The following is a 72089-nucleotide window of genomic DNA, read 5'->3' on the forward strand; positions in this document are numbered from 1 at the left end:
ATCATTAAATTTTGAAATTGTTCATGGACTTGATGACACTTCTTTTCTATCCCAATTCTCAACCATTTCCTCTGAAATGTACACTTTGAAATAGCCCAGATTCAATAGAGCGCTATTGTGAAATTGTCATAGAGGGGATTGGACAAAGCTGCACCGCACAAGGTCCTCTGTTGTGTGCTGCCACTGCCATCTCATCAGGGCACCTGGTGCCCCATCCAAAAAAAAATTTTGGGAAGCATTGGTGTATGTGTGTTTCATCAGGCTAAGGAATGTGTCAGGCCAATGCGGTAAGATTATACCATATGTCTGTCATCGTATATCAACCAGAGTATATAATATAGAATATATATTTTAAAATACAATGATGTTGGTTTTTGATGAGACATATAGCAATAACCATAATCCACAAGAGAGAAGCATTTTTTTCCTCAATTTCAAATTGTTTTCCTTCCCCTCCGGGGAGTTGCAGTTGCAGATAAAGTGATATTTATGACCACAAAATTACATTATTCATGGTAATGTAATTTAAAATGTATGAAATGGTATACATTTCAGTCAGTCTATACAAAGACGCTTAACAAAATTTGTTTATGGGTAATACACAGAAATTCTTTTTGTACTTATTCAAACAGATGAGTGCATAGGTGGGAACTCAAGTGAATGTAAAAATAAGTTTTAGTTGCATTAAGTGCATTTTCTCCATTTGTTATATGCTTGCCTTGGAAACCCTTATCTTGTTGACCTATATCCTGCTTGGTTTAAATGTGTCCAGAATTATGAAAATAAAAGGAGAGTGTTTATATCCTATTGACATGCCTCATTCTGTGAACCTCTTCGTTCAATTTAGAATCTCATCAGCTCAAATAAATACAGTGATTACATCTGCTAAAAAAAATCAGTGAGTTGTAGAATAAAAAACATGAATGAACGACAGGCCACAGATTCAGATAACACAGATTAAGATGAAATGACAAGAATAAGAGAAAATAACAATTTCATTGCGTAATTAACATATTTATAATGGTAGATGCATTGCCATATCATATACAATGGAAATTATATGACTTGCCTCATTAAAAACCCCAAATTACATTTAGAACAGTGGTTCCCAAGCCTGGGGCCTCATTTATAGAATGGACTTATGATCAATTTTGATCTTAAGTATGACTTAAGCAGAAAACCACGCATAAGTAGTTATTTATAAAACCTTACTTTGACATGGAAATGATCTTATCTGTACGCAAAGTCTAGACTTGACGTAAGTGATTTTCCTGCTGGTTATGTAGGAGTATTGCAGTTTGGGACGCATATGCGTCCAAGCCTGTGGTGAACTTTACATTAGCTTTATGAACAATTTTATAGGAATTATCAATTAAAGGCGTGAGGAATTAATTGCCAGACGCAAGGTGTTTTGAATTAAAAATAGGATGCTATGTTCTATAAATAGTGTGTCAAATTATAAAAAAGTAACCATGGCTGTTCTTGCGTTATTGGAAGACATTGAAAACCGTGCTTTTAGAAGGGAGAGAGTTTTCAGAAACCGGAATGACTTTTTTTGGGCATGATGATCTTCCAGAAAGTTTGCTTTTCTCTTTTGGTCCGTGGTTATTCCTGACAAAACCCTCATTTGTGCTAGCAATATATAAGGGGAAATCACTGATTGTAAGGCACGTTCAGGTGCCGTCAATTTTAAGTTAATTTGAGATTTATAGATCACAGGTGCGTCAGTTACAAATGGGCTTCTTAGAACCTGCGTAAGCACAGTTTTTTATGCTCAGTATCTTTCATGAATCGAACGTAAGCACACCGTCAGAAATTATCTTAAGACTAAGTTCAAGTATAAATCTAACAACATTTTTATAAATGAGGCCCCTGGTCTGGGAGATCTACCATCCTGCAGGTTTTTCACTCCACCACAGCACACATAATTCAACAGCTATACAGATCTTATTGAGCTGCAAAGTAGTAGAATCAGTTGTTCCAGTAAAGTAGAGTAAATCTCCAGGAACAGGGTTGGGAACCCCTGAATCAGAGGTTTGTAGAGTGGATTGATATGATTTTTCAAGTGTTTAGGAAGAAACTGAGAAATTGCAGAGGTCATATGGTTCATGAGCTGTAATGGAGGGCGGGGTGGGGTTTGGTTGAGTGTGTTTACCAGTTGGCCTACTACATTGACCCAGTGTCCTGCGAACCAAACCTTTTGGGACTGTGAGGTGTTAGATGCTAATTATTGTGACCCTCAGCTCAAATCAATACAGTTCATCACCGTTCAACTGAAGCGGTTGCCACGGCAAAGAAGGCAGTGGCGAGAGGCGCTTCAAAAAGCCTACTTCTGTTTAAACGTCGTTAATGATTGCCCACTCTTCCGAGAATAACTAATATCGAGAGAGATAATCCACACTGCACTCCTGTATTGTCCTGTACACGTCAGTATCACTGCTACAGAATTTATCAAAATCGTTTCGGAGAACATATATGATTCACTCGTCGTAATTAGCTATTCTGGCGTATGTGAACAAGTTAAAATGTGTTGTAAATGGTTGCTGTAGGGTAAACCTTTACAAAGACATTCAATCGCTATTTTCTTTCACCAGGATCTATAGACAGTCGGCCCTATTCTTTCACTGGGTACAGTGCCTATGCGAATTATTCAGGGTACAAAACAGACCACAGTCACACAATCTGTTCCTCCTACTTTCTTTTAGCGACCGTTTTGTGAGTGCTCAAATAAAAATAAAAAGTATGGGCAATTGAAATTGAATAATAATATCCAGTTTAGTTAAATGAAAATAGCCTACATGGGGTCCTGCGTTCATACATCCATCCCCAAGCGCTGGAAGGGTTTTTCAATGGGCTCCGCACCCCTCCCTGCCTCTGAACGCGTGGATGTGATGCTATTACATCAATGGACAGCAGCGCTCCTCGCTTCCATAGCTCGGAGGAAGAGGTTCTATGCAGCAGCTATACCGTTAGCCACATATCTACCGTGCAAATCAGCTGCGTCATACCTGCACACGGTGGCACAGAATTAAGCCATTAAAGCTGTTATTTTAACTGTGCCTCTTCTTTAAGCGGGTGCCGGGATTTTCACTGTGTCCCCCTTCGGTTCGCCTAGATCACAAAGGTAAGTGTTTTAGAAGATGCACGTATTGTACTCCACAGTACTGATAATGGGCTGAAGGCTATATGTGCGCATTTACGAATCTCTGCAGTAAGGTAGATACCTCAATGAAAATAATGAATGAATGAATCGCTCGACCATATGAATTGGAGGAACAGTTATCATTGTTAAGAAATGCGTTATATTGGACATAGCCAATTCAATAATTGGCATGGTGATAGATTTAAAACAGACATTTTACATTAATGTGACATAGCTGGAAATTAGGCTGCTTGTGAATTCATCCCAGGCCATAAGATAAAATAGCTACTGTTAGTTAGGCTATATGTATTCTTATCAAAGTGCAATATGCAGGTGCTCGTCACAAGATTTTCTTTGATGAAACTGTAAAATGTGTTATTCACGACTGAAAAACGCAATCCGACTCAGGACATCGAACAAGCCATGTTTGTGTTTTCTTTTTCTTTTTTCTTCTTATGTCAATACCAGCTTTCAGATCGCAAAGGTTCCGCTAACCTGTGAAAATGGTGAAATTGGGGAACAATTTTTGTGAAAAGAATAACGCAAAGCCCGTCTCCGAAGATGGATTTGACACAATTCCCCTTATAACACCTCTAGATGTCAATCAACTGCAGTTTCCTCCTCCCGACAAGGTGAGATTTTGCTATTTAATTTTAATATTAAGATAATCAGCATTTCTAGTTAGACAATGATACAAAGATAATACGAAGAAGTATATAATCTTATCAAAGATAATACATAGAAAAGTTGTTGCTAGATTCACGTGAAAAATATGGGTCTGCTGAGCCTACCAGATTATCTTCTTCCCCAATAAACGATGTCCGTCGGATTATTTGAAAACGTGCTTCTTCTGTATTCTGTGTGCTTAGTGTTTAAATTAGATATTTGTGTTAGATATTGTTTGTATGATAACTTCAGGGGTTTGTCTTCCGAGCAGCTGGTAAAGATACAGTAGGCTATGTTGCTTAATTAGGCTAATTAATTGGATCATATTCAAATCAATTAAATATGGCCTATTCTCCTCAGCCAATCTTAAAAAGAATTGAATATCATTTAAACTGGATAGATAGTATCTTAATCTAGAATGCAGTTTTAGTTGTGTTTATAATTGTTTGCACTCCACTTACAATGCACAATTGAACAGATTGACTCTCCTTATACATACAGGGGGGAAACCTGTAGTGAACGGACACAGCAGAAGTAATCATCGGTTTTGTACTGCAGTGATCTGTCCATCTCTGGGTGTTTGTAAGGAACACACGAAGTCAAGCAGATTGAAATAAATCAGTTAGCTATTCGTCACGATTTAGGCCTTCACAAAGATGACCCTCTATTCTGAAGGGATTTGCAGGCGACAATGCTGATGATAATTAGCTCAAGCTCAAATAATTATACCAGTGTGTGCTTTTTGTCCGTTCTAGGTGGTGGTGAAGACCAAAACCGACTACAACGGTGATCATAAGAAGGGAGCCTTCCGTTCCCCTAAAATAGCCGAATTTACAATAAGCGTCATCGAAGGCGTTTCTGAACGACTCAAAGTAAGATATCGTTTCAATATTTTAATGTTAATTGGCCATTTTCATTTATGCATCCACATTTCTGCCTTTAAAGGAGCAGAAATTTGAAGAGCATACGTTTACCTCATAAGCATTCGACATTCACCTTTCGAGAAATAACATTACATTTTCTATAGCCTACTCACTGAATAAGCACTGGTGCCCTTGTTTACGCGGTAGTATCCAATGATTCCACTATGTTGCGCTGAACATTTGAACCCATGCTGTTAGGTTGCTAAGTTACGTTGCCAGGTAACGAGATGAGTGGAAGCTTGTGGGGGAGAGTGGTCCCGGGGGATGGAGATGCTGGGAGGGGAACAGGAGTACGGGGCTCATGCGCAGTGCTGGTGTATATCCGTCTCAAGGTCTCTGCCCACACCATGCAGTTGAGCTTATAGTGTGGCCTCCATGCTTTCAGGTGCCCAAAACTAGAGGGAAAGTGTGTTCGTGTGTGTGAGCATGCATATGTGTGTGTACGCGTGTGTGTGTGTGTGTGTGTGTGCAATGTACACACTCTGCTGGCAGCTGCCTCATTCAAAAGAACTCTTTTTTATTGTTTCATGCTGGACACTGATGTATGGTAATTGAAAGTACCCCTCAAGCAATTCACATATAAAGCTTATAGCATATTGGAAACTTGGTGGAACATTTAATCAGTTCCCCTTGAAACATAGAGGGAGTCAGATTGCCAGCTAAGGTTAGTATGTCTTTGTTAGTATTCTTGTTTTTCTCATAAAATTATATGGTGAATAGTACATTGCATTGTTTTATGGTGTGACACTGTTTTATGTTTAAAATAACCTATTTTTTCAGTTACATGAAAATAAATTTGTTTTTACTTTAAGAATATGAGCGTAAAATGTGTCATTACTAATTTAACTGATCTTGATTTGAGGATTACCAGTCTAGAATGTTTATTTGATATTTAGACTCCACGTTTTTATAGATATACACAAAACAGATGAAATTACTTGTGTGCAAACTGTAATTTAATCATTTCTTGCAAATATTGGTGAATACTTATTTAAATTCTAGTTTGTATTGCCATGGTAAGAGGGGGATTTTTATTGGTAACTCAACATTTGGAAGACAAGAAAATGTTTTCAGAGATTATTGCATTACTATTAGCTAAAACTGAGTTACCCACAAAGCAGTGGGATTTTGGGCTTTAGCCCAATCGCAGCCACTGTGAGCATTCCACTGCATGTTTTACTCCCTCGTGTCGAGATCATTAATTATTCAGTGACTCGACCGCGGTTGAAATGGTTTTCTTGTATTTTGTAATGCCGCGGCTCCCATGTGTGAAAGGGGTCCCAGTGGCTGCGCGAGTTAACATCACTCTGCCATTTCATGGCTGCCAGCGCACACTCGCGCAGGAAGTGCTGCATATTTCATTGTCGCGGGGCTCGATTCCAAACGCCGTTCCACTCTGCCGCTGCTCTTGGCAGCACTGGACTCCGATGTGGGGCAAACAGAGTGTCCTGGAACAGCCACTGGTCTACTGAGCACTGATCAGAGATCGGTATTGGATTGGGTAGAGAGAGAGCAGTGAAGGGGGGGGGGGTTTGAATACCTTCCAGATCCAGTCCTCCCTGTCAGAGCTGTCCCGCTGATATTTTTCCCCCCACCGTGCCCTGGCCCGAGGTGTAGACCACTCAGAAGGTAAATGCCAACGTTTAGCACTTCAGACTCGTTTGTCCTTTTAACTTCTGATGTCAGCCATCGTGTACCGCCAGGGGCCAAATGATCTCAGACCATATGGCGCTGTTTATTCCAAACAGATGCTGCAATCAGCTCTGAAGGAAGAAGTGATTCTGTGTAAATGCTGTTGGATGGTGTTCAGTTGCTCTCATTGTCTTCAGCATCTTGTTGCAAACTGAAGGAAGTATCAGGCCCCACTCACAAAACTCGGATTTTCCCACTCTGCAAGATGTGAGGGAACATGGTGATAATTACCAAAAGGATTATGCCTTAAAACACCTGAAACCCCTTAGTAAACCCCTATCTTCAGACATCACTACATTTCTTTGGTGCTAAATTTACATTTGGGCTGTGATGTTTCAGCGTGCACATTTGACACTAACTCATGAGATTCCTTGAAGTACTGACAAAAACAATATTAACATCAGTTAGAAGGTAAACAAAGAAATAATTTACTTCAACAGAAAGACTCACACCCACCTGCTGTGTGACAGAATAACTTTTCACTATGCCTCAGTTTTCATGAAAGCAAAGATTCTAAAGGAAAAGATCTGTGCTTGTCAAGTCATATGGAGACCTTTTTCTCAATTTCGTTCTGTTAATATCAACAATGAAATGAAAATAAAAGCACAATTTTGTGCTGTTTATTCAAGTAACACCCATACAATGGCCTTGAGAAAATGAAATTGCGGGGGGGGGGGGGGGAGTAGGTGCTTTGGCCACAGAGCTACAGCTGAACACTGCATTACTGGCTTGAAATTGTTCTGATTAATGCTTATGTATGGAGCTTTACAGTATGCTGAGGACAAATGCAGTCTTCTCAATCCACTGTTAATGAACTGGCTCTGTGGCCTTGTGGGTGACATGTCCACACTTAACAGGAACATTGCAAGCTCCTGTTCACGGGTGTGTTGGGCTTACTGTTTTATCCTCACCTTCTGAGGTTGACAGACAAGTTGACTGGGTCTTCACCTAATGGTATGTTAATAGTATATAACTTGTCTTTTCAGTAAAGGGTGAAGATACAATTGGAGCTTGAGTTATCATATCAAATATTCAACGTTCTTAAACTGTTGAGTTCCCACATGTATACATTAGCCTATATGTTTGCTGTTGGATTGCAATGCTGGCAAAATGTATAGAAAACAACTTGGGTTGGGTGAGATTTACAAGTAGCATTATTACATATTGATGTAATACCTGGATACCCATCTGGCTAAGAATAATAAAAAACTGAAAAGTGCCTTTTAAGCAGAAGAAATACGGTCTCTCCTTGCTGTCTTTAATTTCTATTCTTTAAGCTGTCACCATGTAACAAACGCAGTTCCCATATTATTGCGCTTTTGCTTATCCAGAAACATTCACTACTCAATAACTGTCAGGTTTTCTTTTCTTTAGGGCTGACATTCACCTGCCTACCCATGTTTAGCTATTTGAAGGGCGCAGACATTCGGAGGGGAGGGAAGATTGTCGGATTCGATGTCTGATGAGATCCCTGTATGCTGGACCAGACAGCATATTTACAGCCAGATTTCATATTTTTTGAAGCCCAGTGTTGATGTCTGAAGTTACACACGCTCACTTTATCTAAGAAAATGCAGGAAATGTCACTGCTCACAGCTTTCAGTAAATAATAGCATCTGTACTGAATTGCCTCCCTGATAAGCGCATGAATGCATGGCGTTCTCATATTTCTCATATAATTCAAAATATCAGAGCGTCGCTAGTTTGCCTGTTACACCACTTGGTGTTGAGCTGGAGAGCAAAGCCTGTATATATTGTTATGGAATAAATTATCTGGTTTAACCTTTTGCAAAAAATAAGTTATTCATTGGGTTTTGTAAAAAAAAGAAAGAAAAACTTTATGTCAGTAGGTGACTGATAGGAGACTACTTGAAGATAAGAACAGGTTGTGTGGGATTTGGTTTAGTTTGATTTGTTGAAAGTCGTGTGTCATTTTGAATATTTCATAAATGTTACAAAACCTCAGAGCACACAGAGCAACCTTTCTTTCCATAATGTATTTTCATTCATTACCATTCCAACCGAACCGAAGGTCTTGAGTTATATAACACACTTTTCATCAGCATTATCCCATTTCCTCCCTGCCTGCATTCAGTCACCTTGGATTCAGTATTTTCAGAAGAAATTACCAGGCCTAGTGAATGTACATATTTTTCTCTTGTGCTACGAGAATGTTACTTCTTGCTCTTCTCGAGCTTCAGAAAAATGTCTGAGACTGCTAGAGAGTTGCTTGGGGTGTTATAGAGCATGTTATTCAGTTATGAATGCATTTTTGGGGGATTATGATTAGGTATACGGTAAAGTAGCCAAACATGTTTTCATGAAGGAGAAATATGTTTATTTTACTGACTGATTTACAGGAGAACATTTCTGTTATGGAAAGCAGCATAACCATTAGCCAGCTCTCCTTTATAATATTCTTTATAGTGTTCTTAGCAGCCTTGTATTTTTGAAAATACATAGTAAATAATTTATATATTTTATATATCATTCTGATGGAAAAAAAAATCAATTTGCAGTGATGCCTGATAATTTCCATCCTACCTTGCATACATTAAACATTTTTTAAATGTAACATCTGGCTCATTCAGGAAAACTGAAACTCCCCATCATTTGTGTTTGAATTATTAAAAATGATATTCTTTCTGAGTCAAATGAATATTTGTGGTTATCTTTCTCCCCAGGTGACCCTTCTGGTGATTTGTGCGCTGGCGTTTCTGGTGTGTGTGGTGTTCCTGGTCGTCTACAAAGTGTACCAGTATGAGCAGCCCTGCCCAGAGGGATTCGTGTACACGGTATTTCTCAGAAACCTGATTATCATTTATTTTAACTAATATAATTTGATGCTGTCTGGTCAGAAGTACGGAGAAATACACTGTAAATGAACAGAATAGAAACTGAAATCCGACATTCAGAATAATCTAGTTTATTTACACAATTTAAAGAGGTTCGGGTTAGTTGATAGAGTACAAGTAAATATAGACTCTTTGAATTTAGAGGGAGATGGGTGCTGTATTCTGACACTTTAATTTCAGTCGGCTCTGAAAGACAAAATGGCATTTCACTTTTTACAATTGAATTTGTATGGGAGCAGCTGTTCTTGTTCCTGTAAATATGTCAATAATATCTATATATCATATCAATAGTAATATCCATAATGCCATGCAGAGCAGCTGTGCGGCATTGTGCTTAGGGAACAGGGCTGGGAACCAGAGGCTGCGCGAGTATTGTAGCCTGGAGTAAAGTGCTCTTGCAGAATTACTGTAGTGAATATCCCACTGCATAGGTGAATATAATGTGCAAAAATTGAGAATTTGCAAGACACCCAAGATAAGAACATCTGCCAAGGAAATGAATAAGTGATAATGAGGTGTGGACTGAACACGGGTCTGTACTGAGCACCACTGTTGGGTGTGAAGTGGTCTGGGTTCTTCTGCTACACGGGTACCTAAAGGAGCAGCACGGTGGGTAATGTTGGTGGTCACACTGATCGCACCATGATCCCCTGATGCCTAGCAACGGGGTGGGGGGGTTTGACAGTGGGAAGAGAGAAGGAGGAGGGAGGGCAGTGAAACAGGGAAGGAAGGAGGCAGGGACAGTCCATTAGAGAGATGGAAAGGGCCAGAGGAAAAGAGAGAGTATGCAAGCTGACGTTGTTGATAGCTGATCTGGACTGAAGCTCCACTGCAGCTCTGTGCTTCAGTGCAGCAGATGGAGCCTCACAGAGAGAGATACTGAAGGACAGCTTCAGTAGGAAATACTGCAGCTAAAAGATTTATCACACTTTACACTGCTATCTCTCTATAACCAGAGTGTGACATCATAAACATTGATCTTTCCATGCCCAGGGTATGTGACGTCATAACCTGCAGTCTCTCATCAACCAGAAGATTGTGACCAACTAAACCAGTCATTTCCATCAGAGCAGTGCTCAAGTGTCCTGTATTCCAACAGTGTATAGTTTGAATCTGATGTATGATCAGTCTAAGTGTAATGAAAATTAATTTCAGAAATTTCTTGTACACTGCACTGCCAAAAAAAATATATTTCTGTAAACCCCCCAACATTTTTAGTTAGGAACACTGTGGCCTGAATGTGAGCGAGATTTTGACATGAGGGAAGGCAAAATCCTTGCACTCCAAATGTCCTCTTCTACATTGTTATATAACAGACAGTTCAACAGGAGGAAGAGGAATAATTGCTCTACTTGTACCCAGAGGCGAGGTGAATAGAGTCAGTAGAGGCAATCTTTTCATCACTCGTGAAAAGAATATTTCCAATGAAATTAGTGTTAAAAAACAGCATTTTATATTTTCACTTCTCAAACTTATCCATGTTTTGTGTACTTGGTGTCTTGTAGAGCTTACAGTATTAAATCCTATAAATGTACTCTATACTACTTAACCTTTCTACAGGATGTTATAAAGTACTGTCCCAGGGTGTAATGATTTTGCACTTCCTAAGGCTCAGTCCTCTAATATTCTGGTTACAACCTGATTTCCCGAACCTCTGAAGAACTGGGGTCAATATTCACTTAGAACTGCCTGTTCTAAGAAGGATTTTTCTTCAGATTGAGGTGCTTCTACAGAAGCACTCTACGATCTGATAGACATCAAGTAATAAAATCAGCGAGGCTCAATCTGCTGGCAAATGCAGGTATGGGAGTTTTTACTGTTTCCCCCCCACTGCCCTTTCATTTTTGGCAAGCTCTCGGCACACCCGTTTAAACCTGGATCCCACCGAGGCCTTCTCGCTCAAAATGGGAGGGGAGGGAGATGCAGTTTGAAGAGTGGCTGTCGGGGTAATTCTGCATCAGAGACCAGAGGGGCCTTCACAGCACTGGGTCCTCACAGCTCATTACTCTTAACCGTTATGGAGCTGAGGCTCTGGTCTGAGGTCTGTCAGAGCTGATGAATTACCTGCAGTGGAGGCACATCACACAGCATCACACTGGCTTCCCCAGTCAACAAAACCACAAGATGGTTCCAGGATTTGTTCACTCGTAGTCTTCACTTGGGACTGTGGTGCCGACACCTCTGCCAGCTTCTCCTCTATCAGTTTTGGTGCACTGTAAGGATAGTCAATCACTGCTTTCCTGCCTTAAAAGTAATATTTGACATTTTGACCCAAGTAAGAAATTTTGTAAAGTGTTGCTGTATTCATTGAGAAAAAATACAGTAATCATTATGTTTATAACTGTCTCCTGTTTTTGGGGTGTTGGGGGATTATGATCATTTTTCTTGAGAGAATATGACCCCCATGGCAGAGAGCAACTAAATATGTAATATTAAAGGTATGCAATTTAGATTTAGTTTACTAGCAGGCACTTGTACATATGCTTACATTTCATGCTATTAGCAGTGTAGTCTTTATCTTTGCCAAGGAGGTCATGTAATGATGTCCATCCACCCGTTTTTCTGTTCTCCTGCTTGTCCATCTGACTGTGACAGACATATCTGGGAAAGCAATGACCAGATTGCAATTTGCTGTTCACATTCATTTTCTCAAGAGGAAGAAATCTATTGATTTTGGTGACCCCTTGACCTTTCCTTTAGCACCACCATCAGGCAAATTTTTTAATTTGTGATTGACACATCTCAAAAAGTAATGGCCGGATTGCCATGAAATGTGCTGTGCACATTCATATTCCCAAGAGGAAGAAACTTATCGATTTTGGTGATCCCATGACCTTTCCTCTAGCATCACCATCAGGCCATATTGGTACATTTACAGTGCAAAAAAATAAAATAAATGCAAGGTAGAGGAAATGGTTGCGGCCAATTGCTAAGATGTGCCTCCATTTCAGATGTGATGTTGGGTGTGTGAAGACCTGTCATGCATAAAAGGAGTGTAAATAATTTATCAGTCACAATGGGTGGCAGTGCAGATTTGGGTCAAGTCTAAAAGATACCACTTGTGCATTGTCTCCCTTCAGAAACCATGTGAGCAGTTTTATAAACAGTTGTACAAAGAGCCTCCCTGCTCTGTGGGACTATTGAGTAGCTCATGTCCCACCCCATTCAGGAACACTTCTCATGGTTTCCTGCTTGTGAGGTTTCATTTTTCTCCTTGTGACTCAGCTGAACCTCTGACACTCCCTCTGCCTCTCCCTCCGCAGCAGAACCGCTGCATGCCAGCTGGAGTGTACAACTACTACCCCCCTCAGGGCCCTGGGGGGCGCGGCAGACTCTTCACCATCATCAACCACTACAACCTGGCCAAGCAGACCATCACCCGGTCTGTGTCCCCCTGGATGACCATCATGGCCGAAGAGAAGGTCTCGCAGCAAGAGACTGAGACCTCACAGAAGCTGGCCTAGAGGGGGAGCCACAAACACACGCACGCGCACACACACACACAGGGATGCAGACCATTTTATATGATCAGACAAATGTATTCACCAACACGCTTGCACTCTTACGCGTGTGCACACAGACACACATATGCAAAAACACACACACGGACAGACAGATATACACACACACACACAAACACTCTTACATAGGAATTTACACCTGCACTATTACACACCCACACATACATCCTCATATCACATACACCAGTATGCACACTACAATGCAGAGATTTATACAGCTTCATGCACACCTACATACGCCAGTACACACACGCGTGTGCTTAGACACACAGGGATGTGGGAATGTGTAGCAACGGCTACACGCACAGTCAAATTTCAACACCATACTGATAAGAGGGTGTGCATTACAGTAGCTCCCAATCTCAAATGTTACCGTGGCTGTCCATGGAGAGATTGAACCATTTCATTACTATATATGTATCATAATTGCAGAAAAAGTTTCTACTGAAGCAGTTCCCTCTTCCTATTTACATGTTACCCATCATTCAATTTGAAATTAAACCCAGTAGGAGAGTTCACTGCACACTGCTGCCTGCTTGATATGTCAAGGAAGAACAGCTCTGGGGCCCTCAGACTCAAAAAACCTGTTGGTCCAGTCAGGAGGAAGGGGAGGGTGAGCACTGCAACTGCAGCCACAACTGGATGCACAGAGCATATCAACCCCCTGAGCTGTATTAGTAGTGCAGCCTGGGCTAAAGTGTGGCAGTGTTAATCTGATCTCTCTTGTATTTATTACTCCGTTTAGGGCCGCCTGCATCTTTTATTTTCCCCTCATCTCCACCTGCTGCTTTACACTGCACTGCTGAGCCATGCAGGTGGGCCCATTAGCTGTGATGTTTACTGCTGCCATGGCTCCATGTCAGTCTCAGTCATATCATGGACTTCATTGGCTATATGAACAGGAGGCCCACCAACTTCATCAATACGTGTTGTTTTGTTCAAAAGGACGCAAGGAACTGTCGTCTCCGCTTGAATAAAAAATAGCTTAATATGCTCACATTACCATGAGACTAAATGTATTTGGGGGAATGAGAAAATAATTTCTTTTGAAATCAAATTTGAACTTGAGACTAATAAAAGCCTAGTAAAATTAATACTAGAAAACAATATTTAGTGGTACTTTTGTTGCTGAAGAATGTGAGCATTATGTTTGTCATGTTATATACTCAAACCATACAAGTATGTTTAAAGATATATAAACTGAGTTTTATGCTGAGAAAAGCTATTTATTACACAGTCAATGTGTAAAGTGAAGTACAATTAAACCCAATGGAACCTTAGTTTGATTAGTGTTTGGAGGACAACACATTTCTTTGCTGTTAATCCTCGGTCCGATGTCAAATGGGTTAATTTAAATGAAGAGTTCTGTTGGCCTAACGTTGAAGCCTTGGATCCTAATGGGCAATGAAGACTGCTGTCTGTGCATTAACATCCTGCTGTAATTTGGTTATTCAATAATAAAAGTCTGCAGTCTGCTAGGAACAATATACTTTATGGCATTTAATGCACTGGCTGGAAATGAACACACTTGGGGCCTGGTTCATCTTCTTCCTGTCTTCTGATGAGGACTATATCTGTCACTGTACAGCTGTACATAGTCAAGCAACATTACTCTTCTAGAAAGGTTTTTCAACACAAGCTGAAGAACAAAATGTGCTCATTTTCTTATTTTATTAGGTTCCCATTCTTTGTATTATTGAAAGTGCAAGTGTTGAAAGTGAAACATTGGCTTCATATGCAGATTATGTAAGCACCCATCATAAAATGTAGAACCAGGGCAATGAGTACCAGGTTTTTAATCAGTGATGAGTTTGGCTGTTCCTTGGGGAATGTTCTTTTTGTCCTGGTAGCCTCATGAGTGCATGTTTCTCTGCCCTACCAGGAGATCAGGCCAGAGGTCAAACTCATTTTTAGAATCATTTCTCAACCTTTATTTGTCAGAAGTGTTAGATCTGACAGTGAGTGAGGAGTTATAATTGGGGGCATAGTTCTTGTACATACAGTAGATGAGGGACTACCATTGGAGAGCTGACGAATGGAATCTGTACAGATTCTGCTCCGATTCAAAAGGAATCGGGGGGGTGGTCCTCACATCTACTAAAAAGGAAATTATTCCTTCTTAGTAGATGTGAGGACCACCCCCCCAATTCCTTTTGTCTTTCAGTTAGCATGGTGACGTGAGTACCTGAGGACCACTGTGCCAAGCCCCTGTGAAGCAGAACCACTTGTAAAGGAACAAATCAATGTCCAATATATCAAATAAACAAGGAAATGATGTTCATGAAAATAAAAATGAATCCACTGTCATTTTAGCAGAGGAGATTAAAGTTTTAATGCTATGTCTGTTGCTGCATGTAGTCAGTTTTAATTTTTGCTGTGTTAATAATTATTAAACTGTGCTGTTCTCATACAAATGTCTTCGGGATACATAGACATTGCAAATGAAAACCGTTTGGGCAATCTGCATGCAATTCATTCAACCTGGAATTGATACTGTAGTTTTTCAGGACTCTGTAAGCAAATAAATTGTCTTTGATTGATAAGGTCTAACTAGCCATGATGGATGGTCACAAGCTCAACTTCTTCAGGCACATTTTCTATTCAGAACTTTTAATATAGACATCCCAAACGGAAAAGGATGCATTCATCTGATAGTACCATGGCATTTTCACTTTTGGAACACATACAAATATTAATGTTTTATTCCGTGCTAAATTAAATATAGCCGTCTGCAAACTAGGAAGAATTACAGGGAATTGCAATACACCAAAGCAATTCTAGCTAGCAAACACAATCTGTCCGGATTTTATTCGCTGGGCCTCAAAGGCAATGTACATTAGGGAAATGTACGGGGGAAGACTTAAGTGTGAAGACCGAAAAGCCTGGAAACAATGCTGTGCTCTTTTCAATGGGGCAGACTGTCTCTCCCTGGTGCAGTAAGTAATGGCAGAACTTCAGCAGGCAATCAGTGTTTCGGGAGTTCCCCCCCCCACGGGCTGGGCCCAGTCTGTGATGTCACTTCCTGTGATGAAACCCTCCCCCTTTGCGGGTTAGCTGTCATACCAGTCCAGGAAGAGTAGGGAAAAGGAACACATGACGAGGAAGAAGAGGATCCAAACCCGGAACCCTGCGTTGTTTTTGATAGCCTGAGGAAAAGCCAGAAACACAAGCTCTTATCTCCTGAATGCCTGTACGTCTCCTCACCAAGCAAAACCTGCATCACTGCAGGTCCACTGACAACTTTAACAGAAACATTTACTTGTTTGTAGCCTGCCATGCGTATCCCCTTGTTTACCATCATAGGAATTCACACAGCTAACGCTCTGAAATATCTATCATTTGCTACTGAATACAATTCCGTATTTACTACAACAGAACACTGCGCACCACGCAAAAAATTGAAAATGAGAGCGACAGCTAAAAGATGAATGAACACTGAAGAAACTAAATAAATTACAAATGCGATAGTGTGGCTTTATGAACTCCACAAAACACTGAGTCACGATTTGTTGTCAATCAGTGTCTTCTAAGAGCCAATCATCAAGACTGACTCTCCTTTGCAAACCACTATGAGAGGATCAGATCACAGTTTTACCAATGACTGGGGGAATATATCCGCTGAACATTATCTAGAAGTGTGGTCTGAATATACGTTTTCTGTGCATACACACACAAATTATTTCACCTAAAATAACACTGCAATAGTTATAACAATAAAATAAGTAAATATAATATAAAAATGAATCGCACAGTGCCAGTTCGTTCATATATAGCATATTTATATCTTTATATTAATGTTTCACCCAGCCACTGAATTACACTTTTCGATAGTTTTGTGTATTTAAGTTGACATATTTTAAGTCTCGTATTTTGGGCTAAGTGTCCTGCGGCTAATGGCCGACCCTGGAAATCCATTACCTCTCTGATATCTTCGTTGCCTTCTTTGACGTTTTCAGTGGCCCCCACCACAAGCTGATGAATACTGTCTATCTCAGTCTCCTGCAGGGTGAGAGTATTACGGCAGTGAGTTAATGAGACGTTGAAGCTTTGCAGCCTGTACCCGCATCAACCAGCAGAACGATCTGCGTCTGCGTTCGGAGCGGATGAGGGTGTGGAATTTGCCAACGAATCGTTAAGGATATCTGGTGGACGATATCCCTTCATCTTGCGCTGTTATTTCTTAAAGGTGCCTGCCAATCTGTCGAGAAGCGCCTCGAAACATTGGGTTCATCGCGCACGACCTTCGTTTCATTTTCCATTTCGTACTCGCCTTTTCTCATAGCATCTTCCGAATACCAATGTCCAAACTCGGGAAGGGTAAAAAATTTGTATATGACGCAGCGTGCATTTCCGAATGTGGCATTGGGGTTTGGACGCTAAATGTGGCCTCAGACAGCATCCTTGGACAGAACTGCGTCAGTATCTAGCCTTTCAATGAAACCCTGAATCACCCCTGTGCTGCAGTCTAACCTTAGAAAGGGGGACGTGCATGCAGAGAATATCTTATACTCCAAAAATAAATAGTGAACAGCACAATTCTGTCATTTTTCTCGAACACAAGGCAGACAGGCCCATCGGCAAAGGTACACAAGTGCACCACTTGGCATTCCGCTCTCTTTTTTAGTTCATTTCTGTTCATTTCTTTATTCTCTATTTTTTTAAATGCTGAAAATAAAGGAAGAAAATTTCAATAAGGTGTTGAATGCTGTAACTGACAAGAGGACGGTACCTGCTGTAAAACTTTCTCTGCAAAAATCTCCTGCAGCCGTGAAATCTCCACCACCTTTCCTTCTATCTGCCTGTAGAGAGGTAAGAGAGGGAAGGGGGGGTGCACCACGGCAGGACATTGCATTATAAAACAGGCCGTATAACCAAAGGATGTTATGACCATCTTCCTTATATGCATCACATGTTGAACGTAACCAAGGTCACACAGACTATATCAACTACATTTCCACTCTTATTCCATTAAAGTGTACGAGAGAGAGAGAAAGAGAGAGACAGTGCAATTAAATAAATGCTTATGAGACAATGGGAGAAAACCCAACCCTTCCCATTAAGCACCGCACTCTAAATGAAAAGTTAAGAGTTACGGCCAAAGAGTCTTTATTAATAAAGCCATAAACATGCATCCTAGCAACAGCGTGCTATAAATAATCCAGCATACGAGGGCATGTCTGTTCACGCTGAAGGATAACCTGTATGGGTGACGGGCCAGAGGAGTTCAGGACTGGGCTTGAACTGGAAGCATTAACTAACTACAGCACACAGATCTGGTCTTTACCATTGCTACTCTGCAGAAAAACACCCCTGTATATGCTAAGTCCCTCTGTTATTAACAAGCTTAATTAAATATTGTAATCATCGCAGCCAGTCATATCTCCTAGGGCAACCTGTCATGGGTGTCAGCTAGTGTACAGTATTAGATTAAATCAGTCCTGCTGGTTTTGAAATCCACATTCAAAAGGGAAATGTCTGTGCCATGTACAGAATTAAAAGGGAGATTTTGTTTTATTTTGCGATCTCAGTATTTTAGAACGTGGAAATCATCTTATCAGACTCACCCTTGCAGGCATGGATAGATGCTGATATTTATCTACATTTGAATTAATTTACAAATTGAACTTCTAACAGAACGGCAGCAACAGCAGCATTCATCACCAGTACATGACGCCGTTACTGTTCCTGTCGTCACCCGATAAGACGGAGGAGGAAAAAACTAAATAAATTAAAAAATTAAAAAATCAAAGAGTAACTTGCAAGTGGGTTTAATAACGATAATGGAAAGAAAAGGCATGACATCACCGGAAATGTTTATCCGGTTACTTTGTCATTGATGAAAGCCAATTACAATAAACTAATTTTTTTTTAAATTTAAAAAAACAGCACTCACCTCACTTCATCCACTAGACTGCTCATCTCACTCACCAGCCTCTGGTTTTCCTGTTCAAACTGCATCAGACACATTATCAATGACTTGGGGAGGACCTGTGGACTCTCACCCACTAACCTCCCCCCCAAAACCATCACTCATGTCAAACCTAGTTCTGCAACTAAACAAATACTGTACTTCAGGGTATGCAATCTCAGAGACAGTGTTGAATATATGTCTAGAGAGTATGTGCTGAATACATGATTGTAGGGACTGCAGTGGGTGTGTAGTTGTAGAGAATAGTGTGTCTGTTTAAGACGTGTGTAGGTAATACTTCTGGTACATCGCTGTACAGACTGTTTGATAGGTGGCGGCAGAGTGTGTTTTGGTTGCGTGGCTCTAGATTGTGTGTTTTTGGTGTGTGGCTGTAGTGTGTGACTGTATTAGGAGTGTGGAAGTTGAGAGTTGTTGTATAGCTGTTGTGTGTGTGTGTGTGTGTGTGTTTCGTTGTCTACAGTGTGTAACCAGCGGCAGTGGACCGTACCATCTGGATTTCCTCGGGGGAGAGCTCATCCTCCACTCTGGTGTCCTCCCATAGACTCAGGCTGTTCTTCTGCACGTCTGGCACCACCTTCTCTAGAGGAACAGATTGTGACAAGATGATTACCTGAACAGCCCATTCCCTGTACGTGACCAGGGATAAAATCAGGATGGGACATCGGTGTCGTCACCACAGAAGGCACTACGGCTTTTCAAATAGAAACGAGAGAGGAGATCCACCAATCACAAGGTATGCTGGCAAGAACAAATGAAACACCAACAGTGATTGGTGGATATTTCCAGGGTAAGGCAGAGTAAGGTGAGATCATGACTGTCTTATCCTGTACAGAGGCTGAACTCTGCAAGCGGTATGTTTGTAGGATTTAACCAGATAAAGTCCTACTTCAACCGGTTTTGATCCAGGGAACCCATCCTATGTTAAAAAGGGCTAAATTAAAAATTTAAGTATCGTCATTGCATATCAAGTCAGGCCAGGTACCCCTAAAGTACCTTCAAGGGGCCCCAAGGGTCCAAAGATCCCAGGTTGAAAACCCAGTTATGAAAATCACCTCAAAACATCAACAGCTATAAAGAAGAAAAAAGTGACCAACACGGTGCACTATAATGTTCTACACAAGTGATCGTTTTTTAAATGCAGCATTGTAAAGCAGCCATTTTGTGTGACTTGTGCTATTATCCATGATTTCTTTCCATAAAAGAGTGGTTTTGGTTTTGGGATGTGTCAGGGAATGAGTGAAGTGAACGCAGCTCCCTCTCACCACTGTTCTCCTCCTTCACGACCTTGTCTTCTGCCTGCTCCTTCTGTGGACTCCTCTCCACTGGTCCGTGCTGTTCAGGCTCCAGTCTTGAGCTGCAACAATACCATTCAATCATATCATTTATCTCCATAGTGAGAACGCTTACCCCTTTTTAAATAGCTCACATTTTACAGTCTGATAATGTGGCAGAATTTTCAAATACATACATCCAGGTTAAGAACCTTGTACAAGGGAACATAAGCTTCATGACCACTGAGGTTGGAACCTTTCACATGCTGGTTAGAAACCTGGCATCTTAACTGGGTGTGTACAGAAGAGATTCAGGTTGAGCCACAAGAGGAGTGCCACAAGAGTGTAACACCTGAGTTTGGTACCCATGACCTACTGGGTAGAAGTCTGGCTCCCAAGCTCCTACGCCACACTGCTAAGCCAGCCTCAGTCACTGTTTGATTGCTTCTTTTAGAACAAAAGAACTCATCAGAGAAAATCACCAGAAAGCAATACACCAGCGCTGCCTTCAAAGGTGATCCGTCAGCCTCTGACAATGGGGCTGGGTTGCCAGGAATGTGACAAGCTTTGCGCTTGTCCTCATCAGTGCCTGTAATGCAACTTTCCTAAAAACTTCACAGAGAATTTTTTTTAAAAGCCTTTTTCGTTTGAAAAGGAAAAGATGAACGCGAATCACGGTCAAGAAGTTCTGAGGGAACATTGGTTCCTTTTGTTCTACAGGAGTGTGAGCACACCACAGAAGCTCCGCTATTCTCTGCTGGGTGGAGACAGTTAAATGAGGCAGCCCCGGCTTGAATGGAGAGACAGATTAGCACACGCCTCTGAGGGCGAAGAGATTTCACACTTCACAAAGGAAGAGGCCCCGCTCATTTGCATAATTCTGAATATCAATAATAACCATATTCCCCAGCTGGCGCGGTACTGCTGCGGACCAAACGCATTGTGTCCCGGAGGACAAAGAAATAGGTATTCATTTCGGTGGAATGTCCCAGACACCCTTTCGCCTGTTGCGTGACATGTGTGAGAGAGCGAGCATGTCAATGCAGGGCCTCCGCTCGCATGGCATCTGTCTGGGAACGCTCAATTCATCTCCAGCCCTTCACCTGAACACAGTTCACATCACACTATAGGAAAGGACAGGAGGAGATGCACTACGTGGCCAAAAGTATGCGGACACCAGGCGTCCAACATATCTCATCCAAAAGTATGGGCGTTAATATGGAGTTGGTCCACCCTTTGCTGCTAAAACAACCTCCACTCTTCTGGGAAGGCTTTATACTAGATGTTGGAGCATTGCTACCGGGATTTGCTTCCATTCAGCCATAAGAGCATTAGTGAGGTTGGGTACTGATTGATTATGCCTGGCTTGCAACTGGCTTTCCAATTGATCCCAAAGTTGAGGTCGGGGCTCTGTGCAGGCCAGTCAAGTTCTTACACACCGTTCTCGACAAAACCAATTCTATTTGGACCTCGCTGTGTGCCTGGGGGCATTGTCATGCCAAAACAGGAAAGGGCCTGCCCCAAACTACTGGAGAAGCACAGAATCATCTAAAATGTGATTGTATACTGCAGCATTAAGATTTGCCTTCACTGGAACTAAGGGGCTTAGCCCAAACCATAAGAAACAGCCCCAGACCAAGGGGGTCCAGATAATTTTGATCATATCATGTATGTCTATGTCTTGTTTCTAACCTGAGCAAAAAATATCACAGGAATCAATTCCAGTGTTATTCTTACACGATTTCTTTCCTTTGCAGTTAACGTGAAATTGTCCATATACAGCCAGCTGACACCAGCTTTCCTCCCTGGGCATAAGGACATGGGCTTAAACAGCGAGGACAGGACCCAGTTGTTTGCGTAGAATAGCCAGTCTAATGTAGCGGCTAATGCAGCAGGCTGTTTTGGAGAGGCTGCTACGGAATTTGGCCAGGGCACATGGGACATTCTGTTTTATCAGCATCTCCTCCACAGCAGCGAGAAGACGGATTACGTGCACAGTATCTGGCGGTGCACACAGGACTGGATGACGGCATGTGGTGAATTGCAGAATAATTTACAGTGGATGATGTTATGGTACCGTATGGTATGTGGCAGATGGTGGCGGTACACTTTATGGCCAGTGGTATACGGCAAATTTGAAATGGTACGTTACGCATCTGGTAATCGTCTGTGGTTTGACAAAGAAAGATACTCACAGTCTCTTCTTGTCCACAACCCTCTTCACTCGAATAGCTCTCTGCTCAGAGTACAGCTTGCACACACCTGAAAAATGGCAGCATTTAATTCCGTTTCCTCTGAATTACGGCATTAACACTGTATTAGTGTTACGGTAATATATGAATGCACTCACTTTTCAGGTAGTCGTCTATCAGGTCCAGAACCGCGCCCCTGTGCTCCTTCACCTGAGAGCTGGTCACCTGCTTGCCCGCTAAAGCGCACAAACACAGAACAAGCCTTAATGTGGACCGCATTTATAACAGGCACCCAGCAAATAAGAACTAAGGACACAGGGACTACACTGTGACATAAGCCATTAAGACTAAATGATGTCATTTAGGATTCTGTGCTGTATCCATAGTATGCAGTGCAGATGTAGAAAGAAGATTGTAATACACGATGTCTCACAAAATTTAACAAGGGCACAAGGAGAAAGAGAGGGTCAAGAGCAGGTTAAATGGTCACTGACTGTGAAAGGTGCTGGGTTCACTGTCGTATAGCTGACAAGAACGTGTTGAGTGAGTGTTTATAGTCTGTGTTAAGTGAGCGTTGAGAGTGTGTCAGCAGTTACTGTGTAGCGTGCGCTTGTATTGGTTGCACACAACCTCGGCTTGCAGCTCTTTGATGTGAAGGGTCAGCGAGGGTGGGTTTTAAGTGAGTGGACAGTACATAGGGTGGGTGTTAACTGTGTGTCACTGCAGTATGCTGTCTTTCAGGATGGAGGTACCTGATGCGGATAAGCTGAAAGAATATTAAGTGAGTGTTGAGAGTGACTGAAAGGTTAAGTGAGGGTTGAGTGAGTTTGAAGGCGAGTGTTAATGGCCTGTGCTAAGCATGCATGTGTTGGTGCCGGAAGTTCACCCTCGGCTCGGAGCTGTTTGATGGCGTCGGAGCAGGTTCTCATGAAGATCTGTGCATCCTGATCAATCTGGTCACGCTCGCCATCTGTCATTCGGGTCAGGTCTGACGAGATGAGGCTGCGAACAAACAAAGAGCCTCACAGATCTTACCTGAACCGGTCACTAACATAACTGAACCTAACTAACCAAATCTAACCTAACTGAACCTGTCTCTAACCTAACTGAACCTGTCTCTAACCCAAGTGAACCTGTCTCTAACTATCCCAACTTGACCTGAAAACCAACTCTTACACCTAATCTGGAAATCGCTAACCTATCTGACCTCACTAACCTTACTGAACCTGACTAACCAACTCTAACCTAACTGAACCCATCTCTACAACTGACTTTCACTGCATGTAACTGCTTCCAACTGAACTCGACCTATCTAACCTATCGTCTTTGATATCAGAGCCAATCAACAAAGTCTGCATAACAAGTTTGAGAATAGCCAGGAATATGGTGTTTCTGACTGCAGAGTGAGAGCTCTCTTGTCCCCACAGGCACGACATTTGACTTGTCAGAGACATTCTGAACAGCAGACAAAGAACTGTGAAAGAAAAAGGTTTAAATCCCGTAGAGCTCGATTAGCTTGTAGGCAAGACTGTGGGTGCTATTAGCAGAAAAGTATGAAGAGGTAAGCTTCACCTATGGGAACGTATAGAAATTCTCTTGACCAACCAGTGATCTTCAGTGTTTTCACGTCACCTTTTGGTATCACCTCACCTCGCTTGGAACCTCGACTGAGGTGATACCAAAAAAAGTACCAGGTACTATCCACAACTTTTGCCCGATGAAAAACCAAAAAAGTAGAGTAGAGTCGAGTCGAGCCGGTACCATGCGGTGGAAAAGCGGCATAACCTATCTGTACCAGTCACTAACCTGACTGAACCTGTCTAACTTACTCTAACCTAACTGACCCCATCTCTAACCTAACTGAACCTTTCACTAGCCTAACTGAACCTGTCATTAACCAAACTGAACCTGCCTAACCTACTCTAACCTAATCGAATCCATCTCTAAGAACTCCTAATAGCCAATCCAACAAGATACTGCAAGAACACACCGTCTAAGCAAATAGGCCAGGAATTATGGTAGATTTAACAAGCGGAGAACTGCAGAGTGAAGAAGCTCTCAACATTATCCACACAGCACAATCAGTTTTGACCTCTGTGCTGACATTTCTAACTCCAGTCAGTACAAAGCAACAGTTACAAGCAACTGTTTAAAAGTCTGTATAGCTCTGATTTAGCTCTGTAGGTCAAGGCAATGTGTGGGCTTAATTTAGCAGAAAGTTATGAAGATGGTATGTTTCACCCCCTAGTGGTGAAACAGAAGTATAGCAACACCATTCTCTTGAAGGCAGTATTGATGAGCTCAAGAGACAAGTTATGATCTGTATGCAGTGTTTGCAATTATACTCAGTAAGCTGAACATCCGGCATTATGCCTAATCAAAACACCGACCCAACCACAAATCTCAAACACCAGCCAAAAGGCTGGCTTGTCGGCTCTTCTTTAAACTGATATAAATAAGCCCTTCATCTGAAAAAAAAAAATGAAGTCGCCAAAAGTAATCTCAATTGGGGTGGAACCTCCATGAGCACAAAGAGCTATTACAACACCAGTGAATAAGTACAGGATTTAAGCAAAGCCTTTAATGATATCTAATCCTCTCCTCATTACAAGAGCTTGCCTGGAAGCACATTCTTACCTGACACGATCGGTCTTAACAGGAGCCTAATTAAACTATGTAGAATCATTTTTGATTAATAATACACTCCATTCAGAAGCCAGTTAAGCAGGGAATGGAGGGGTTCCTCCAAGTTCCACTTTTATCGCCAGCTCCACCCTCTCTCAACCCCCAGGTCTTAAGCACAGGAAGTCAGGGATTAGGCCCGGGGCTCGATTCTGTCTTCTTCAATGGTCTCGGGTCAATTATTCCACACAATTAGCCAAAGCCTCAGCAGACCACCCCACTTGAAATTGACCTCATGCCAGCCCGCTTCCCTCGGCCAATCAGAGAGCGAGGCTATGGATTCCAGAAGAGAGAAGGCGGCCCTGCTGTGGCAGACTCAAACAAGTAAGCTACCTGCCGGCGTTTACGTAGTCCCTCCTGTGCTGCAGCAGGAAGTCCTTCAGCTTGGTGATGTTCGTGATCTGAAGAACGAAAAGAAAATCAAAAACGTCAAAAATATCTATCAAATGGGGCTGAAATGAAACACACAGTCACGTCTAGAATAAACACTCTCAACATAAAAATGTTATTAGTGACTCCGCCAAAAGATTCATTCAAAGACAGGCGTGTAACACTTTTAATCACTCATGCATATTCAGATACAGTTTCCTTTATTCGACGCTGAATCATTCACATAGTCATGGCAGTTAGCTGGAAAAATGCCTTTTATAATAAGTGCAATCTGAAATGCGTACAAGTGACAATGTTTCTGTATTTGATAGGAGACAGAAGTGAGCTCAAATATTCTGGATACAAACTCCAGACTTCTTACCAGTCAACTGTAGACTAATGCATTTTACCGGAGGAGAATACAAACAAAGGCAGCGAATGAACACATGTGAGTTAATGGTACTCCAGGGTCCATTATACAAGGCCCTTTAAAGCCATTTTCATGCACTAAATAACCTCTCCTGAACCAAGATGCAGAATGAGATGGGATTTACTTAGCCCAGACTTTAAAGATGCCATTAAAGAATCCTTACATGGTGTCAACGTCTCCTAATAAAGGTCAATAAACATGGGCTAAGCTAACCCACGGTGACACAAACATGTCATAATGACCCACTACTCAAATATAATCACAGCAAGCCTGCCTCTTGTGTTTTCTTTGGTCAATCCATCTCGAGAAAACGCACGAAAAAGACACTCAAGCTCGCGTTCTTTCTCGCTCCCATAATTCCGCCGAACGTCCCAAAAAAGCCGTTAAAAGGGCCGGAGCACCGGTCGGGAGGCACGAGTGCGTCACAGGCAGAGCCGCGGACCTGTGAGCCGCCCCCGAGCGCTGTCACGGTGAGCCGGAGCACAATGAGTTTGACTGTGGCAGAGACCCCGTAACCGCCGCGATTATTTTGGTAAAGGAACTGAACCATCTTTTTTTCCTAATTGCGGCAATTACCAAATTGCTGCAGTTGTAAAGTAACCTCATCCACCCTCCGCGGCCCTCCCCTCCCCCCGCCCGCTCTGCTCTAATAAGCTCTCTAAAAATACATCGCGCGACTGTGGGAATCCTGGAGGTGTCCGTGACAGGTTTCCACCATTCGGGAGCCTAACGTAAATACATTTCTCAAAATTGATCGTAAAAAGAAAATACGCGGAGAAATGAACAGAGCTACTGCATGACTTAAGCAGTTAAGCTAATGAATACGGACTGCGAGGCTGTCCTTGTAATAACACTGTTTCATGGGGTGAAATGTTAATCGCTGTACAGGCTTCAGAATAGTCACAATTCCCGGGGAGACGGACGAAAAAAGAGTTCCCATGTTTCAGGAGGAGGGCAAGTCAGGGAGAGTGAGGTGTAATTGATGCCCTGACAGGGAATCTTTGCATTCAGAGATCTCATGCCATAGGCTAACCAAGGGCCTGTATCACAAAGCAGGGTTACTGAGTTAGCTGGATAAGTGCACTGAGTAAAATATATTATTATTATTTATTTTTTTTACTTCAGTCCATGTTCCAGAATTGGAAGGGTGCTTTTTTTTTTTTTTACTCAGTGCAGTCATCCAGCTAACTCAGTAATCCTCCATTGTGATACAGCCCCCAAAGCATTCTGAAATCACAACACTGAACAGCATCCACAAGACGTACTCATCTCGTCAAACAATATCCACCAAAGGGAGATTTGTGACACGCGTACAATAGTTTCATATTATTGAATAAAAACAACATCTGATGTGATCCCATCCTGTGTACACGCAGCCACCTAGCTCTAGTGCACATTCACCCGCTACCTTTAGCGCATGAAAGCATTCTGCTCATGCACACTATATTATATCGTGTGTGCCCCTGGATTCCCTGGTACAATTACTCCCTTTATTATTGTCTTTCATCCTGGCTCCTGCTGACACTAAAGCTGCCTGGACACGTACGCCAGAGCGAGGCCGCTGTTCCGCTGCCTCGCCCGCGCACACAGACGCGGCTTCGCCCGTAGCCAGGCAGGAAGTTGAGCAATTATTGCCATTATCATATCCACGCTGTCTCGCTTCGATTGAGAAGGTGTGTCGTCCGTGCACTAATCTGGCGGTTAACCGTGGCCGCTGTGACAGGCTGACTCCAGCTGCTGTTGAGTCACTGGCGTGCACTTCCTGGACATCGCCGCGTAATCCAAAACTGAGCTCACAGCCCATTACGTCCTCCATCCACCGCCTTTAGTGTCTGCTCCTCCTGACTAACCCTCATTCATCATTCTCTGGGACGGATGATTTTTTGGCCTGTTTGGGGGCAAAAGCGTGGTAACTACGCAGCTTGATTGGAAACAGGTCCCACCAGTAACCAAAGAAGTGCGGGTGTGGATTTGAGACCTGTTCTGGCAGCAGCAACCTCAGTAAGATGACGGAGAGTGGACATTACAGAAATGACCACACCCAGGTCTGGGTTTTCAGATTCAGAATAACACATCAATCTGTATTTTCATATAACATTTAAATTGGCATGCTGTGTATGTTGTCTACCAAGAAAATAAACATTATTAATAAGGAATACACAGGAACCTGAAGAAAATCTAAGCTTCAACAGCCTAAAATGGGGAAATGATCACAAATAGAAATAATCCACTGCATCCCAGACTACTTGACAGCAAGGAATCTGATCGCATTCAAATGGCCTTTTTAATTCACCTTTCATGCCTGTGTGTACACCCCTCGACCAGCAGATGGCACTGGGTCCACAGTGTTAGCGCCCTGGTCCTCGCTGAGGGGTAACAGAAGAAGTTTCAAAGCTGGTTCTGAGTTGATTTGCCTGCTGTGTGTACATTTCAGCTCATATTCCCACTGAAACCGTGAGGGCTTTACATGAGGTCACCGGGATCAATTGCTCTTGTAATTTAAGACCCTAAAGAGCGAGTAATACCTAAACAATGAGGTAGGGGTGGCCTTGCGCTGCGTGTATGTGTGCACGCTTGTGTGTGTGTGTGTGTGTGTGTGTGTGTGTGTGTGGTGTGTGGTGTGTGTGTGTGTTCAGGGGGGGGTCTGGGGGTTCAAGCCAAAGGAGACAGTCAGCCTGGCTACATCTAATCTTATCATCAACCCCCATCCCTTTAGCTGGGCGCTTTCTGTTTCACATCAGCGTGCAGTATCCACACACAGAGAACAGTGGGGGGGTGGGGGGTGGGGGGATGATTATTATGAAAATTAAAGGAAGGGTTTTGAGGGAGGATTTGAAATTCTATTTGAACTCTGTGAAAAGCAGGTCATGTAAAGACTGTGATAATGAGGGAAAGAGCCAGCCTTTGGTAAATGGGCACGTTCAGAGAGCCTCTCCAGGTGTTACACAGCTCCCTGGCCCAGCTGCACTTAGGTCTTCAACAGCGAAGCATCCCAAACAGCTGAATTTCATTACCGTGTTTTTATGTCACAACACAATTTCACGTCCAGAATCTCGCTCCCATGAAAAACACAACCAAACATAAACTCCTCAACTGTTTAGAAGAAGAGGGAACTTCACCACAATCTGGTCATAGTCAAGTTAAAAAGCATTGTATTTCAGCCAGGAAAGCTGTCATATCCAGTCTGACACTAAACAAACCGAATGTAAAAAGTTTCAAGAAAGAAAGAAAAAGAAACAATAAAATATAAGAGATATCTTAAGGTGAAAACCACAAAGCTAAACAGGTAGAAAAAAACTAAAATACTAAAAAAAAGTGTGATAAATACGAGCCTTGAATTTTAAAGTCCAGTTAATTGAGGTATTTAAGTTAATAAAAAGAAACATGTTCAAAAATAAATGATGTGCAATAAAGTCAATGCTACAATTTACCAAATGTGTACCTTATAATTAAGGTGTTGCTTAAAACTGTCATTTATCACTTTTAATGTTTCTATTGCTGATAAACAAATCTAATCTTAAATACAAATATAAATGCATAAGCACCTGATTTTATTTCAACTAATGTGGTAAGTTTACACATTAGCATTTATCGTACCATCTGTTTACTTTAAATATTTGTTTATGTAATAAAAATCTAATGACGATAAAACAAGCATATCTAGTCGTCTGCTGTATTGATCAATCAATTTTTACTTATATAGCACATTTACAAAGAATCTACCGCAATACACTTTGCTGGCCCGAACCCCCACAAAGTAGCCTGAGTTTTCCCCAGGGAAAAAATCCTTGTGTTTTTAAGTGCTTTTTAAAGACTCATTTTCTCATTTTCCCAGTAGTAGTGATTTTATGTTGAAGTAGGTATTTTGTCAACTAGGATAATATGTTTGTTATATAAAATGATCCATATTAATTAAACAATAACTTTACTTTAGCAATAATGTACAGAAAAATTTTGCACAGCAATATTGCCAAAAACCAAACAAATAGGTCTGACCCTAAAGGGGGACTTTATTTTCACTGCATTCAATCCATAAAAACAACATAAAAAATGAAGGGATGTACAGTGCTGTAGTCTTAAGACTACTTTTTCAAGCTGGCAATGCATAGTACACGCTACAGCACAGGCCTAAATAAAATCAGAAATTGCTATAGTCAAATGAGATGCAAAGTATCAGATAAAGAAGTAGGCTTTTCATATTTATATCTATTAATTCTAGTATATTCATCATATACACGGTACCTAACTTACTTTTATAATGGCAAGCAAGACGAAGAAGGCCTCATCCTGGATGTAGTAAATATTGATTTGCTTTAAGTTTTGTGTGCTGTGTAATGGAAAAGCTTTGTTTTGTGTGATTTCTTTGATAATTGATGAAGATAAGGCAGAGGCTGATTTATCCAGGGGGATGAGTGCATATAGGGTGTGCGCACTGGTGGTACTGTGTAAGAGCGTGGAGCAAAGCCCTGCTTTATGATACACTCATTACTGCAGGGCCCGGAATTCTGTGACCTCTGCATCAACCCCAGCCAAGTCCTGCTGAGTACATGTCCCGTACACACGCACGTCTCCCTCTCTTTCGCACACACACGCAAACACATTCCCAAACGCACGTCCTGTCACTCTCTTTCCCTGTGTCGCACACTCACACACACACACACACACACACACGCACACACACGCACACACACACACACACACACATGCACACACAGGGATCATCCGCACATCAAGTTATAATTTAAGGGGATTTGCCTAGGGTGAATTTTGCTGCTAAATGGTCTCTTCAGCAGCTGGGCTAATCTCTGCTCTGTTTGTGCAGACGATGGCAAATTGGATTCACTGGCACATATTGTACATGAGCTGGATCAATTCACATCTTATTTCCCTCCACAAAAACTTGTTGTTTTCAAAAACATGAAGACAGTTGAAAAGTACAAACAGCGATACAGAGGCCAAGCAGACTTCAGAGCTGAACGGTGAAACACAGATATTCCGCAGACCTAAACACGTTAATTGCAACAAAAATACGGAGCTGTGTCGGAAACTAAAGCGTAACCTGGACAACTAAAAAATGGCAATAATAAAACAAAAATAAACTGTTCATTAAAAGCCATGTTTCATCATGGCCTCCAGTCCCAGAGTAGGAATTAGGCTAAAGACTTAGCTGCAGTGCATTTATTTTTTGGCAAAAGGCGGTCTGTCAACTGCTATGTGTGAGAATACAAAAGCTCTCCTTTAAAAGCATAGACCAAATGAGTCATTACTGGGAAGGGTGCTGATTACATTTATGTGTTCAATGTATGTACACCACAAAATGTACACCTAAGCTCTGGTTTTGAAAGGAAAAACCAATATATTTATACCAGATGACATCATATCATCATTCATTAATAATTCATACATTTGTATCTTACACATAAACACGTAGCCTACATCCACGTGCACACATACTCAGGGACCTCAAACTGTTTGTCAGTTTGTCTGTCAAATGCAAGGTGGAGGACAGACAATGCAAAGCAATAGGAAAGCGAGTGATTAGAGTGCACTTTCATGCTCAGATAAGCAGCTTCAGTAATGAGGCCTTCACATCCAGGCGATGGCGGATAAAGCTGTAAAGTATGACATCGTGGCCTGTCTGGGCACACGTTCGTGCGCATTGCCATGGACAAGCAACGCACAGACGCACTAAGAACAACGACCAAAACCGCTGATACAGTGAAATAAGTGCAGTGTTATCTTGCACAGAATTATGATATCTAACATTGATACAGAAATGTTTCAGTTATTTTAGCCCCTAATCAGTCTAGAGTCAGAGATCCATATGGCTGTTAGGGCCCACTGTACACCTACAGCTATCATGCTGTGCTATCAGAGAACACTGGCTGCTTCAATCACCTCTACAATTAAACCAATACAGATTGCAGTTAAATATGTAATTACGATAATAATGTACAGGACCGAGAGATAAACAGTCCATAAGTGCTTCACCGTGGAATAATAAAGATTATGCATGGAAATTAAAGATAAATTATAAAATCTAATTCCACACACTGTTAGGTCTGATATGACCTACACATGTCTAGCTACACTCCGCTGGGCAGACAGTTCGGTTCGAAACCCCCCCCCACCCCCATTAGGGTAAAAGTGCTTCCCCAGCAACAGGGGTCTGTTTGTTTTTTTGAAAAGATGACTTTCTCGCAGGTGGGGGGGGGAGAGAAATCACCCAGCTCGGTTTGGATTTCTTTCATCGCACTGGACTCCAATTGTGCGCTACCTGACTCAAAAGGGTAAAAATCCATTCGCTAATGACGGAAACACCCGTGAGCCGGCCTCCCCATGGAAAACAAAACCGGCTGTGTTCTGCCACGGCGCGGCACGGACCCAATCGTCACAGCCACGCCGAGAGACCCATGGCCTGCGACCAGGAAAACCTGATCCAGGACCAGCGCCACCGCGGAGGTGCGCTACCGCCAAATAATTCAGCGTTCAGTTCAGATCTCCGGCACCCCCTTTACCACAACCTCGCCCCCTGAAACTACACTACTACAGACAGGGCTCCCGCAACCGCCCGTGTCACCAAGTCCAGCCCCTTTCAAGTCCCACAAAGCTCCCATTCCTACCCATTAAACAGGGTACAGTGTGCTGCACGAGTGTTGCTCAATGTCCCTGACAATAAAAACTGTTCCAGGATCAGCTCTTTCTAAGCTAATCCAAACAAAAAAGCATGGAGATCAAATGTGGATTCTCATCCAGGATCAGTCAGGGCTTAGGCTAATTTATATATGTAACTAAAGCTTATTTTTTTAGATGATAAAAAAATCTCTCCACAATACCATTCAAGCAAATTTAAAGTTGTAGGCACGGAACAAGTCCTGGTTTATTTAGTATGTCATTGTCATCTTTCCCACATAGAAGACGCGAGTTCACTCAGAGTGAGGGAGGAGGGGTTCCTCAGATGTGGTCCTCGGCCCGTACATCCTCTGAGCGACTGCGCTTTCAGGCGAGCGTGCTCTGCGTGGCTGTTTGAAGAGGATGATGACACCGTGTGTTTGTTATGCGCTGCTCTGTTTGTCGAGTCACTGGCTCCCAGACCCCGGTAATGCTGAGCTTCCAGGACGTGAAACCATGATTCCAGGACGAGGGAAATACAAGCTGGCTTTTCCGCTCGCGTTGCCCGGACGGCATCGACAAAACAGAAACGTTCCATTTGTTTGTCTTGTCAAAAAAAAAAATTCGCTTCAAGGGAGAAACCCCCCTTTCTCCCCCCTTTTATGTTTTTGTCTGTACTTCAAAAGACCTTGCTTTAATTTTTCCTGGGAAGGTTCACCGAATCACAGTAGTAGCAGTCCCTTGTGAGGAAGTAAGAGATATTGGTCTTATGTTTTCAAAGGTTTCTTTTTGTTCCCAGATTTTTGGTTTATTTATTCTGTGTCAATCTTGCACTGATATGAGCATAAAAGAATAGCCCATTTAAAAAAGCTGAATGAGATTGTGGTATGCATTCTGTACAAGCTACATTTCCTTACAGAATGCCACCTCTGAAAAGATATATAATATTCAATTTAATCATACACTGTCTTTGTTTTGTTACAATTATACCTGTAACTTAAAAAAAAAAAACATTATATTATAGTCAATGGCATATTCTACACCATCCTCCAGTGGCCTTGTGATTATACACCAAACTCATCCTCCAAAAACTCGAAAATTTTTTACAGGATAGTACCCATCCCCTTCACTCCAAATTCAGTCGCAGCAGCAACCTGACCCGGGGAAAGAGACTACAAAAAAAACTCAAAACAAGGAGATACAAGAACTCTTTCATTCCTCAAGCTATCAGCCTGTATAACATGCAGTTTTAATCAACAGGTCTTTTAGCTGGTCACTCACACTTTTGCACTTTTATAACAAACTTGATTTTACTGATTTGGACTGACTGTTTTAATTATTATTATTATTATTATTATTATTATTTATTGTTTTATTATTGTTGTTTTATTCTGCCTCAATGTTATCAAATGTGTTTCATTATGATTATGTTGCGGTCTTACTGTGTATTCTATTGTTTTTACTGTGGTTTCTATGGTGTTTTTATGTCTGGAGCACTGAACCAAACAAATTTCCCCGTGTGGGATAATAAAGTTGATCTGAATCTGAATCTGAATATAAAAATATTTTACAAATATTCCGGTTGTGTAATAGAGAGCCATCCCTGCTCCAAAGTAGCCGTTGAGGGTCTGCCGTATAAAGAAGGAGCATCAGCAGTTAATTCAGGCTGAGGCCAGTGCTGAAAGGCAGGGTTGCTCCAGAGCCGGGCTGGAGACAGCTCTTCAAAGGGCCAGAGGGGCCTACCGGTCCGTTAGCATCGACGGAGCATGACGGAGAATTCTCCTCCGCCATCTCCCCCAATGAGCCTCGCGCTACCGAGGTCCCACCTTATTGGCTCTGAGCGGTACACTTTAAACCCCCCTGCGCCGCCATCCAAAAACCGTTCAGAGTTCGCAGCTTAGCGTTTACCAGTGGAGAGCTTTTAATAAAAACTACATTTACTAGTGCGAGCGATCTTCTTCTCCTGGAAATAAATAGGGAAAAAAAAGTGGCGACTGGCAAAAGTGTGACGGTGAAAATTTTTGCTGCCGCGGCCGCAAACTTGTCAAACAGCACCCGGAGAAAGGCGAAAATGAAACGCAGCGATCGGAGATCATACCCATCGGGCCGAGAGAGAGGCCGAGGGAGCGAGAGACGGAGAGAAAGAGGGGGGGAAAAATAACAAAAATTAGAAATAAATTTTAGCCTTTTAGACTGCGGTCAATTTGCGGTCTAGACACAAACCTTAAACGGGGAGCGAGCGCGCTGCCCAGTCTCCGGTCTGCTCGCAGTTTGAAAAGGTAATTGAGCCGGCTCTGTAATTGCTGGATTAGACACACATGGGCAGCGAGCTCTTGAGGGGGAAAGAACAGAGGAGGGAGCTGTTTGGACGGGTCCTTATAATTGTCGTCTGCCTGCTAAGGTCAATGTTTTCCAAACGCTCTTTCATCTCTTTAATGGTTTCTTTCTTTCCCCCCAGGGAAACGCCCCAGGTAACTGTCAGGTTTAAAGTCATTTTCTACAATTGTATCCTACCCCTAAGTATGAAAACGGTTGGAAGTGTAAGATATGAGGGTGGGGGTGGGGGGGAGCTGGGGCTGAATGTGCTTGGGAGATTTAAGTCTTTAAACATTAAAATAATGTATTTAATAGACCAAGCCTTTGAACACTTACTAAACTCCATGTGTACTGCAAATTGGATAAACTGTCTAAACAAGTGCCAAGACTATTCTGCTAGAGTATTGGTATTTGGAAATATGTGAGTCTGTACTAATGCCCAGCATGTCATTTTGTGCTGTGTCCTACATAAAATCTGAATTATGTACTGGTTAAAAATTAAATTATATTTAAAGCATAGAGAACCACATTTTCACATGCAATACTAACAGAGAGTCCATAAACCCACACACACGGTTTAATTAAATGATTTGTTTTCAAATGAACAAATGAAATTATTGAGATCGGGTCAGTGTTTCCAGTCTCTGGTCCAGGGCATCCATGGGTTTGCTGCTTCTTCAAGTTCAAATAATCAGGCTTGATGGAGCCTTTACTCAGTTTAATTTTTGGGACTCAGCAGATGCTCTTATCCAGAGCGGCTAATGCAGATTACATTTTTAAACCAGACATTTTCTCTGAAGCAATTCCGGTCAAGTGCCTTGCTCAAGGGTACAATGGCAGTGCCTCAGCTAAAAACTGAACCTGCAACCCCTGAGTTACTAGCCCAGTTGCGGAACCATTTTTACTACACTGCCACCCTCATTACTTACAGATTTATGTTTTGATAGCTATCGAACATAAATCGTTTCAGAAATAAAAGTATTGGAGGATGCGTTTTTCATTTCTTAAAAAGTGAAAGATCATTCTTCCATGCATTTTCCTTCTGTACAATTAGCTGTTAATTGGCTAATTGAACAACTAATATAAGCTCATTTAACCAAATGTCTTTTGTATTGCATTGGATTCTGTATGGATCGTCTGATCAAGAAACACAAATGGATGAAAGCAAGTTGAGAAAATCTTTTCAATAGCAGAAACACAAACTCAAATCATACTTTTTTCAGCCTAAATTTCATGAGATGTCAAAGTGCTCAATCGAGCCTGGTAGTCTGAGGCTGGGAATCGTATCACAGAGGCAATGAACCCCAGCACACACATACTGACATAGATATGATATAGGCCTACTGATGATGTGATTTACGGTTATCCTGTCAGGGCTAGTCATTCACTTAATCCTGTGTGGCTTCTCCCTGTCCAGTGAGGTAATAACAGAGAGAAGATGCATGTACATGGGATGGATGGGGATGTGGAGCTGAGCTTGAGGTACATCAGCATCAGCTAAGGAGACGATGCAGAAGATCTGCACTTACTCCAGTCCAATGTGACGTATGGCTCACAGGTAGGCTAATTGCTATAGTAAGTGAATCCACCACACTACAGCTAAAAGGCTAAACTATTTTAAAAGCCTCAGAGGTTTGAGTGGAACCGAACACTGACATGAGAACTCATTTAGGTAAAGCTGTGGTTTGGCTTAGCCACGGGGGTGGGACGGCTCTAACCAAGGACATTTTCTGAGAGAACTCTGGAGAGCGGGTGTCTTTGTGTCTGCAGAATCGGGGGGGGGGAAATGTCACGAGTCGTTCAGTGTTTTTCAATACGCGGTGACTGATGTCCACTGAGACGCCACAGCATCCCTCCCAGCCTCACCACGGTAGGCCTTTACTGTACCATGTTCACTACCCGGAGCAGTACAAGGTTAATGTAATAATAAATGATTTTTCTATGAAGCAACTTGTACCCAACATGTACAGAACAAAGTTTATAAAGGTTGGTTGACTTACACCATCATTCTGATAGGTCCCTTTCACCGATGACTAATTGGTGATGATGATGATGATGATTATGAAGGGCCTTGAACTTGAACTAGACTCGACTCAAATGATCACTGGGATGATAAAGGCCCAGCAGAGCGCTGTTCTAATCTGCAACCAGGGCTACCAGAACAGCCTAAGAACAACGTGGAGCCAACAGGCCAGAAGTCTATATGTCAACAGAGACTTGGCTTTGAACATAGTCACATAAAACTTCTTAACAAATCACCAAAGAAAAGAGTATCTGTTAAGTGAAGCTCCTTAGTGCCCACAAATATATCTCCTGACTGTCACAATCATGAGAACACAACCCAAAATCAACCGAACTCTGAAAAAACACTCAGGATGTCCGTAAAGATAGTAGAGTCAAATTTGGTACGTAAGTTTGCATATTTACACATCAAACCTTCCTCACCCCACATGAAAACAACTGAGCTAAGCCCTTTGAAGGGCCATTAAGAAATGACACCTGCGAATATGAAAAAATTCAAAACATTAAAGCTTTGACAAGCTTAGTTATCAGGTTACCTGAAACAAAGTATGTGCCAGAGTGGCTAGCAAGACTAGCATCACACATGTACAACAACTAATAACTAAATCTTCTGACTCCCATACTAGATCAATGACCAGTATTTACAGGTAGCTCTTTGCAAATATCTAATTTACCATGTTCTGACCCCAACATCTGTCAATGATACAGACTAACCAATTCATCTGGAACATCTGAAAGCGGTTTCTCAGTTATGGTTTTATTTGTCATTTACACTGCTAGTGCTATTTTTAAAAGTATTTTCTAAAATAAAGTGGGGTGCCCAGAAAATAGCACATAACCCCAAAAAGGCAGAGGGGCAGCAACAAGTGTGTACTTTCCAATTCACCACTAGCGACGGCCAGTTCTGTGAAGTGTATGTTCAGTACATGGTTCATTTGTCTTGGCTGACTGTGGTGCTGCAGGAAATTCAAAGAAAATAGAGTCAAACCACCTAACCTGAACCCGACTGCAAAGGGATGATCAGATGCCAGCGCTATTTCTAAATACAATTTCACAATTTGGAGCAAGCTCATATGTTCAGTGTGAGACGGTGGCATGCTGTATGGAAGGGCAGTACTCTGAAATTAAGATCACAGAGAACTGTGGAAAATAATGGATCAAAAACGAAGTGGCATCATTGCATAATTTTAGAACTAGTTACTCAGTTTTGACAGCTTTATTAAGTTTCCTTCATAAATCAAATCTTTAAATGTATGAATAATACGGCCCCATCCACACTTTGCCTATTTGTGTCAAATTAACAAAATAGCGATCGAACCACTGTATATGGCAACTGCAGAATGATGCAGTGTAAAAATAAACTTTCTGTGAGTCCTCCTTTCAGTAAAAGGCACACATTTACGGAATGCCCTACCAACGACAAATAAAACTCAGAGCCCACAATTTTTTAATGAGGAGGTGAAACGCTGGCTTAAACAGAATCAGACCTGTAATCGCTGATCACAGAGACCCCAATGCAAATTATAATAAAACACTGTAAATGATCTGACTCAGCTGTACATTATTGTAAATCATTCCACTCATCTATTTTATTCATGTATACTTGCATGTTTTTGTTATGTTGATTGTAACTGATTTTTTTTATTATTTAAAAACTCTAACCAGGGGACAGGGGTTGCAAATTAGCTCTGGCTAGAAACCCGATATGTAGTGCATCTGTTGCTTGTTTTTAACCCCTAACAATGCTAATGGCATTGTCCCTGATAAATAAGCAAATAAATAAATAATCTAGACTGACCCACACAAGACGTAGCATCCCGACTCTCACATCATACTAGAAAATCAAGCACTCAGGTCAGCAACATGAAATGTTACGTTTCAGTAGAAAAAAAGAAAAAAGGAAGAAAAACATACGGCTTATTTTCCATTTTTTATCAATATCATTGACTGTCACAGGGAACAGAGGAAACTATGTGAGTCTTAAAAGCTCACATCTGCTGGGCATTATGGGCAAACTGTCAACATTGTTACTGGGGACCTAATTTAATATTCCCTTTGTTTTGATCTTCTACCTTTAATCACTGGCTCTTGAGAGGATCGGTTTTCCTAAAGAAACTGTTAGAAGCTGAACGAAAATGTTATTGCTGCATGTTTATGAAATCATACTTTTGAAGGGGGCTTTAAAAAAATTTTTTTAAAGACAAAAAAAGGACATATTTTATGTTAAGAAAAAGTCACAGACCACAATATAACAGACTGCAGCCAGGACATTCCAAAGTCACAATTTGGGTTTCCAGGCGATATCTTACAGGACACAGAGCGTCCAAGAGACTCCATGGAACTAGTGGCCTAGGGTTTCCCACCCCTAAAACCAGGAAAGCAGGCACTTGGGCACATTCTGTTCCTTCATTAAAGCATATCTTCAATTTGACTGCCAACGGGGCGGGGTTCACTGCTTAGAAAAAAAAGACAAGATATTTAGGGCTTGGAACAGGTTGTGAGACTGGATTTGCTGAGAGTGTGCTGTGGAGCAAATTCACAGAGTGGGTGGGTGGGGGACATGCGTGGCAGTCATATAGCCCAGAGGAGGAACTCTACAGTACGGCTTCCAGATTGTGCCATGGCCAGCGTACGTGCTGTATGTGACATTGACAAGTATTAAGGTGAAATGACTTACTCCTAGAATATTGCTACCTTAAAGAAAAAGCCATTTTAATTTCAACTGTAGGATTACCTGAGCTGACCTCAGCTCAGTTAATGAACTGAAATTTAATTCAGGAACTGAAAATGCCCAATTTCGATTAGGAATTTGAAATGAATGAATTAACTGAATTTCAGTTTATTTCATGAAATGGAATTGACCCTAACCTGGTTCTAATGACATAAGCTACATGCTCACACAGGAATTTGAAAGTGAGTCATTTTAAATGACAAATAAACAAATAAATAAATAAGAATTTAATGGAAGTTCTGGCACAGCCCTACATCTGCAGAATAACTTCATTAAAAATAAGTACAGTACATTCAATTTAACCTCAGCTGAAACAAAACTGACTTAAAACAAACAAGTGAACAATTTTTTTTCTTTTCCACTTTTGAAATGCTTCCAAATAATGCCACTTGGTTGAATAAAATATGTAGCCTAAATCAATGGGACAAAGGAAAGAAACAAAACCACGTTGAAATATTTTTGTTGTAATGAGCTGGAAAGCATAGTGAGGAAAGGTTTTTGATATTCATTTGCCATCCAAAGATAATTTAGTCTAATGGTGTTGTGGCAACACAAAACATTTAAAAAACATATGCAGGTAGACTTCTCATCACCCCATCAAAACCAGTGCATTTCACCAACATATAGCCTATGCCTAATATTTCCTGGCAATAGGCCGAAAGCTATAGCCTAAATGACATAGGCCTACTTAATAAATTACACCAAAAACTGAGACAGAATGTAAGAATATCCACAAACTAAAATGCCATAGAGTAATTACACAAATGTTCTCAGTATCAGTAAGTAATAATGACTTTACTATGACTGTAATTGCTGAGGCCATTAATATGGTACTATGCAGTAATCAATGAAGCCAACAGTACACAACCTGTGCTACTCATCCTAATAACCACTACACCACACTACTGACCATCCTAGTAACCACTAATCCACAGTGTGTTACCATCTTAATAACCAATACTCCACACTGTCGGTCATCCCAGAAACTGTTATTCCATCCTAGTTATCACTATTGTACTTTATATTTGTACTTTTGTTGCCATTCAGGTACTAAATGACCTTTCATGTTCCCCTCATGATCACTATATTTGAGAACATACTGTAGAGCACTTGAAGAGAACTGACACAGTACAGCACTTTCTCCCAACCGTTTCATGTCATATCTTTCATGGAAAAGCTTGTAATGGTTTTCTCTGTAATGGATTCCATGATGAGCTCACTAACAATTAAGAGTTCTGTCAAATTAAAAAAAAAAATAGGCCTGTATAAAGCAAATGAAAAAAATCAGTCCAGAAATCAAAGAGTACAATGCCTGCTAGAAGCCAGAAGGAACAGCACAGGAAGGATAGACGGGTGAAGAGTTTAATATGTGGTACGGAAGCGTTTGATGTGAGGTCTGAGGGCTCGCAGACTGCCAGAGGGGGCAGACTGCTGCAGGATAGACACCCACTGAGCTGTGGTGCGGAGCACTGCACTCTGTGGCTTTTTCATTACTGCTTCTTCTGCCACATTTAATACACAGATACGCTCTCTACTCGCTTTAATCATTCCTGTCTGAGCGGGCCAGCCAGTCAGGATTGCACTGCAGGAGCATTTCTGAGGAATTTAAAAACAAAACAGCTGACTGCTTTTTTTCTAGGTTTTTCCAAGGTTAAAATAAACATATATATGTATAAATATATCCTTTCAGGGGTGTTGCAGTATTACATTCACTTGGCAGACACTCTTATTCAAAGCGACGTACAGAAGTGGAGAACATCACTGTAAAACATTCCATGGCATGAGAATGCATGTTACCCAATGAAACACAAAAAATTGCAAAATTAACATAAAAATTATATTTTCAGAAACATAAGACATAAGCTATAAATAGCCCAAGCCCAGGTAAACCAAATGTATAACTGGAATAGAGTAGTTTATCAAACTTTCACAAAACCTATATTATTTTCATAGTCAGTCACACTAACCACACACCCTAGCGCACACATTTACATTTATTTTAACAAAAGAAACCTGTGCAGCACTGCAAGCTGAAGTTTCTTTTTACTAGGATGAGCAGAGACAAGAATCCAAGAAATGTGATACTCTCTTCTGATGCTCTCCTATGTGATCTTGCATCAGATTTGCCAATAGCTTAATTATTACCAGGTGATGTCTTATCATGTGGATTTCAGCAACTCTGAGATTGCCTATATGAAACAAGTTGTGCATAGACTGTCTACAGAATTGTAAGATTTTGTTGTAACTTGCAACTGGTGAGTGACACATTTAGATGGCTTCAATAAAATCAAATTTTAATGTTAAATATAGCCTACACATTGTCACTGTCAGACTTGACTCCAGATACTCCGGACAGAAAGACAAGTTAGTTTGTGAGACAGCATTTCCTCAAATCTAATTGGCTGTAGCAAGTTTTCGCAAGCTTGATGTCATAGGTTAACCTGTCAAAAATGGAAGTGGCATTTTAACTCAATGAAATAGTGGCTCCATTTTTGACTGGCTCGTAAACAAGATCACATTTTATCAGAAAAAAATAAGTGCCAACCCGCTCAGGCTCATAGTGCAATAATCTTGTGAGCATGACAAGTAAAGATACTTGACCACTCACTTTATAATCCCGATGCAAGCCAAGAAGATGGCAGAATGCTCAAAGCTTAAGTTTTTCTTTTTAACATAAATATGTACAAATATAATATAGTTTAATTATATGAGGGGCACTGTGAAAGCAGGCGTGAACATTTTTGGTCGTCTTGGCTTGCTAAAATTTGGTCTTGATAAAAACGTGTCAGCATTAATTTATCATTATGAAATACCAGTATGTCGGCAATTCCGGCCATTATCAATTTAATCCATTTGTGAGTCCATAGTCATAGCGGGCGTGTTACGGTTATTTTTCAGATCTACGTAACGTGTAAAACATGCACAATTACCAATCATAATAACCGGTACATCTTTAAACACTACATTGCTATACCTACTATCCAAGAAATGAACTGGCGCCATATTGGCTCAAAATGGAGGAGCCAATATGGCTGACACATTCGTCTGTCAAATACGGTTTGCTGTGGAAATGTAAAACTACAGAAAAAACTGCGCATATAGCTGATATTGTAAATAAACAAATGTCATTGTAAATAAAAGAAAGCTTAGCTCTATTAAAAACGTTAAGGCGTCTCATGTTAACATTAGTGATCTAGCAAACATTAGTCATGGCGCTATTAGCCAGTATCATGCTACGTTAATGTTAGCTAACGTTGCAAATAAATCTTTGCATGCTATAAATACGTTGATTCCGTCTGCATTAACAGAGTTAACGATACCAAGCAAGAAACTTATTTTTAACGTTACTTCCATGCATCTTTTCCTTGCTATACTTTTACTCACCACCTCCTTTGCTCTAGTAGAAAATCCACTCTTAGGTCTGCTCTTCTTAAAGATTTCATCTTTTGTAGAATCGAACCCAACTCCTATGGCTTTGTTTCGTGTTTTGACTGTTTTAACGCTTGCTTTGAATAATAAAGTTATATCAACAGCCATTTCTAAAGTGAAATTGCGCTGTTTTGTTTCGCCAATATTACTTTCTAGAGTCGGCTATCAACATATACACGTCACCGTAAAAATCGTCATCTTTTTGCGACTAGTTTGGCACGTGGTTTCAGCAGGAGCGCCTGGGAGAAGAAGAGTGCATGCAAGTACTATGTGAAGAGACGCTCCAACCGAGGAGGAGGAAAATGCAGTGTGCTAGAGTTGGCAATACACATGGATGGAGTGTTTACTTTGTTTTAGTGTATTCTATCCATTTTGGAAGGTATAATGGGAGGTATGTGTGCTGAGTACCACCACTGAAGTGTGTAGTAGGCTACGAAGAATGCGAATAGTAGCAAGCATGGGAAATACAGCAGAAAAAAAGTTTAATTGCATGGATAGAAAATCCATGAGAAAATGTGACATCTGGCTGAAAAAAATTACCTTTTTAAAGACAAACATTTTAAAGAAAACAATTTTAAAGAGAATCATAACTCTTAATTAAAACATTGGTAATATGCCCCAAGTAAATAAATAAATAAGTTAAAATTAAATTATAAAGAAAATAGAACACAAGAAAAGCAACTGTTCGCAGTTATGTCTCAACTGTTCGCAGTTATGTCTCATTAAAGTGACTTCAATTTTGTGGTGCATTAGAGAACAGTGCTAGAGCATCCTCTCATTGAATCTACATTTTACCTGGCTTAATTTTGATGCATAGTTTCACAATTTTCATAGTTTAAAGGGAACACAGGCAGAAGTTAACAGCTGTTTCGTCAGACTGTTGACATGAAGGGAAAGATATCAGCTTTAATACGGAGTCTCTGGAAAGTTTTACGATGGGGATTTATCATCAGGTCTGCTTGAAAATGACCCGGTTATCCCCTAATTTATAATGTCAAGTGGTTGTGTCATAAATAACTAACAAATTGGTAGTTTGCTTTCTTTAATAGTAGGGTTTACACAGAAAATACTGTTTCAGGGTTCAAATGCATGTATTTATGTCTGTCAATAAAATGTGACATAAAATGGTGCTTGCATGAATCACAAAGGCTTATGTACCCAAACTGAACATTCCTCTTAGCTTGGGTCACAAAGGTAATGTCTGCCCTCTGGGTTTAAAGTTCACAAACTGCCTGAACCCCACCTTGCCCCCACCGAAACTCAACCCACTCAACAGAGCATAGCTTCTTATTTTTCTTTCACTGTCCATGAAAGCAGTGATTTACTGCAAAATGTGAGCATTTATCATACATATAAAATGCATATCAATATAAATTATGAAAATAACATTAAATGATCCAGTATGCATTGCTGACTTTATTGTAGGCTGTAGCTACTCCAAATGTGCCGATAAATTGGTTGTAATTTGATTGTAATTTACAATGTACTGCTTCTTGTACCCATCTCTCCCTTTTTATCCCACTGATGTTCAGTTATGGGCAAAAACAAAAAAACAGACTCCAGCCTCCAGTTTTGTTCATTAAAATGGTACTGTTGAATTGACAGGAGCAACACTTGAAAAATGTATTTGGACAAATTGCCGGTCTGGTTTTTTCAAGTGTTACAAATGTGTTTCAAAGATGGAATAAGTCATGTCTCAATTTCAGGCAGTTAAGAAATTAAGCACAATTTAATTACAATGATACAGTGCCTTCAGAAAGTTTTCACCAACGTTGATTAAGTGTGTGATTTTTTTCTGAAAAGTAAATATCACCATCTTTGTGAGGAGTCATAACTGAAAGATTAAATAAGTTGGCTGTCACGAGGACCAAGGAACTGCCTGTGGAAGTTGAAGCTGTGAGTAGGCATAAAGCTGAAGAAACTTGTAAAAAAATATGGCGCAATTGAGACACTACCAAGTTCTGCTTGTTCTACCAAACTGAATAAGTGGAAAGAGCTTTTGTCGAAAAAGTGACCAAGAGGCCTGTTGCAGAGCTCATTGGCCAAATGGGTGAGAGTGTCTAGGGGTCAGGTATCTCTTTGGCACTTAGCAGATTTGGCTGCTTTGGCTGACTGACTAGATGGACCCATTTATGAGGCCAACTTAAAGTCATTTGTGGAGTTTGGCAGAATCCATGTGACAAACCCTGAGACATTCTGAAAGAAGATTTTCTGTTCGGATTACATTAAGGTTGTGATCTTTGACCTGTAGTCAAAGCAGTACGTTTGGCATAATCCTACCCCATCACTCAGGTAACACCCATTCTACCATCAAACATGGTGGCAGCGTTATGTTTTGGGGGGTTTTTTTCAGCAAAAGGGCCAAAGAAGCTTGTTACTATCAAGTGCAAGATGGATGGAGCCAGATGACAAATCAGAGACCTTGGAAACCTGTTTCAGTGCACAAGCGGTCTGTGCTTAGGGTGACAATTTATGTTTCAGTAGGGCAATGACCCAAAGCACTCAGCAGACTGCAAAGAAATAGATTAAAAACAAGAAGGTATGTATTCTGTAGTGTAAAACCACAGGCTTAAATTTATGAAAAAAATGGTTGAACAAGTTCTTTGCATGGGTCAAAGAGGTGAATGTTTTCAAATGGTACTGTATATGTTAAAAGGTATAAAAAAAATCTGACTTGATTATTGATTATTTTTTCCTCTTCTGTCCTCACAATTTAAATTTCAAAGGGTCATTATCCCCTGCATTGAGTACTTGTCCCTGAACCATACTTTATTTTTTCCACAGGGTTGTAACTAATCCTAATCTTATTTCAGTCAAGCACAACCTTTGACCTGACAAGTTTATTAGTTATCAGTACAAGAAACTGTCATCTGTGAAAGAGAGTCGGAAATCTGGGCATGGAGTATAATTCAAGACGTGTGTGACATGTATGTACAAGAAAAATCCAAATTTCTAAAGTTCAAATTTTCAAGAAAGAAAAGCCATACACATGAACATAGCTTGAAAAACTACTATTGTAGACAAAAAATTTCACAAAAAAATGTTTATGAAAATCTTGGGAAAGCAAGCAGTTCTCTTGTAATACCAACTTGTGGTATGGTAATGTGAAAAAAAAACTATTTTAATGCTTTGTGCATCAAGGCAAATTTATGTATTCATTTTAAAGGCTGTTTGACTGCTCCTGACTGATACATCTTCTTCAGTTTAAGTGCTTGTATATGACTCTGTAATAAAAAGTATATGGCAATACATATTTAAAATAACCACACCATTTCATGAAAACCAAACTCTAATGTTGCCAACATAAGTAAAACTGAAATAATGCCCTGTCTAGACGTATGTAGTAATTTGTACATAATATTTCTCGTAAACCCGTTTACGTGAAGTCACTTGGATTGGCACCTATATGCTCAAATGGGCCAGAGTGTGTGGAATGAAAGGCTGCCATTTTCTGTGTGGTTTTCTCATTTCCCTTAGTGCTGCGCCAGGTTCTGTAACTGCAGTACAGTGTGAGCCATCTCCTCTTCTGCCGTTTCAGCACCCAGCACTTACAACTCAGCTGTTTTCTCCTGCCTGCACATGAAAGACTAGCCCCTTTCATGAACCAAGAAGGCCACAAGCATCAGGCTTTCCTGACACTAGCAATTTATCCTGATTGTACACATAGTACCACAAGCATTGTGATTCAGTAACCCATTACATTTATTATTGTTACTGTTGCTGCACCTATGCTAGGTCTGTACTGGATAAAATATGTCAATACCGTGTGGCTATAGTGTGTGTGCATGTATGTGTGTGTGTGTGTGTGTGTGCATGCGTGCGTGCGTGTGTGTGATGCATGCATGAGATGTAGTAATATGAGACATTAATATTTCCCAAACATTTCAGTACCCTGAAATGAGGGGCTATGTATAAAAAGTGCTGTAATTTCTACATGGTGAAACCAAAATGCATAATTTGTAATCAAACAATTTACATGTGGTTAAAATGGACAAAAATATATTCAAATCCAAATCATGACTTAACTCTAATCATATTTTCATTGGGAAAACAAAACATGTTAAAAACTCTACCAGAAAAATGTATATTTTTTTGCTTATAAGTGAGAAATTGAAACTACGCAACACTATCTTGCTAGTTGACAAATTTATTAATTGTGACTGACTTGTGCTTGAGACATGAAGTAGCTATGGGATATCCATGAATGTGTACATTTCATGGTTGTTCCCAAAAATAATGATATAAGTTAGTATGTATGTTAGACCAGGTATGAATGACAAAAAAACTAAACAAATAGACATTTGTGTTGTCATTTTTTTTCACTTTGTGCAGTGAGGATAAATGTTGCTATCCCAGAACTCAGTTACACTTGTCTCCTCTGACATGGTTACTTTCATTGTTAAAGAAGTAATTAATCTCCACTTTCTCCACGTTAGGGTGGTATTGCCACAAGCAGGACATGTCTGTCTAGACTCCTCTGCCCTCTGATGAGGTTTCACCTATCATTGACTGAAAGGCCTTTCATTTTTATCTGTCTCATCTCTTGTCCCACTGGCTGTTTTCCCTCTCCAGATGGGATGTCCCCAGGAATGCAGAGACTAAGAAAACAGGGTTCATTTTTGAGGGTTTATTTTTGCTTTTTGCAGATATTTACTGTGGGTATAAATGACAGGCCCTTGTCCAGCAGACTGAGTTGATCTTGTGCTGGCGTGAAGTTTTTAGCTGGTTGTATAATGTTCTTGTTTCCCTCCCTGTTTGTGCTTGGGTTTGTGGGGATCTTCACTTTAAATAACGAAGCCAATGATCCAACATCTTAGTCACTGTCACATCTGTTCTGTGGATGTCACCCTGTTTGGTGCAGAAGTCCTCCTCTGGAAGCTTAGGAGCATGTGGATGTGCCCATTGCTTTCCTGGACCTTTGGCGGGGTTCCTGGTTTCTGGAGTAGTTGATGAGCAGAATCCGACTTCCGCTGCCGGGAAGGTGGATTTGGTCATCATCAGCATGGTCCACAGCTGCTTGATGGAGGTCTTCTTTGGGTGCTGGGCCTTGTTGTTTATTAGGGTTCAGCAAAGATTAGGCTAAGTCTGAGGCTAGTTTAAATTAAAGTTTTTGTTCAGGAGCTAGGGAAATGGTCAGGGCAGTAGTTAGTTCTTAATTCGGACCACCACAATTGTTTTACTCTTGGGGACTATGAGTTATTATTAAACTTAATGAATTAGTCAGGTTAGTTTTCTGTGCAGGAATTACAGCTATGCACTTCAAAAATTTTCAAGGGCTTTCAGACAGCCAGAATTTAATTGTAGCTTACCTGTTATTGGAATGCCAAAGATTCAGGAAGCAAATTAAAGCTTTTTAAAAACAGAACAACCTCTGACCTGGAATTCACTGGATTGTTTTATTTTTTTAATCATTATGCTTCTCAAACTCATACCTTGCTCAAAATCTCCAAAAATCTCAGACATAGTTTTTAGATGCAGATGTGATTGCAGAAAACATGACCATAAACCCCAGCAGATCACGGAACAAACTGGTAGGCTTACCCTTTAGGTTGCTGACTTTTTAAAGGATAACACTGGTTATTTAAATTTTTTCAGTATTGCCAACATATCTTATGAAAACACTGAAAATGTTTATTTCTAACACAAACGCTAACTCTACTTTTTGCCATTCATCTCAGTTGTGTGCTGAAGTCATTAAATACAACTCAGAAAGATATATTTTCATTTTCAGAAAATGCATGGTCAGTGTCGTTTTTACCCATTTTACTTCAAAATGGAGCAAATTGTTCATTTTGTTTGATGATTTTCAGTATTTTGGTGCCACGCCGACCTACTTTTCACTTTTCGGAAAAGCAATCGTCACTTTTCAAATCAATTCACAAATCGTCTAGTTGTTTCTTTCGAAAGTACAAAGGCCAGGTTCTTTGTAATGGTGAATTATGCTGGCCACAGCAACAGTATGTCTTTGACTTGTTTTCATACTTTTTTGGACAACAATGGAGTTCTATGACTTCTGGTATATTGGTATTGGCTAGATGCAAAATAATTGTAGTATAAATTCATTAAGAGTTGGACAAAAACATTATCGGTTTTGGTCTTTTCATAGGATACGTTGACGATACTGAAAAAAATGAAAATCACCGATGTTATCCGTCATCTTGCTATTCCGTCCTCAAAACAATGATCCTCTTAGACCTAAACCACTGTTTTGACAGCATATTCTCACTTGTGACGTTTCTTATGATCACTTGTTCAACAAAGTACAGTTATGGTCAGGCTTTTTTTGTTCCTTTTTTGACATTATTTTACTGGATTTTATCGTGTTTTTACTCTTTTTAACAGCTGCTATTAAAGAAAAAAAACCCATGCTTGTCCTCTTAGTGTGAATAGGGTGCTTTGGCATTACAGCTTTTAGCGGGTTTTTCCACTTGGCTAAAGCAACCAGAGAGTATGTTACAAATGAGAACATCTGTATGCACCCGATACAAGAACTGGAGTCGCACATGTTTTCCCACCAGCCATCTGCTCTGTATTTATAGTAATCAGCACTTTTACCTGGCTGCAAGAACCGGAGAGCAGGCCAAGCATGCAGGTTGAGGGATTAGAGGGCTCTTCATACAAACCCAAACACTGTAATTATTCTTGTTGTCGTCAGTGCTTTTTTTTTTACTGTTCTTTCTATTTCTGCGGTTCTTGTCATTGTTATTGTGGCTGGGATTGTTGTGGTTGCTGTTTTGTTGCTGTTTCTCGTGGTTGCTGTTGTTTGTGGTGGTGATGGTCTTGTATCCAAGCTGGTGGTAGTGTTGCTGGTAGAGTTGCCATTGTTGAAATGGCTCATTGAATCAACACAACTTGCATGGAGTCCTGAGCTATGAGACTATGAGGGATATGTTCTGTCTGTAAGATGCCTTTAAACATATAAAAGCCTTTAAAGGTCTACAATTTTTGAATTTTATGATAATAATAATAATAACGAAGTTGTATATCATTTACACTATGAAATCTGTAGAGCCACAGCATACTGACTGCTACATCAGTTACTGTAAATCTAGTGGCAACAGCTCCAGTAGGAAACAGATTTATGTGAAATGAAGGCTGTTTGCTGTAAACTTACATGGAAGGATACTAACGTGCTGTCATTGTAGACCCAGAAACATCCCCATCAATGCATATGCAAACATATGGACCCCATTGACAAATATTATGTATTCCATATACTGTAGTTGATGAGTTAAAAAGGAAACATTAATGAAATTACACTTGTGTATTTGCCTATTAAATTGCCACTACACTTGTAAACTGGGATTTCAACATGTTGCTTTGTTTATACGATCACCACAATGTGCTTCTGCATGCATTTGCAATTATTACGATTGCCTGCAGTGTCAACAACATACTCAGCAAAGTAATTCAGCTGAATACACACACTGCACAAAGAGACTGTTGTTTTTGTATGTTAAGACAGGTTGCAATAAAAATCAGATTTTCCACAGTCTTGAAGCAGAAACAAATATTTTTCTTGATTTAGTTCAGATGTAGTTCCTGCTGCTGTTAAGGAGCTACAGGCAAACTTTCTGTTTGAGCATTGGTTTTTATGTTGTTTTCAGATCGTGAGTACAGTGACGACTAAATAGTCATATATTCTTACAACTGAAGGAAAAAAGGATGCATTTGAATTTGTTTCAGTGTACTTGCATTGCTACATTTTATTATTTTTGTGTGTTGCCATAGATTTATGAGAACTGGGTAGACTGTGCAGCAGGATTAATAAAGATCATAAGAAGAGTGAAGCTAAAACCAAAAGAACCGACAAATATGTGATTTCAGCAGTCATTTAACAGTAGTTCAAATTCATAAAAATGCTGTTTCCATTCATGTCCTAACTCTACTGTGATTATTATGTCAGGCTCGTGCAAACCTTTGAATATATTTTCCAAGAAGTCAGTTGCATAATTTGAGAACTTGCACGTGATACGTGCTGAAATCTTGCCAAATGAATGGACAGCGATGGCCTTCTAATGAAAGGGGATCCTCCGTGTAATTAAACCATAAAGAAAATTGCATTTATTTTTTGCATGATTTCCTTTCACATTCCTATGTAATAATGTTGGCGCTTGGGCCTTTGAAGTCCTCCCAGCAGTCCTAAATTGTGGCTTTCATCGGGCAATCATCAGAGGCATTCTGACGTCTTCAATAGCAACATGTTTCAGAGCAGTCATCTTGCTCCTTCATTGAGAAGAAAAAGACTTAATAAATATCCTAAATTTGACATTTTTTTGGTATAGTTACCAAATATAAGATCATATCCTGAAAGCATCAGACTTCTCTAAATGTTCTTAAATATTATATAATATCAAATAATATATTATGACAAAACCTTGTACCTCAAGCATAAATACAGTCAACAGCTATGGAACATGTCAAATTGATACATTTTCTACAGCTCCAAAGCATACGCTTAGTCAGAATTAGTGATTTTGCCCAGCTAATTGGAGCACCTTGACTGAAATCGTGTCAACTTAAATTTCTTGGACTGTGTGCATTTTTGTGTTCTTGAGCTTCTAATCCATAGCCTGTACACGTTTCCACAGGGCCAAGCTAATGAATTGTGATGGACATGCTAAAGGCTGAATAGCAACTGCTCTGGCCCTGCTCAGGTTCGCACTGACAAAATAATCTGCGAGAAACCAGCTGGGCGTGACAGCGCGGCCCGAAATTATTCCATCACCTCACCATTGACACTAAATGAAAGCAATCTTTCTAGAAGCGACATTCCAGTAAATCGTGGAAAACGCACAACGAGAGTCTTGTGAAGTATGAAATAATAATCGCCATTTCAGAGCACTTACGTGAATTGACAGGAAACATTGAGTCGAGCCCGGTTTCATTTGTGCCATGTTTGTTTGACTGACGGAAGGGGAGCACCAATGGCTCTGGGCGAGGATCACTGAATGAAAATAAAAATAAAAAACACCTAATGCATTACCACGTTCAAGTGAAGCCAACTGTTTGAACGCTCGAAATAAGGCCCACAACGTGATTCATTTTGTGAAAATTGCTGTTGGCACCTAGATTTTATTATTCATATGTGGGATCAGTTGTATAGATATCAAAGCTTTATCCACGAATTGCTCATGCTGGGTAAAGGAATATACAAAAGGAAATTGTTCAGAGAGTTTCTTAAATGCTTCCAACATGTAATGCACCTTTAGATGTTAGAGGAGACTATTTCCCCCCAAAGTTACATAACAGATAAGAGAGTAATAAAAAAATATAACCATTTTGGAACCATTAAAATGCATTCTCTGTATTTTTAATTTTTTCTGCATGAATTTATTTATTACATTTTATTTAGGCTCAGAGGTCAACAATTCAACTACTGATTCAATCACGAGTGCAAGCTCTTTAGGCACATTTTCAGTTTTGGTTTCCTCGTGCGAATCCAAATTGAATGTTACTTTCTGTATTTGTTTTGCCACCCCCTGAGGCCAGATCGATTCCGTGAACAAGAACAACAAGGATTTAAAAAAGTAGAAAAAAACAAAACAGAACCAAGTGCGTGATAAAAACCATATGTTTTGGTCGAGAGTAACTTTAATTGTGACAATATAATATGACCATCCCCTTACAGCTTCATTCAGTTTTCATGCGAGATGCACGTTCATGAGAGAAGAGTAACTGGAGAAGGTCAATCCGTGGGTAAGCAAAGAACAAAGCCATCATGATTTTCAGTGCGTTCTGGATCTAAAGAGGAAATGACTTTGCCGCCAAACAGTCAATTACACGTAATTACAATAATTCAACCTTGGAAGATGGTTTATTCAATTTTTATGAGGTTTTCCCTCTCAGATATCTGAGCATTTTGTTGGGGTGGGGGGTGGAGTGGGACATGTATACAATGAAGGGTACGACGTGAAACAGATACTGTCCCCTCTCCTGATTCTCATTTTTCTATAATCTTTATATAGTTTGAGGTTTTCTATCTATTTTATCTCCTCATCTTCCTGCCTCTTCTACCCCACTGAGGTTTTGTCAATACATGGAAGCCAGGATGTAGTGTTCCATGGTTCCACGTCACATGCAACGACACAACTCAATTGATCTGGAATTCGCTGCTGTCATACTACCTTTCAGACACAATACCACAATGTGTTACTTAGTGTCTGATCACAGAATACTTCCAAAAGTACCCTCGATTTGTGGCGACAACACAAGTATACTAAGGACACCGTTGCAGCCGCTATTGTCTGAAATCACTGTCTTGCATCTGAAACAATGCCATTTTTTCATGATCAAAGCGCAAAATGACCAATGTGCACCACCAAACCATCCTGATTGACAAAAGTGTAAAAAATAAATCCAACATTTACAGTCTTTATCTGTAATGAGCATGAGCAAGTACTCAAAACTGAGCATTGTGAGCATACCATATGGTTATAATAGACTATAAACAGATTAGATAAATACAATATAAATTTTGACTTCGTGCCTTTCTGCTTTTGTCTGCAAACCAATATATTTTAAAACTCAAAATAAGCAACTTGAGGTAGAAGGGGAGAGAAAATTTGAAAGATCTCACTGACAGCGCTCAGGTTTTGAACTTTTTTTACAGTCAGCCGAGTTAGACACGGTACCACAGCTTCAAATTCGCCGTGAATAGCATTTTCATCACTGGCTATTTTGGAAAAGGCCTGTCGGCTTTCAAATACATTCTTTGATTTTCCGCTCAAATGAGTACGTCAGATAGTCGCTTTGGAGCTCTTTGGAACCCAGGTCCAAATGAGTAGTTCCTCTGTTTCGCTGGACTGGCTCTCATTTGCTCGTCAGCAGAAACCAGAACCGTGCAGCCCGGGCGAAGGTGGGCGTGCAGGACCGAGTCGGCTCACCTCTCGTCTGCGGATCGTGAGGACTGTCTACTTTTTCTGCAACCTCCAGCAGAATTTCCTTCTCTTCCCTTTCAGTACCAGGAACGCGGATTGGGGTTGGTGTTGGGCTGGAGCCAAGCTCTCTTTCAGCTTGTAGTGATTATCAGTGGACGTGTGGTCGGATGGAAATAGGCGCTCTCTCTATCCCTGATTTTAACTGACAGCTTTGGCCTTGCTGTCGGTTTGGACCCCGGACAGGCCCATGAATGCCGACCGAGAGAGCCGCATGCGCAACAGAATGCTAACATTAAAACTGAAGGTGAGACCATTGTGTCTCATTTACCTGTTCAACATACACACAGGATTCAAGCGTAAACTTTTTTTTTTTTTATTGAATCAATTGTGCATCATTAAGACTAAGTGGTGATCTCAGCGATATTTGTGGAAGCACAAAACTTGCCGAAGGACCAATTATTTGATACTTTTTTCTTTTTTAAAACTATGACAATTGTCAAAAGTGTACCTGGGCATTGATGATGATGGTGGCACATGCATGAAAATGGGATTACACCGCATGAGTAATTTCTCAAGCACTGCTGTTTCAATACTGTGCACTCTGTCTGCACTTGATGTCCATGGTCAGAATTTAAAAAAAACATTTGGTGGCACTTGATCCATCCTGGACTCAAACATCTTCAGCAAAAAACACAAAAAGAAGTCCCAGAACAACACTAGCTTGAGTAGCAGAGAAATAAATCTAAGGTAGATTGAATTGGAAAAATCCACTGTTTTACATGTTCTGTGAAATCAGAGTGCCTTGACACGGCATATGCCCAAACTCGTGTCTTCCTATGATAGACACCAGAGTAACCTGGCTAACACTCATGTACAAGGGTGACCCACATGCTTGAATATCCTTAGTGTGATGATAATCTCAGGGGTAGGTCTTAGCCAGTTTAATTCTGGAAACAATTTTTCTCATAAACTAAGAATATGTCTGAAGAAATCTGGCATCCATACACCAGTGATCTGATTGTAAATGAGGATATTGAGAAGTCTGATAGATATAATTGCTTGCTCTGTGGTTCAAGGGTAGAAAGAGCTCTCTAAAATGATCAAAACAAGACAACGGTCTACCTCTCTCTCCTCTCTCACTTCCACAGGCCAGCCAGTGTATCCCATAACCCTCAGTGTTCAATGCCCCTGACTACACTTCACAGCGCTGCTGTACTGTCTGTTACCAATAAATATTATGGGGGATTTGGTGTTAACAAAAACACATGCCAAATTGAGCAGAAAAGGAATGCTTTCACCCGGGCCAAAGCCACTGAAGAAAAGCCTGGAAATTTCCAAATGTTCCCCACATCTCTCACCCCACTTCACACACCATGAGGCTCTAATGAATGTGAGGTCTGCCGTGAAGCGATCTCTGATTGGGACAAATCTATTCAATAACTGTGCACATGTGGCCACTTTCTACACCCGAGCCTTTAGTGTGTGTGTCTGTGCACGCATTTCTTTGTGTGTGCGCGTGTATGATGCTGTTTGCCATGAGCTTAAACGTTCAAACTTTCTGAAAAAAACAGCGATACCCACAAACCACATCCTAAAACCATACTTTCGGTCAGCCTCAACATAAATAATTACCGGTATTTAGGCAATAACTATACATCTAGACATAAATCCAAAGAAGAAAAGGCGATTAACTAAAGAGACAACAAGAACATTCTATCCATTATTTACTGTAACTGCACTGTCATGTAATTCTTCAGAGCCCATTCTCAAGTGGTCTGGTTAAAGACAAATAGCTTTCTCATGAATATTTGGAAAGCTGATGTCATTCTTCGTAATATCGAAATATAACCAGAAAGTGCATAATTTAATTTAACAAATTTCATTATTTAACGTCATTTAAAGTATCATAAATAACACATCCCATTGTTTCAATATGTTTACCACAAATTAATGAAATTCCTTGGCAATCCAATGTTATTAAAAGCAAATGTGTAGTCTGTGTAATGTATGAATAAATTAGCATGTTTTTGAACAATAGGCAGCGTAACAGAACTACCAATACTGAAGGTGCCATTCATATGTAATAGCTGTTTTATAAGGGCCCAATAAGCTAATCATTTTCCCCCTGCACAGAGGCACTCGTTAACCCTCATCATCTCCATCGCACTCCAGCTCTCTCGCCTTCATCTTCCAAGTCCTTGTATACCCTGACTATTCCCCTTTTCTCAGATCTTTCTGTTGTCTAAAGAGTATCTGGACAAATGACCGTCACCCATTGACTTTCCATGGCTGTCCGAAAAGCATTTTGAAACTGCAGAAGTGCAGTTTTCATGCCACCATGTTGTACAAATTGGAGCCTGAGACTATATAGTAGGGAAAATGGGGTACCCTTATGTGGTCATGAAGTCCCAGCTGGGTTCAGGTCATCCACTAGGTGTCTGAGATAACCATGACCCTGGGCACAATCTGGGTTTTACACAGGTCCAACATAGCTTAGCTTTGGTGGGAGGACACAGGTTACTCTACGCAGCATGGTTAGCTCACCGACCCTCGATCTTGTTGTGTTTAACTGAGAGTGTGGTGCTGAAATTCTTACAGCTGCCCTCATGCAGAAAAGATGCTCCAAACTGTTTATACAAATGATGGGAACCGTAGGCCTATTCATGTATATTACAACCTAAACAACTTGGGTTCATTTTTGCTAGATTCAGAGCTAGATTCAAACAAGCAGAGGATTGTTCAGTTGTCATAGGTAAATATGTTATGGTCAATATTAAATAACAAATAATACATTACTTAAAACATTTCGTGACAGTTTTTTTTTAAAGCATTTGCCATTTTTGGAGCACATCATTGGACTATCGATTCAGGAGTTAACATACTGGCTTAAGCCAGCGTAATGGAAAACTACATTATTTTTGCTAGCCAGCTGGCTAACAAACTACTTGTATTAGCAGGAAAAAATAGACTTCAAGCAAGCTGACTTTATCAGCTTTTAAACAAGGTTGAAATGCGACAACCGTTTTCAGTAGGGCAGCAAACTTGCAAACCCAGGTCTTGTGTGAACAGCGAGGATGCGGTACTTGCCTGTGACCATAGTGTGGTGTGAATGAGTCACAAGCAGGTTGAACAAGTGTTCAGTATCCCGTCTCAAGCCCCGGTGTTGTGCGTGGAAGGGGTATTATATTCTCCTTTCTGTTGTTTTCTGTCGTCATTCTTCTCTTTTTTGCCATCAGTTACTTTCTGGGTAATTAGTACAGGCGAAACAGTTAACCTCATGCTTAATGCACTGCACTTCTTTGGTTGTAAATACCAGCTGAGTGCTGCAGGGCCATTGTCATTCTGAAGGAAACGACTCTGGTTGGGCCTTTGTTAGGAGCCTCCTTGGAAATGGGGGCCCATATGGAAACATCATTTGTTTGCGCCAAAAACAAAGAGCTCATGAAAAGCACAAGCACCGGCTTTAGCTGATAAAGACAGCGACACTTAAGCAAGTCTCTCTAGACAAACATGTTTTGTTTTATGGCGCAATGAGGCCAGGCCACGACTTTTGTGTAAAGTGCTTTTAAGTAAACTTTGATCCCACCAATGTCTTTATCACAGGGACAGATCTGTGAAAAGAAAGAGGGTGAGACATAATTAAGGAAATTATGAACACGAGTGAAAGCATTTGCCGGAGCATTGCCGGAGTGTGGAAGCAATTCCTTTCAATCTTCCATTTTACACAGTTCCATGTGTGCAGATGAATTGCACAAGCTCCAGGTTTAAAGCTGTGACCTAATGACTGTGCATTTCTCTCACATACTCGATACTCTGCACAGGGATCCACAAATCCATATGTCCCTTATGAATGCTTTGAGGAATGTATTGCAGAACATAGGACAAATCTAAAGGCATATTTTTTTTTCTTGATTTGGCTCTGTACTCCAGAATTTTAGATTTGTAATCAAACAATTCACATCTGGTTTTAAGTGCACATTCTCGATCTTTTTTTAAAGAAATTACAGAACTTTTTATGAATGGTCCCCCCATGTCAGGGCATCATAATGTTTGGGACAACAGGCATTACAGGTGTTTCTGATTAGTCAGGTGTGTTCAATTGCTTCCTTAGTGCAAGTATTAGAGAGCTTTCAATATCTAGTGTTGATTTTAGCCCTTTGATTGCATTATAAAGCTGAGAAATAGGGGGGAAAAAAAAACAAACAGCCAAAGACATAGATCATACCTTAAGCTTACCAAAATCACATTGGTGCGAACATCATTAAAAAAGAGCCCTGAAATCTGAGCTCAGAAATCACAGCCTAGTATAAAATAAAAATAACCTTAAATAAAAGCTTAGAATGTTCACTTTAACCACAATGTTTGATTACAAATCTAAAATTATGTCCCAAACATTATGGAGCTTACTGAACTATATATATATATATATATATATATATATATATATAAAACCAAAAAAGGAGAAAGCAGCCACAAATTCTCTCTGTATTGTTTCTCGTTTGTAAAAAAAAAAAGAAAGGCTTTCACGATGGCATGTGAAAGTATGCTGGGCTGCGCGGAGAATGCGCGGCATGTGTTTAGTGTGGGACGCCTGCTTCACCCCTGCTCCAGGACCATTGTCGCTCCCCACTGCCCCAGAGCTCTCAGGAAGAGGAGAGGCGCTACTAACAAGAGTGGAGACAGGCGCCTGGGGGCCCGGCTGCGCCGCGGAGCACTGGAGACAGTCCGAAAGATGGATGGAGGGGCGTCCCGCTGGGAGCGCGTCTCTGAGGCTGTCTCGGGCTCTCCGCGGTCCCGTGAGCACCGAGGGGCCGGGCCCCACCTCCCCTAAAAATCAGCAGGCTACACTGTGACACTCAATCCTCCTCCTTCCCCCCCTCACCCACCACCCCAGCAAGGTCTCTCATTAGACCGATTTTCACTTCAAAGACCTGCATTATCAGCCATCTCTAAAGGCAATTAGGAATGGGTGTCTTTGAGCACCAGACACACTGTGACATTAAGGGACTGATCTTTATTGTGCCCTTTGTGATACACGGACATTGATTGAGAGGATGTGATTGCGGCCCTACCGGCCCCTTTGACTGGTAAACAGAGGAGTAAAATAGTGTGTAATTAACTGACAGTCAAAGCAGGTTCTGTTTAGTGTTTGACAGGCCCAGCGGGGGGGCAGGGGTGGAGGCTGTGGAGGTGGAGGGGGTGTGGTGATGAAGGCTTTTTAAATGCCTCAGGAGGACAATGGCTGTGTAATTAAAGAGGACACCAATCCAGTCCTGAGATTTAATAAACCAAATATTTACCTCCAACTTCCTTCTGAAAAAACGAATGGGTTGATATTGTGTAGGTGGTGCAGACACACACACACACGCACACATATACACACACACACACACACACACACACACACACAGAAAACACAGGATATACTAAATGACCAATCAAGCTATCTCTTTATATAGAACTCCAGGAAAAGAATAGTCAGAGTGAAAGTAACTTCCAAAAGTAACTTTAAAGCGCATGGAAAGTGCATTGAATATTAACAAATGTGTGTTCCTAGAGCTCAATATGTAAATAGCTGGACTGTTAACAACTAAAAACATCTATTATTTGGATGAATTTGCCATTCTTCCTGTTAAAATTGCTACTTCTAGTACTCTTACATTATAAATACCTATGCACTAAAACTTAATATATAATTAAATATGATGCATTCTTGAATACGAAGTATAAATGGAGTATCATAATTGTATTAGCCCTTGATAAAAAACCCCAAAAACAGTCCATTCTTGTTGGTCAGTCTTTTGGTCCCCACTGTGAATAAAAGTATGCGAAACAACAGCATATGATCAAGCAGTTACAGTATGATGTGTATTTTGGGACATAGATTACACATAGATCATGTGTGTAAGAAGAAATATTCTGATAGTGTAAAAATGAAATTAATTTACCTTGTCTTCTTTATGAATGCCCTGGAGGAGTCACAGGTTCATAATTACTCTCCAAAACAAAATAAAACCGCCTTTGGCTGCTGTAAAGCAATGTCATCAAAGAGAGGCAATCAAGCAAAGTTAGAGCACTTGTTTCCTCGCACCATCGGTCACACACAAACACACACACCCACTGAAAATATTTAACAAACGATAATAGATTTTAAAAAGATAATGCTGTCTTGTAGTTGTTTAGGTTGGGAGGAAATCAATCTGCAGTGTGAAAGAACCAATCACAAAGCAGGGAAGAAGCCACACGGCTGCTGCAGGGGCAGTGTGGAGGGCAATATTGCCACTATGGACTTCTTGAAAGTCAAAAACCCAATGAAAGTCACCCATTGATGTGGAAGCCCTCTAAGGTAGCTGAGAACTCATTCAGTGGGGCTCCCAGAGACTCCATTGAGTCATCGGCTTCACAGATTGCTTCCAGAATGGCGGTTTTTGTGAAGCCTGGTTATTACTGTACAGCTAATACTGCCAAAAAAAGAGAGAGAACAGTAAAGTGGCAAGTGATGACAGCTGTAGCTCTGCAGATCATTGCTGGGAAGGCAATGATGCATGTCCCCCCTGCATGGACAATGGTGAGCTTGCAGGGCAAGAAGAAAATGAGGGCAAGGACCCCCCCCCCTTTCTTTCTCCTCCACAATCCTTCTGTCTCTAAAGTCTTTTGCCCCCCCCCCCCCCCCTCCCCCCACAAAAGCATATATACACTTACATAGAAGGCCAAGTACTGTTACGTAATGTTGCGTAACATTTTTGGGAATGTAGAATCACAACTAACCTAAACAGGAAATTATATTATTCTTCATTCATTTTTTGTAAGTAAGTACATTTTACAAGATCATAAATGTAAATATTCTTGTTAGCCATTTAATTCATGAGACAATTTAATTTGGCAAACAGTGTATCATAGTGCACAAAGGTGCACTGACCTATATACCTTGTAGTGTAGGAAACATTTATTTAAAAAAAAAACAAAAAAACAGGGGTTCCAGATTTGTTCTTAATGATATACAAGCCAATATCCAGCCTGCTATTCCAAGAGAGTACTTGTCAGACCAAATGTCAGACCAATTTACACCAACGCATCTACGGTATGGCACAGACCTACAAAGTGCACTGAGAAGAACAGATTTTCTAACTAGTCAGAGTAGCCTAGTGACACTACCTTAAATTTGTTAATGTTACCATGGATACTTTTTCTCTGTTTTGACTGAGCCCTCTGAAGAGGAAATAGTATTTAGCAATGAATAAAGAAAAATATAAGAAAACAGCATAACAACACAAAACTAATCTTGTTGCCAATGACTGCATGAGTGAGACACAAGACTGCATTTTAATGGACACAGTCAAGTCCCCTGTCTGATTTGACACAGAAGAAAAGTTGTTGTAACTTGTATCAGATTATGTCCTGATTGCTAGACAGATTACGTTGTCCCCACATGAGTCAAGCATGTGTAATTGAAATGAACTTTTCGTTCCTGTCAGCACGTTTGATCTTTCTGTGTTTGCACTGATTCGGCCCCTTGCAGACTGAAAGTGACGTGCGATCAGCTATCTGTCAGCAGGTCGTCCTCGGTGTTCTCCAAACTCAGTCTAAACATGATCAGCGGGCATTTGAGTCATCTCCATGGGGAAGCTGTGAGGTCACATTACCAATCAGCCAATAAACAACTCCAGGACAAAGAGGATTAAATCTTTTTGAGCCCTGCATTATTCTTAGTCCACTCAGGCAGTCTAATGTATTCACGAACTATGAATTGAATGTTATAATTTAATTAACCCAGGGAGTAAATGCAATAATACCATATTGAATTTACTGCCTTCACATTTAAATGCATATTCTGTTTTATACATATTGCCTTAATATTGTGAAACTTAAAATGACCTTAAAATGTATTATTATTAAAATACTCTATTCTCAAGAGTCTAGTGTACAATATATTTGTACCTAAACTTTTTTTTCACACACATTTACATTTACAATATTGCCAATCTAAAGAAAGTAATAGATTCACTATGGGAGCTGTGACTTGAGTTTAACAAGTGCTCTTCATGTGGGATTTAAGTGGTGTAAAGAGATCAGATGTCAGGGGTGGTAATCAATAAATCCATTCATGGTTTGGCAACCCATTCATCAGTAAGACCAATTTCAGAGTGCTTAAGGCTGTCTCTTTCAATGGAGTTGTCATGGCCATCACTTCCAGCAGTGGGTTGTCATTTCCATATCAATTACACATAACTAATTTTGTGGTCACCAGAAATTCACAGGGACGAGTTTGTCTAAATCTTCCCTCAATCGAAGAACAACTAGCATCACTAACATATGGATAAAGGGGAAGAGTATGTTCTTAAATGAAAAGAAGTAAGCTTATTTTTTGAATTATCTCACTAGCACAACCTGGTTACAGCTTTGCTCACACCAGTTTGGCCAAGTGAAAATCTGAAAATGTGTGAAATTCAATGTTACGTTACTTTGCGTCTGTTTGAACAGGTTCTCATATATAACCGTAAAAAGTTAATAATATTTAGCTAAATATTTAATAATATTTAGTGTGAGTGGGTGAGTGAATGGTGTGTGCTCGACGATGGACTGGTGAACTGTCCAGGGTATATTCCTGCCTCTCGCCCAGTGTAAGCTAGGATAGGCTCCAGCACCCCCACGACACTGACCAGGAATAATTGGGTATAAACAATGGATGGATAAGATACAGAACCTTTCCCAAAGGTACAAGATCAGTCCAAAGTTTGGGATTTTGGCAGTTTTCTTGATGGCAGTCATATTCCCTGCACCACACTGTAACCCCAGTGCTGCAAAGTCCTTTCAGGTTCCCAAAGTGCAAAGCCCTTTCAGGTTCCATAAGCCTGCTGACAGTTGGGTTAGGGCTACATGCCTTTCACACCCAAAGGGTGATTTTCACTGAAGTAATAAAAAAGTCACAGTCAGAGCTATCCCTTGTGTAACACGTTACATGACAACCCTGTTTTGTCTGAGTTCTGTCACATCACTTACAAAGGTTAATACTGGTACTCATGAACCAGCCCATCTGATCCACCCTGACATTACCTGAGAGCTGTGCAGCTCTGCTATGGACAAACAATGGAACAGTCCTCATCTGTCATAAGCAAACTGTCACAGGTCAGCTTCCAGGGAGACGTGTCGCCCTCTGTCCCCCGTAGCACAGTGACCTGTGTGACTTTAGATCCAGTGGAATGGCAAGCCATCACATGACATAATTACAGAGGGATGAGATCCTATTAACCCTACCAAACCCATATTCTGCACTGTGGAGAAGATCAACAGACGGAGTCTTTACTGGCAATCAGGTCATCAGCCCTGGGAAATCACCTCGCCTGAAAAGATCCTTCACTCTGACCACCACAGACATAACATTCTCACCACAACATTGTATAAGCATTGCAAGAATTCTGTGTCAGGGCAGGACTGGCTTTACTGCATTAACCTAGCCATAGAGCGGAGTGTGCTAAAGAAGATGGCAAGGTTAGGCTAGGATTCCCAAACAGGGAACAGACCCATTATTAAGAATAATCATGTATTCGATTTGCCATGCAGTTCCAGTACAGCTATCCTACATACAGCATGGATCATCTGAAATATTGTTTATTCATACATATGAATTACTCATACTCAAGTAAATATCTATTTCTACATTAAGATTAGTTGACTGGACACATAACCGGAAGACTGCAGGCCCACAATGACTAAGCTGTAGTCCAGGTGTTACGGATCCCAGTAGGACACTGTAAACACAGTCTCATGATCTAAAAGAAAGACTTGGAGAACCGTCTCCCCATTATACCATTACACCATCACACTGCCGGAGCCTGGCTTCATTTGGGTGTGACACATATGAATCACCATGAATTACAGCATAACAGTGGATGGCTCTGCTCACATATAAGACACAAGTGGCGTTTGAACCCGCAATCCCTGCCTTTCTGCCTTTGCATGAGTCAAGGTTCCATTCCACATGCTTTCAGTGTCAAAACTGCACAGGGACACTGCAATGCACTAACGCACACGTTCCAGCACGCATAAACAAATGTATGCACATATAAGTGTACCCATTCATTCACACAGACCTCTGAGCCTTCAGCCAGCTGCCATACGTGTCTCTATTGGCCAGCTGTCAGGATTCAGTCCGCAGCTCAGAGGCTTTTCTGTCAGGACCCCTGCTGTCCCTTAAGCCACCCTTCTCTCTCCAGGACGTGTCCCCTCCACGTGGGGGCCAAGGCACCGGGGTGCCACCCTCTCACTTCCAAACACAAAGCTGCAAGGTCTGAGGGAGGGATAATTGGGCAAAAAAAAGTTGAGTAGGGTAATTAACCTCTGGTCTCGACGCTGCGTCTGAAAGCTTAAGCAGACAGCGGCTATGGCCTCGGTGAGATTGCGCTTTGTTTTGTTTTTTCTCTCCACCCTCTCCGTCCCCAGTGTTTTTCAGGGCACTGATTGCTCCATTCCACATAACCTTTGTACCCCCCAACCACCCCTGCCCGATCCTGCATCCATCCTTTTACGTGGACCGCAGGGTTTAAATAAATAACCTTGTGAGGTGTTAACTGGAAGATAAACACTATCTCATGTCTATGGTTTTCTTTGTTGTTGATCAAAGCATAAACCTCTATGGTTTTATGACTTGACTACGGCTCTCAATTTTGGATCTGAAATGCATGTGGAACACATTCAGATTTTGGAAATTCACTACCTTCTGCCGTGTAAGGGTATATTTTTGTTCACATTACTTCTCAAGAGAGAGGAAAGAGTTTAAAGCACAGATTTAGTAGCAGTTCTAAAATAAATATTTAAAATCACATTCTGCTCCCCAGAGTCAATATACATGCTTCCCCTATACAAACATACATATAGTATTTGATTTCATTTTCGATTTGATGTTAATTATAATGGAAATCATAATTTGGATTGAGACCTTTTCAAATTGGGGGCCTTGCAAGATGTCCAATTCCAAATTTGGTCGTTTTGTTCAGTGCTCGGCCACCCCCTTCCCCCCATCTGTACCCAAAGATAATATTCATCTCACCTAATTTCACCACCACAAACACCCAAAACTATAACAAACAAGGACATTCTTGCCAGAGATAAATTAAACCCTCTGTGTTTCCTATAATCTGTTGCAGAGGGTGAGGAGGCATTTCACATTGATTACAACTTTTCTTTCTGTTGAAATAAAAAAGCCACAAAGCCTTGTTTTGGTAAACTGCAAACCTGCGAGTGATTTTTCTGCTAACCATGAAAACTCCTGCATGATCAAGGCACAGAAACTATTTTCAAAAATATGAAAATCTTCATGCCAAAAATCGGTCACAATTTTTCATAGCGAACTTTTATCTTATAACAAAAATTGTATTTGGTGGTAAATAATTATGTATGTATGTATTCATACATAAGGGCAGAGGCTAACAGTCTGTCTTCTTTGTGTACTTTTTCACTTTATTCACATGGGTAAAGCAAGAGGGGGTTGTAATAGAGATGGTACCACAGCACAGAAGATCCCATGGTGGGGAACTGATCCTCCAGCCATGCGGGGGGTTCGTATATGATCTGCGAGATGGGCGCTCTACTGACTGTGCCACACGGCCTGCCCGCGTGGAGCACGGCATTGGACGAGAAGCTGGCAAGTTTTCAAGCGATTCACAATTTCTGAGGCATGGCCGAGAAGAAAAATAATCTTCCTTCAATCATCCTTTCGTTTCAATAGCCAGGGCAAAGTGGCTTCTTGAAAGCCGATCCCTCTCGCTATGTGGCCATGTGGCCTGTGCAGTTACAGAACGCAGAAACCCAATCTGAAAATTGCATCGTGTAAAACCGGTCAATAAAAACGAGAAATATGCCCACATGCAGACTTGTGAATGGAGCGTTTCATAACAATACGAAGGGCCCTGAATGGATGGCTTTAAGTGGGCCGAGGAAGAGAAAGGGCTTCAGATGACGGACACGTAGGGCAGCGCTATCTTATCTCTTAGCCCAGAGAAAGCCTTTGTTGATGTCGGCCTGGGGAGTTTCTCCCCCACGCTGGCGAAGAGCTCAACGGTAGCCGCTTTGATCATCTGATCATCAGCTGTGTCTGACAGCGAATGACGGTGCAAAGATAAAAATAAGGTCACGATGTATTGCGTGCGCGCTTTGTCCCTGCAATGCACACAAAATAAAGCCTTTGATTCAACTCATACTCACTTTTACTCTCTTACCGATAATATCGATCGGAAAATTTCTCTTCCTTGAAGTAAACATTAAGTGTCACATGAATAAAAATACAATTTTTGAGTTGCTGTCTGGATCCCTGTGATCTTCCCAAATGATGACTACTTCCTCTTGGCAGACTCTCTTGATCTCATTCAGACATGTCCCCATTGACTTAATTACACACAATACCCTGTCAAAAGAACCTCAGGTCCACCAACCCTACACTCACTAGCACATATAGAAGCGCATTATTTAAAGATACTGTCTGTAGGAAGACCGAGGTTTCTTTTTCTCTGCCTCCCTTGTGACAAACAAAGGGCTCCAATTGCATGGATCTGTTTCTGTGGGTTTTACCCTTTTTTTCTCCTCCACTGACTGTAACAGCTGTTTGCTAAACCAGTTGTTTTCCATCCCCACTCCTGTGGGGCATATTGTGTAAGCTTCTTTTCACTCCAGCTGTGCTCTTGGTAAACTCAATCTAATTGAGCTGTTAAATGAGAGCTGATCTGGATCTGACACCACTTAGCATGTGGATTTACAGCAGTTCATCTCTGTCAGAGATGTGGGGCTTTTGAAAGTGTGTCTTTCAGCACTTATCTAGTCCAATTTCTGGTATAACAGCCCCTGAAACAAGGGCAATCATAACTGTAACAAAAACTACGGGTCTGAAACCAGGGTAATAATAACCTTAACAACAACATCAACAATGATGATTATGGTGACACTGAATGAACTACAAATAAAAACATATTATTATAAGTAGTGTACATAGCATATGAGTGCTTTACAACTGAAACTGAAGGTCTTTTTGCTACTGTTCTTCCCCCAATCGTGATATATTTATATTTTCTCTATGATCTCCTTCTGTGACGCATTCTGCAGTAATTATAATTTTAAGGGCATTGTATGGCACACAATGACAGCAGATCAAGGACTGAATGGCACTCGAGTCTCATGTTGTAAATAATCATTTTAAAACAGAGGCATAATGTCATGTGGTTTTCCCTAGGTTGTAGGAGTCACAGAGAGATGTGTGGGTTATACTGGTCTCAGAGTCTGAAGAATGTGGGAGGGGCATAAAAAAGCTGAGGGGTCACAGCAGGTGTCACTGTGAATAACCAGTTGTTTGGCATACTGGCTTCGTATTGGATGAATTTCATTGCTTGGCAGATGTGCTTATCCAGGGAAACTTACATAGCTTGCATTCTTCTGTCCATTACACAGCTGGATAGTAACAGAGGCAATTCAGGTTAAATGCCTAGCTGAAGGGCATGGCAGCAGTGCCCAATCTACAAGTCAAGCCCACAGACTTCTCTGTACGTGGTTACAAGCCCAGTGTTTTTGACCACTATGACACAAATCCAGCTTGCCGATGGAAACACTAGTTGCTGATTGGGTGGATTGAGGGGCGCACTTCTTTCTGACAGGCTAGGTTTTGGGGTACCCTGGCTGCTGACTGGGAGTGGCGCAGTGATTGGAGAGGAATGCCGCCAGTGAGTGGTAGTGTAATGACAGAGTCCAGGGCTCCTCTAACTCTAATAACACTGCGTGAGACGCTACAGGAATGTTGTAATTAATGAACCTCCAGGATGTCCTTTTGTCTGGTGCCAGTCGACATGTGGAACCTCTAAAATCTGTGTTTGTGTGGAGTGGGGTGGGATACAACTCCCCCCAACCCTTCACTCCAGGATAACAGGATGCAGTTTCCCACTGATGTTAGAGGAGCTTTTGAGAGCTGAACCCTGGAGGTGCATATGAGTGTGCGTGTGCACACACACACACACACACACACGTGCAGTCACACACTTTTGTCACTCTCTCTCTCTCACGCACACAGACACACACACACACGTGCAGTCATATACTTTTGTCTCTCTCACACACACATACAGGTATATACACAAAAAATAGACAAATTCATATCCACACCTACACTAACAGGATTTCAAACAGATGCAGACATAAACAATCTTTCACACACATAGACACATTCATGTACACATACTGTATACCTACACACAAACACACACACACATGCGCACATGCATGCGCACACACACGCTCATAGACACACACACACACACACACAGACAGGCACACACACATGCACACATACACACACACGCGCACACACACACACACACACAAAATCTCTCTCTCGTGGAATGTCTCTCATAACAAACACAAGCATCTTGCTGATTGCATTTTGTATAAAGAACCAGCGGCAGCCCTCTGTGTCCATAAGCTTCATGAAATGATTTTTATAACAGTTGACAGTTACAGTTTACTGCTAAATGCTCCTCTGTCAGGAAACTGCCTGCCATTTGTGAAGAGCCTGGACCAAATGAGCCAGAAGCATGAAGCAGAAAGAAAGGTACACAGAATCATGAAAATGCAACAACACTTTGATCATCCTTTGAGGGGGAGGGAGAAAAGAGAGGGGTGAGAAAGACGTGTGGATTTTAGAAGGTAGAGGCTTGTTAGAGGGGTGCGAGGGAGCGAGAGGTATGAATTGGCTGAGCAGCAGGGGGGAGGGCCAGTGTTGTGCAGTGTTATTAACCTGACCTCAGAGCAACAGACAGACTGGCGTGTTCCAGGGCGTTTAAACGACGCTGTCTCCACTGTGGAATGAGCAGCAGGGCACCCAAACAACACCGCCGAGGGGTGGGGGGCTGGCCTCACGTAAAGGCCCGATTCCCCTCTGAGGCTGCCATGTCTCTCTGGCGATTCATGTAATCAACCGACCATGCTTCAGTTACTTAAGGTAATATGACACTCCGCTCCCTCACCACACGCACGCACGCACATACACACATACACACGCACGCACACACAAATGCACGCATGCACACACACACACACACACGCACATACACACTTATAAGCGCACACATGCATATACATGCACAAATGAACATACAGACGCTCACATACAAGCAAACAGGAATACACACATGCATGCCCACAATATGCACGTATGCACAGACACACACACACACACACACACGTGCACACGCACACAACAATAACAAATATACAAAGATTACAAGCTACACTGGCTTGTCTTATGTAATTACATAAAAATTAAGATTTACTTAAGATTGCTTTAGGCTGTGCCAGCTGACAATGACCTCAAGAATTGTGTTGCTAGGTGTAGGCTGTTGGTAGACTTCCACTGTGAAAAGAAGAGACACTTCTACCTTGTAATTATTCTTAACCCATGTACTTAAGACTGCTTTCCTGTCACACCTTTGAAGCGACACATTATTTCAGGTTCTTATCAGTTCATCTGCTAAATACACTACTGTTGAGCACCATTAGAGACAGCAGAACAGAAAAAGTAGAGACGCATACGTTTCTCAACAATTGGCCAAAAGGTAGAAACCGTATAGACCAGAGGCAATCAACCTGCCAGTGTTTAAATTCACATTAAATTCTGTTTATGCTTGAATGGTGATAAGCTCAGCTAAGTATACATGACTGGCTTAGATGGACAGTGAAGCTACTTGCACTCACATTTTATGAAGCAAAGTGAGTTAGCCAATCTGGTCTCTTTCATCACTCACATCAATGTCATCAGGAAGAAGATATGCCAACCATGCATATTCATTTGAAGCCATGGAGATTTTTTTCCCTCACCTCAGAATCTTCCGTTCCGGAAACGACAAGCATCCACGCAAATCACATCTCTGTAAAATTCAGCGAGGAAGGTGGTCCCGTCTTAGTGCTTTTAAAAATAAGTACAGCATCTCTGATTGCACCAAGTACAACATAATGATAATACATCAGTTTAATTGCAGGCCACCATGATGAAAATGGTAATTAGGATTTGGCTAAATAACCAAAGAGTTGCTATTAAAAAGAGTTAGAATTAAATGTAATTGCAAGGTTATGTATGAGCTACATAAATTACACCAGGGTGCTTATCCCTAAAGTAAATTCGGGGGCAAGCAGGACAGCCAGCGGAGGGGTGTGGTGGACCGGAACTTTCCGAAAGACAGGACATCTGCCATGGACCACTGAAAAATCACAGCGGTGTAAATTAGATATAGCCAAGAAGTTACATTAAAATACAGTGAACATGAATTAATTACTTTTTATAACTTCTTGTAATGTTCCACACACTTACCAACAACTCAGCCACTGCTGAAACTGAATGTAATTACAAATTACCTTCAAGAGAGTTCTCTTCCTGTAACGTACACAAGTATGCCATGGAGAAATGGCACACTGTGCAATGTGGTCATGTTATAAAAGCTAACAGGTTACTGTACATTAAAAGACACCTCACATGGCAGCTCTGACACAAAGACACAAAGAATATATATCAAGAAAACGTGTAAATTACTGGAAAGTATCAAAGAAAATGGGCTTTACTGATCAATTTACCAAAGAGTGGTCAGTCAACGGTGAGTCAGAGTGAGAGATGCACTCATGTGTGTTTATGTTCCAAGCACAAACACACATAATCACAAAAAAATGATTTACCAGAAAAACCAAAGAACCAAGAAGGCCCAAATCTCCTGAACTGGTCTGTGTCCTGGTCTTTATTCTACATGCATGCACACACACACGCGCGCATGATCAAATCCACACACGATACCCTCTGTAATTCCACACACAGTATGAGTGCTCCCTCACAGGTATCTGGTTATCAGACACACGCAGAATCACACAGAGTCACGAGGAAGGCAACCTTTCATTTGGGCTGGAAATTCCTGAAACACACACTCCCCTTTAATAGAACATATATTAAACCTAATATGAAAATGGGACAGGATGGCTGTAGTCAGCATTTTTTCATAGCTGGAGGAGCCATGCTAAAAGGCAGGTCCAGACCCCTCCATGCGTAGCCTAACTGACAGACACTTACACATCACACGCTACAGTCACAGCAGGTACACCAATGCCCTGCTGTCAAGGAGCCCACAGACATACCAGCTTTGAGACAGACCGTTGCTTCATGCTGTTCCCTCTCATTTCCTGCTTGCCGCCCTGTGTGTGTGTTTGTGTGCGTGTGTGTCGATGAGTGTGGTTCTGTCTGTGTATATGTACAGTACGGATGCATGTACAGTATCTGTGTGTGTGCAGGCAAAACAGAGAGGATAGATTATACCTGTGGTTGGGGGTGTTGGGTGTTTGAGGATTGGGTTTGTTGGCGACATTCCCCAGAACCTGTCATTCATGCTTCTTCATGGCCCGGTGTTCTCACTGTACGATGAGGAAGCATTTTGTCTGTGTGTCCATTTTGCACATCTCTGTGGAGTACTCAGGACAGACACTCAACAGCACATCATTTCATGCTGGTGTATTAAATTACCAAACTATCAGTAGCACGCATCTATCACATACTTGCATAGACATATTAATTGCCCTAAGGGGGGGGGTAGAGATGGTCATCACTGGATCTGACCCATTTTTTCCTGTATGTTTGTGTTCATTGAAATTCTCTTTTCTCTATGTAATTATTTTCCAGGAATTAGGGTCATGAAATAAATTTTCCTCAAACTGGCTTAATTATGATTTCAAAGTTTTTTTTGTTTTTTATTCCAATATTATTTATTATTTCTTTTCTTTTAGTATTTCTTTTAATTGCATTATATCTGTCCCTTTGATGAAAGAGAATGGTTAATTCTTGCACACATGGAATATCTTTACGTGATTTTGTCTCTGTTATAAATGTGAATTTTTTCAAATGAAAACAAGCAAACATAATTTGATAAGTGCTTTGGCTGATTTTGGAGCTATTTATGAATCAGCAATAAATTAGAAAAGTTGAATCATTGAAAAGTAACCCAGGTACAGCTCCTAAAGTCCAGAAATGTTTAAATTAGCCTCGTAGCCATCCACTGGCCTTTATGCTAATCATAGCAGTGTGCAGAGTCAAAGCTGACAGAGAACATAATATAATATCTTTCTTGGTAACCACTCAGCTATTGCGCTGTAAATGCAGATACCACATGATTACAGTATGTTTGGCATGGCTACAGTTATTTATTGACTGGAGGCCTGGACCCGCTCAAGTAGACATTATATTCCACCGTGTACTTTTTCCTTGCAATTCATTTTAAACCCCTGTTGTATATTTATCCATTCACTCATTGGTCACATATCATACACTTTTTTCATCACTAGGCAAACTCGTATGTGAACCACTGACAGGTATTATTACGCACTCTCTAAGCACTGGAGAAATGTCAGATGACTGGAAGCAAGG

The 72089-nt window shown here is 41.0% G+C and overlaps 2 protein-coding genes across 3 annotated transcripts; one reads left to right on the forward strand and one right to left on the reverse strand.

Annotated features, from left to right (window-relative positions):
* Positions 1 to 2901: 2901 nt before the first annotated feature.
* Positions 2902 to 13405, forward strand: LOC135259319 (neuronal vesicle trafficking-associated protein 1-like). Of its 2 annotated transcripts, none has more exons than XM_064343554.1 (5): positions 2902 to 3124; positions 3611 to 3774; positions 4564 to 4680; positions 9108 to 9218; positions 12545 to 13405. In XM_064343554.1, the coding sequence occupies exons 2-5, from the start codon at positions 3646 to 3648 to the stop codon at positions 12740 to 12742; spliced, it is 555 nt and encodes a 184-aa protein (XP_064199624.1). In that variant the 5' UTR covers positions 2902 to 3124; positions 3611 to 3645; the 3' UTR covers positions 12743 to 13405. The 2 variants fall into 2 exon arrangements, with proteins under 2 accessions (XP_064199624.1, XP_064199623.1); XM_064343553.1 differs by having other exon boundaries at positions 2907 to 3124; positions 12542 to 13405.
* A 1701-nt stretch (positions 13406 to 15106) lies between these two features.
* stx18 (syntaxin 18) lies at positions 15107 to 43010 on the reverse strand. Its single transcript, XM_064343555.1, has 11 exons — positions 42738 to 43010; positions 25207 to 25274; positions 23078 to 23193; positions 22350 to 22427; positions 22195 to 22261; positions 19991 to 20082; positions 19216 to 19307; positions 18693 to 18751; positions 17529 to 17598; positions 16718 to 16798; positions 15107 to 15945 (listed from the first exon to the last, which is right to left on the reverse strand). Exons 1-11 carry the CDS (start codon positions 42888 to 42890, stop codon positions 15850 to 15852), a joined length of 972 nt encoding a protein of 323 aa, XP_064199625.1. The 5' UTR covers positions 42891 to 43010; the 3' UTR covers positions 15107 to 15849.
* Between the last annotated feature and the right edge of the window lie 29079 nt (positions 43011 to 72089).

The sequence above is a fragment of the Anguilla rostrata genome, chromosome 7 (genome assembly GCF_018555375.3).
Source record: "Anguilla rostrata isolate EN2019 chromosome 7, ASM1855537v3, whole genome shotgun sequence".
Classification (NCBI taxonomy): Eukaryota; Metazoa; Chordata; class Actinopteri; order Anguilliformes; family Anguillidae; genus Anguilla; species Anguilla rostrata.

Bases quoted from the DNA above. Each gene is read 5' to 3' on its own strand.
- stx18 (XM_064343555.1), bottom strand. From the start codon at position 42,890: ATGGCTGTTGATATAACTTTATTATTCAAAGCAAGCGTTAAAACAGTC. The intron at 22,428-23,077 runs GTGAACTTCCGG...TGTGCGCTTTAG, and splicing joins CAAACAGCTCCGAGCCGAGG to CGGGCAAGCAGGTGACCAGC. The intron at 22,262-22,349 runs GTGAGTGCATTC...GCCATTTTTCAG, and splicing joins GATAGACGACTACCTGAAAA to GTGTGTGCAAGCTGTACTCT.
- LOC135259319 (XM_064343553.1), top strand. From the start codon at position 3,646: ATGGTGAAATTGGGGAACAATTTTTGTGAAAAGAATAACGCAAAGCCC. The intron at 3,775-4,563 runs GTGAGATTTTGC...TGTCCGTTCTAG, and splicing joins AGTTTCCTCCTCCCGACAAG to GTGGTGGTGAAGACCAAAAC. The intron at 4,681-9,107 runs GTAAGATATCGT...CTTTCTCCCCAG, and splicing joins GCGTTTCTGAACGACTCAAA to GTGACCCTTCTGGTGATTTG.